Genomic DNA, 71,887 nt, shown 5'->3' with positions numbered 1-71,887 from the left:
ACGTAGCAGTGACATCAGCAAGCACTGCTCCTCGACTCTGTTGTACTTCCCACAAAGTCGGGTGCTTGGCTGACATGTGCCTGATCATGCTGGTGGTGGTCAGGCTGCTAGTTTTGGTACCCCTGCTGATGCTGGCACGGCAGGTGTTGCAAATGGCCTTTTTTGAATCATCTGGATCCAACTTAAAAAACTGCCAGACTCGTGAAGACCTAACATTTGTACAGGCACCTTGTGTCGTCGTGTTGTTCCGGGGAACGGTTGCCTGACTTCTGCCTGGGGCCACCACCCTGCTTCTTACTGCCTGTTGTGATGCTACGCCTCCCTCCCCCTGTGCACTGCTGTCCTCGCTCTGCATATCCTCCTGCCAGGTTGGGTCAGTTACTGGATCATCCACCACGTCGTCTTCCTCTTCCGCACCCTGCTCCTCCTCCTGACTTGCTGACAATTGTGTCTCATCATCGTCCACCACTTGTTGAGACACGTTGCCAACTTCGTGAGAACGTGGCTGCTCAAATATTTGGCCATCTGTACAGACGATCTCCTCATGACCCACTTCAATATGAGCTGGCGAGAGGCCAGAATGTGTGAATGGAAACGTGAACAGCTCTTCCGAGTGTCCAAGTGTGGGATCATTAATGTCCGAGGAGGACGTGTACTCAGCCTGGTGGTAGGAAGGAGGATCAGGTTCAGAAATGTGCGGTGCAGTATCACGGCTACTGACACTTGACCGTGTGGAAGACAGAGTGTTTGTGGTGGTGCCAATCTGACTGGAAGCATTATCCGCTATCCAACTAACAACCTGTTGACACTGGTCTTGGTTCAAGAGCGGTGTACTGCTGCGGTCCCCAAGAATTTGGGACAGGACGTGCGAGCGACTAGATGTGGCCCTTTGTTGTGGCGAAATTAGAGCTTGCCCACGACCTCGGCCTCTGCCTGCACCACCATCACGTCCACTTCCTTGTTCCTTGCCAATGCCCTTGCGCATTTTGCAATGCTGTGCACTGCTGACGTGTATATTCACTACTTGTGCGTTATATCAAAGTTTCTGGAAATTGCACACAAGTGCACCTGTACGCTGCCACCGACAGGCACACACGTGCGGTTTTTAAATGCAAGCACGGACGCAATAATAACCTAACACAGGTTTTAGGAGCAAAAATTAAGAACTCTGACACTATCAGCCACTGCTGACTGACGTGTATTATACACTACACTTGTGCGTTATATAATAGTTTGGTAAACGCACACCAGTGCACCTGTACGCTGCCACCAACAGGCACACACGTGCGGTTTTAAAAACCAAGCACGGACGCAATAATAACCTAACACAGGTTTTAGGAGCAAAAATTAAGAACTCTGACACTATCAGCCACTGCTGACTGACGTGTATTATACACTACACTTGTGCGTTATATAATAGTTTGGTAAACGCACACCAGTGCACCTGTACGCTGCCACCAACAGGCACACACGTGCGGTTTTAAAAACCAAGCAAGGACGCAATAATAACCTAACACAGGTTTTAGGAGCAAAAATTAAGAACTCTGACACTATCAGCCACTGCTGACTGACGTGTATTATACACTACACTTGTGCGTTATATAATAGTTTGGTAAACGCACACCAGTGCACCTGTACGCTGCCACCAACAGGCACACACGTGCGGTTTTAAAAACCAAGCACGGACGCAATAATAACCTAACACAGGTTTTAGGAGCAAAATTTAAGAACTCTGACACTATCAGCCACTGCTGACTGACGTGTATTATACACTACACTTGTGCGTTATATAATAGTTTGGTAAACGCACACCAGTGCACCTGTACGCTGCCACCAACAGGCACACACGTGCGGTTTTAAAAACCAAGCACGGACGCAATAATAACCTAACACAGGTTTTAGGAGCAAAAATTAAGAACTCTGACACTATCAGCCACTGCTGACTGACGTGTATTATACACTACACTTGTGCGTTATATAATAGTTTGGTAAACGCACACCAGTGCACCTGTACGCTGCCACCAACAGGCACACACGTGCGGTTTTAAAAACCAAGCACGGACGCAATAATAACCTAACACAGGTTTTAGGAGCAAAAATTAAGAACTCTGACACTATCAGCCACTGCTGACTGACGTGTATTATACACTACACTTGTGCGTTATATAATAGTTTGGTAAACGCACACCAGTGCACCTGTACGCTGCCACCAACAGGCACACACGTGCGGTTTTAAAAACCAAGCACGGACGCAATAATAACCTAACACAGGTTTTAGGAGCAAAAATTAAGAACTCTGACACTATCAGCCACTGCTGACTGACGTGTATTATACACTACACTTGTGCGTTATATAATAGTTTGGTAAACGCACACCAGTGCACCTGTACGCTGCCACCAACAGGCACACACGTGCGGTTTTAAAAACCAAGCACGGACGCAATAATAACCTAACACAGGTTTTAGGAGCAAAAATTAAGAACTCTGACACTATCAGCCACTGCTGACTGACGTGTATTATACACTACACTTGTGCGTTATATAATAGTTTGGTAAACGCACACCAGTGCACCTGTACGCTGCCACCAACAGGCACACACGTGCGGTTTTAAAAACCAAGCACGGACGCAATAATAACCTAACACAGGTTTTAGGAGCAAAAATTAAGAACTCTGACACTATCAGCCACTGCTGACTGACGTGTATTATACACTACACTTGTGCGTTATATAATAGTTTGGTAAACGCACACCAGTGCACCTGTACGCTGCCACCAACAGGCACACACGTGCGGTTTTAAAAACCAAGCACGGACGCAATAATAACCTAACACAGGTTTTAGGAGCAAAAATTAAGAACTCTGACACTATCAGCCACTGCTGACTGACGTGTATTATACACTACACTTGTGCGTTATATAATAGTTTGGTAAACGCACACCAGTGCACCTGTACGCTGCCACCAACAGGCACACACGTGCGGTTTTAAAAACCAAGCACGGACGCAATAATAACCTAACACAGGTTTTAGGAGCAAAAATTAAGAACTCTGACACTATCAGCCACTGCTGACTGACGTGTATTATACACTACACTTGTGCGTTATATAATAGTTTGGTAAACGCACACCAGTGCACCTGTACGCTGCCACCAACAGGCACACACGTGCGGTTTTAAAAACCAAGCACGGACGCAATAATAACCTAACACAGGTTTTAGGAGCAAAAATTAAGAACTCTGACACTATCAGCCACTGCTGACTGACGTGTATTATACACTACACTTGTGCGTTATATAATAGTTTGGTAAACGCACACCAGTGCACCTGTACGCTGCCACCAACAGGCACACACGTGCGGTTTTAAAAACCAAGCACGGACGCAATAATAACCTAACACAGGTTTTAGGAGCAAAAATTAAGAACTCTGACACTATCAGCCACTGCTGACTGACGTGTATTATACACTACACTTGTGCGTTATATAATAGTTTGGTAAACGCACACCAGTGCACCTGTACGCTGCCACCAACAGGCACACACGTGCGGTTTTAAAAACCAAGCACGGACGCAATAATAACCTAACAGGTTTTTTTGGGGAGCGACAATTACAGTACAGACAAGTCAGACACTATCTGGACTGTTTTACACTGTGTACACCAGCCCCAGATATGAAGGCTGGTATACGGTCACCACTACCCTGCCTGCCTGCCTGCCTGTATACTGCTACAATAGTCCTGACAAGGACTCTTTTGGTCACTAGCCTGTATTCAGACCTGGCTATACCCTGCCTGTATATAGCAACAATAGTCCTGAGAAGGACTCTGCTACTGTACGCCGACCTGGCTATACCCTGCCTGCCTGTATACAACTAGAATAGTCCTGAGAAGGACTTTTGGTCACACTGTTTGCAGCCCTGCAACTGAAAAAGCTATAAAGGGCCGCAAAGCTTTCCCTGAATCAGCGACACTCTCCCTACACTCACTGTCAGAATAGCTGTGAGCAGAGCACAGCGCGCCGGCCTATATAAAGGCTCGGTGACGCTGTGCAGGCCGGCCAATCACTGCAATTCCACAACTAACAGGGCTGTGGCATTGCAGTGGTCTGCCAGCCAATCCCTGCATGAGGGCTGGCTCTCAAAAGAGCGCCAACATGCAGAAATGAAGACCACGAGTAAAGCACGAGTATCGCGAGATTACTCGGTCCCCGCCGAGCAGCCCGAGTACAGTGATACTCGTGCGAGTACCGAGTAGTGACAAGCATGCTCGCTCATCACTAGTGTTAACCCCAATTCGTGCAAGGATCTCACCTTTCAGGGTGCCATAGTCCTTGGCATCCTCCGTGCTGAGATCCAGGTAGGCTTTTTGGGGTTCACCTATCAAGAATGGGGCCACGACATCAGTCCAACGGTCGATAGACAATTTCTCTTGCTCAGCGGTCCTCTCAAACACGGAGAGAAAGGCTTCTGGGTCGTCCTCTGCAATCATCTTCGTAAGTGCCGCCCTTACTCTGTCCTGGGCCGCAGGAAGGACTGGATGACCTGGCGTTACCGCTGGGAGCGCATCTCGCAGAGCCGCAAGCTGCTGAGTCAACAAGCTGTTTGTCTCCTGTTGCTGAACTAACGCCCGCTGGAGCTGGGCATTTTGTTTGTTGCTGCTGAGCATTAGCTTGTTGCTGCTGAGCATTAGCCTGTTGCTGTTGTGCACTGGTTTGTGCAAAAGCCTGCTGTAGTTGAGCACTAGACTGGGCCAGCTGCTTTACAAGATCCTCCATGGTGACTGCTGAGTTAAACTGTAACTTTGCAGGCTTGATCATAAGCATGTGGAAACTGGGTTGTTGCCCCTAGCAACCAGGCTGTAATGCCTGCAATCTTCTTGGACCCGCCGATCCACCGCAGTCAGTAAAAAAAAAAAAAATATTCTTTTTTTTTTTTTCTTTTCCAGGGAAGTACATCTTAGGCCATTGCCCTTAGCAACCAGGCTGCCATGCCCGCATTCTCCACCATAATGTGAGGTAGCGGCGTTGCTTGGGCAAAAACGTGAGGCAGCAGCATATTCAAACCAACAGTCTATTTATTGTTGCAGCATAAATAGATCCAATTTCCCACAATCAAAGGCTCTTCCGAATCACAGCCGGTGCATATAGACAAATCCTTGGTAAAAAAAGTCTTGTTACCTTAGGACCCCGTTAACCGCAGGGGTCTTGTTAAGGTTCTCCTAGGCTCACACTCTTGGCCTGTGTTCACTCCACACAGAGCCAGCTCAGCTCACACAGCATGTGGCAGCTTCATCAAGCCTGGCTCTCAACTGAGACACACCCTGATGTGCTTTGCCAGATTTAAAAACGAAAATGCTGGACATGAGGATTGCTACAAAACCTGGACTGGGAGGAGGGATCTGTCTCCCTGTTACCCTTTATGCTATACTGACCGTAATAGCTATAGCAAACTCAGAGGGTTTCCAGACACATTCTGGGGGACACATAGCGGTCTTCAAATATAACCCCTGTCACTGCCTCACAATATATATATATACACAGTACAGACCAAACGTTTGGACACACCCTCTCATTCAAAGAGTTTTCTTTATTTTCATGACTCTGAAAATTGTAGATTCACATTGAAGACATCAAAACTATGAATTAACATTAACACATGTGGAATGAAATACTTAACAAAAAAGTGTGAAACAACTGAAAATATGACTTTTATTCTAGGTTCTTCAAAGTAGCCACCTTTTGCTTTGATTACTGCTTTGCACACTCTTGACTAGAGATGAGCGAACCGGTCCCGGTTCGGCTCGAGGTCGGTTCGCCGAACGGAGCGCCCGTTCGAGTTCGGTTCGTCGAACGTTCGACGAACCGAACTCGAACCGCATAGGAAACAATGGCAGGCATTCACAAACACATAAAAACACCTAGAAAACACCCTCAAAGGTGTCCAAAAGGTGACAAACAACTCACAACACAACACAAACACATGGGAAAGTGACAAGGACATATACTCATGCGAAAACAAAAGAGCAGGACAAGGAAAAAGTGGAGGACACACAGATATAGGCATGGCACGCCCTTCTAAAATCATGTAAAACACCGCAAGGTGACTCCAAGCGGAGTCTCCCTTTTTTCCAAAAAATTGGGCCCCACACACACCCACCCCTTCAGTGGCAGCAGTTGTGCCCCAGTTGTACACTTCACAGCTAGATTTGCATCAAGCACATTCAAAAATACGCCATAATTAACCGTCCCTAGGATGACACCGGGGTAGGTAGCAAAGTCTTTCCTGATCCCAGCTCTGTTCATCTTGGCTCATTTATAAAAAACACAGCAAGCAAGGGTTACTCCAAGCGGAGTCTCCCTTTTTTTCCAAAAATTGTGCCCCACACACACCCACCCATTCAGTGGCAGCACTTGTGCCCTAGTTGCAAACAGGATGTTTTGATTTGCATCAAGCACATTCCAAATCCACAAGCATTTACTCTCCCCAGGATGACACAGGGGTAGTAAATTCCTTCTGGATCCATGACTTGTTCATTTTGATGAACGTTAGTCTGTCCACATTGTCACTGGACAGTCGCGTGCGCTTATCTGTCAGCACACACCCAGCAGCACTGAAGACACGTTTAGAGACAACGCTGGCAGCTGGACACGACAAAATCTCCAAGGCGTAACTGGATAGCTCTGGCCATTTTTCTAGATTTGAAGCCCAAAATGAGCAAGGCTCCATTTGCAAAGTCATGGCATCGATGTTCATTTGGAGATACTCCTGTATCATCCTCTCCAGCCGTTGACTATGTGTCAGACTTGTTGTCTCTGGTGGCCTTGCAAAGGAGGGTCTAAAAATATTATGAAAAGATTCCATAAAATTGCTGTTACCAGCACCAGATACGGTGCCACTGGTACGGGTAGACTGTTGAAGATGACGAGACCGTCCCATGTTTGTCAAGTTACAACTGGGAGAATCACTCCCTGCACCTGCACGGTTGTTTGGTGGAAAAGCCGAGCTAAGATCGAGTAACAGCTTCTGCTGATACTCCTGCATACGTGCGTCCCTTTCTATGGCTGGAATTATGTCACAAAATTTGGACTTGTACCGGGGATCTAATAGTGTGGCAATCCAGTAGTCATCATCACTTCTAATTTTGACAATACGAAGGTCATGTTGGAGGTAGTGCAACAAGAAGGCGCTCATGTGTCTTGCGCAGCCATGCGGACCAAGTCCACGCTGTGTTTGGCATAGAGGTGCTAACCGTTTTTCTTCCTCTGACATCTCCCCCCAACCTCTTTCAACAGAAATTTGACCAAGGTCTCCCTCATCCGCTGAGTCTTCCATGTCCATAGACAGTTCGTCCTCCATTTCTTCATGTTCTCCTGCACCTTCCTCAACATTTAGCCTGCTACCATGCGCCCTTGTTGATCCCTGTCCCCCATGGTCCCATGCCTGCCGCGTTGGTGATGATGAACGTCTGGACCTTGGTGATGTTGTCCCTTGCGCATATGAATCCTCCTGTAGTTCCTCCCCTTCCTGTTGTCCCACCCCCTGACTCCGAATAGTGTTTAGCGTGCGCTCCAGCATGTAAATGACTGGAATTGTCATGCTGATAATGGCATTGTCAGCACTAAACATATTCGTCGCCATGTCGAAACTGTGCAGAAGGGTGCATAGGTCCTTGATCTGAGACCACTCCATCAGGGTGATCTGCCCCACCTCTGCATCTCGTTGGCCCAGGCTATACGTCATGACGTATTGCACCAGGGCTCGGCAGTGCTGCCACAGTCGCTGTAACATGTGGAGAGTTGAATTCCAGCGTGTCGCCACATCGCATTTCAGGCGATGAACCGGCAGGCCGAAAGACTTCTGGAGCAATGCAAGTCGCTCAGCTGCGGTGCTTTAACGGCGGAAGTGAGCAGACAGTTTTTGTGCCCTGTTCAGAAGGCCATCTAGGCCAGGATAGTGTGTTAAGAATTGCTGGACAACAAGGTTCAACACGTGAGCCATACAAGGCACGTGTGTCACCTTGCCCAGGCGAAGGGCCGCACCCAGGTTTGCAGCATTGTCGCACACGGCCTTACCAGGCTGCAGGTTGAGCGGAGACAGCCATTTATTAAACTCGGACCGCAGAGCTGACCACAACTCCTCAGCTGTGTGACTCTTATTCCCAAGACATGTCAAGCTAAAGACCACCTGATGCCGTTGCGCTCTGCTGCCAGCATAGTAATGAGGCATGCGTGATTCCTTCTGCGCAGTGAGAACGCTGGTGGCCTGACCAGGCAGGCTTCGGGCGGAGGTGGAGGACCCAGATGAGGTGGAGGAGGCAGAAGCAGTGGCGGAACTTGGACAGACAGAGGATTGACACACAAGTCGTGGGGACGGCAAGACTTGTGCAGCAGACCCTTCAACATCTATCACCATAGTTACCCAGTGCCCAGTCAGCGACATGTAACGTCCCTGCCCATGCTTACTGGTCCAAGTATCAGTGGTGAAATGCACCCGTTCACACACAGAGTTTCTCAAGGAAGCGGTGATGTTGTGTGCGACATGCTGGTGTAGCGCGGGCACACCTTTCTTAGAGAAGTAGTGGCGACTAGGCATCTGGTACTGGGGCACAGCGACAGACATAAGGTCTCTAAAATCCTGTGTGTCCACTAGGCGGAAAGGCAGCATTTCGGTAGCCAAGAGCTTACAGAGGGATAGAGTCAACCTCTTAGCTTTGTCATGGGTCGCAGGAAGTGGCCTTTTATTTGACCACATCTGAGGGACAGAGATCTGGCTGCTGTGTGTAGACGGTGTTGAGTAGGGTGTCCCTGGAAAAATGCAGGTTTGTGAGGAAAGTGCAGGCGGAGACCTGATGTTGCCTTCATCCAACGTTGGTGCTATCGATGTCTGAGAGAGCTGTACACACTCACTTGTTTCCCCTTCCAAACCAACTGACGACCTACCAAGCAAACTGCCTGTTGCGGTTACAGTGGTGGAAGTTGTGCGTGGAAAAACAGGTGTGACAGCTGTCCCCACAGTCCTAGAAGATGAAGAGCGCGCGGATGCACTGGAAGGGGCAGGCGGTGGATGGTTCACTCCGCTAGGCCGCATTGCAGCAAGGTGAGCTTCCCACCGGGACATATGATATTTATTCATGTGACGATTCATGGAAGAAGTTGTCAAACTGCTGAGGTTTTGACCTCTACTAATAGAACCATGACAAATTTTACAGATCACATAATTTGGGCGATCTTTTGCTATGTCAAAAAAGGACCAGGCTAGGCAAGGCTTAGAGGGCATGCGACCTGTTGATCCACCCCGACTAGTGCTCAGAGGCAGAGTGGTGGCTGAGGATGCAGTTGTAGACGTGCTACCAGTACTCCGATTCTGTCCAGGAAGGCGCAAGGTAACTTCGTCATCAGTTGCATCCTCCTCCACCACCTCTGTTGACCTCCTCGAGTGCCTGACTGTGGGTTGACAGTAGGTGGGATCTAGAACTTCATCATCAATTGTTGTGTTTGCACTCCCCTCCCCCTCAGACCGAGCCTCTTCTTGCCCTGACCGAATATTTAAGTTGTCATCCCAATCGGGTATCTGCGTCTCATCTTCATCAGTATGTTCCTCATTGTCTATAACCACAGGTGTTACAGTTTGTGACAAAGGGTCAACATTATGCTCAGAAACTTGGTCCTCACGGCCTGAATCAGAGTCACAAAGGTTCTGGGCATCACTGCAGACCATTTCATGTTCTGTACTCACTGTAGCTTGGGAGCAGACCTCTGATTCCCAGGCTATAGTGGGACTGAACAGCTCTGCAGACTCAGCCATCTCAGTTCCACCATACTGTGCAGGGCTGATGGAGACTTCAAAGCTGGGAGAAAGCAAGTTTGATTGGGATGACAACTCAGAGGACTGGTGTTTTTTGGATGCGGTACTTGAAGTGGCTCAGAGGGCACTTGTTGGACCACTTGAGATCCATTCAAGCATTTTCCTTTTTTGGCCATCATCTACCTTTGTTCCTGTTGTTCGTGTCCGTAAAAAAGGGAGCACATCGGATTGTCCACGCTAAGTAGCAGACATCTTACTTTTGCTGGTAGATGGTCTATCTTCAGCAGATGATAATGGAGTTTTGCCACCTTCCCCACAGACAAAACTTTTTTTTCCTTTTCCACCACGCCTCTTCCCCTTTCCACCAGCATCTGTCATTTTGCCACTCATGTTGATTGCGACAAGATTGTGCACTGAAAATGTGGTAGTAAAAATTGAGAGGTGGTGTAGATTTCAGCGGTGGTATAGCTTTATTAACAGCAGAATAAACAACAATAACTATCCCTGACAATGCAACTACGGCCCTTAAACTGGCAGCATAGTTTGCTAGTATAATGGCTTAGTAACAATGATTTTGAGAGTGCAATGCAGGCAGACGTGCTGCAAATATCTTTGCACTAGTGGGACTAGACAAAAGTCCAATAGCCACGTTTAGGATGCCACTAGGTACACTGAGTGTTTGCTAGTATAATGGCTTAGTTATAATGAGTTGGAGTGTGCAATGCAGGCAGACGTGCTGCAAATATCTTTGCACTAGTGGGATAACACAAAAGTCCAATAGCCACGTTTAGGATGCCACTAGGTACACTGAGTGTTTGCTAGTATAATGGCTTAGTTATAATGAGTTGGAGTGTGCAATGCAGGCAGACGTGCTGCAAATATCTTTGCACTAGTGGGACTACACAAAAGTCCAATAGCCACGTTTAGGATGCCACTAGGTACACTGAGTGTTTGCTAGTATAATGGCTTAGTTATAATGAGTTGGAGTGTGCAATGCAGGCAGACGTGCTGCAAATATCTTTGCACTAGTGGGACAACACAAAAGTCCAATAGCCACGTTTAGGATGCCACTAGGTACACTGAGTGTTTGCTAGTATAATGGCTTAGTTATAATGAGTTGGAGTGTGCAATGCAGGCAGACGTGCTGCAAATATCTTTGCACTAGTGGGATAACACAAAAGTCCAATAGCCACGTTTAGGATGCCACTAGGTACACTGAGTGTTTGCTAGTATAATGGCTTAGTTATAATGAGTTGGAGTGTGCAATGCAGGCAGACGTGCTGCAAATATCTTTGCACTAGTGGGACTAGACAAAAGTCCAATAGCCACGTTTAGGATGACACTAGGTACACTGAGTGTTTGCTAGTATAATGGCTTAGTTATAATGAGTTGGAGTGTGCAATGCAGGCAGACGTGCTGCAAATATCTTTGCACTAGTGGGACTACACAAAAGTCCAATAGCCACGTTTAGGATGCCACTAGGTACACTGAGTGTTTGCTAGTATAATGGCTTAGTTATAATGAGTTGGAGTGTGCAATGCAGGCAGACGTGCTGCAAATATCTTTGCACTAGTGGGACTACACAAAAGTCCAATAGCCACGTTTAGGATGCCACTAGGTACACTGAGTGTTTGCTAGTATAATGGCTTAGTTATAATGAGTTGGAGTGTGCAATGCAAGCAGACGTGCTGCAAATATCTTTGCACTAGTGGGACTAGACAAAAGTCCAATAGCCACGTTTAGGATGACACTAGGTACACTGAGTGTTTGCTAGTATAATGGCTTAGTTATAATGAGTTGGAGTGTGCAATGCAGGCAGACGTGCTGCAAATATCTTTGCACTAGTGGGACTAGACAAAAGTCCAATAGCCACGTTTAAGATGACACTAGGTACACTGAGTGTTTGCTAGTATAATGGCTTAGTTATAATGAGTTGGAGTGTGCAATGCAGGCAGACATGCTGCAAATATCTTTGCACTAGTGGGACTAGACAAAAGTCCAATAGCCACGTTTAGGATGACACTAGGTACACTGAGTGTTTGCTAGTATAATGGCTTAGTTATAATGAGTTGGAGTGTGCAGAGGACAGGAGGGTACAGTGCCAGGATTGTGGGGCTCTGGGTAGAGGAATGGAAGCCTGTCTTTCTATTCCCTCCTAATGGGGAAATGCAGCGAGGAAATCCCTGACCTTAGCTACACAGACGCTGTCTCTGTTTTCAGGACCTGTCACCTATGGCTCTGACCCTGCCGGTACGACCCCTTAAAAGGACTTATAGAAAGTGCTATCCCTAAGCTGTCCAGCGCTGTGTATGGAGCGCATACAGCAGTATCGGCGATAGGATAAAGGACGGAGCTGCGCCAGTGATGTCTGACACCAAGGACGCAGAAGAGATAATGGCGTCCGGACGGGCAGATACTCGTTTTTATAATGCAGGGACATGTGACATGGACATCCTATCACACATGCCGTTGTTTCTCTGGCTAAAAGTCCACTTAGCTGTGTGTGTGTCTGGGATTGGCTGCCATAATGGCCCTCCCCACTACACGCGCGCGCTTAGGGAAGGAAGACAAGGAAAAAAAATGGCGATCGCTATTATACAAACAGCAGTGATCTGAAGGCGCTGTTCCCGCACACTATACACTGAAATTTCATAATAGTGTGAGTCACAGAGTGACTTACACTATTACAGCGGAAAGCCAGCTAGGAATTAGCTGTTTTTTTGCAGCTAGAACCATTATCGAACGTTTCTAGAACTATCGAGCTTTTGCAAAAAGCTCGAGTTCTAGTTCGATCTAGAACAGGCCCCAAAATCACTCGAGCCTAGAACTGGAGAACCTCGAACCTAGAACCGCGCTCAACTCTACTCTTGACATTCTCTTGATGAGCTTCAAGAGGTAGTCACCGGAAATGGTTTTCACTTCACAGGTGTGCCCTGTCAGGTTTAATAAGTGGGATTTCTTGCCTTATAAATGGGGTTGGGACCATCAGTTGTGTTGTGCAGAAGTCTGGTGGATACACAGCTGATAGTCCTACTGAATAGACTGTTAGAATTTTTATTATGGCAAGAAAAAAACAGCTAAGCAAAGAAAAACGAGTGGCCATCATTACTTTAAGAAATGAAAGTCAGTCAGTCCGAAAAATTGGGAAAACTTTGAAAGTGTTACCAAGTGCAGTGGCAAAAACCATCAAATGCTTCAAAGAAACTGGCTCACATGAGGACCGACCCAGGAAAGGAAGACCAAGAGTCACCTCTGCTGCAGAGGATAAGTTTATCCGAGTCACCAGCCTCAGAAATCGCAGGTTAACAGCAGCTCAGATCAGAGACCAGGTCAATGCCACACAGAGTTCTAGCAGCAGACACATCTCTAGAACAACTGTTAAGAGGAGACTTTGTGCAGCAGGCCTTCATGGTAAAATAGCTGCTAGGAAACCACTGCTAAGGACAGGCAACAAGCAGAAGAGACTTGTTTGGGCTAAAGAACACAAGGAATGGACATTAGACCAGTTGCAATCTGTGCTTTGGGCTGATGAGTCCACATTTGAAATCTTTGGATCCAACCACCATGTCTTTGTGCGATGCAGAAAAGGTGAACGGATGGACTGTACATGCCTGGTTCCCACCGGGAAGCATGGAGGAGGAGGTGTGATTGTGTGTGGGGGCTTTGCTGGTGACACTGTTGGGGATTTATTCAAAATTGAATGCATAAAGAACCAGCATGGCTACCACAGCATCTTGCAACGGCATTCTATTCCATCCGGTTTGCGTTTAGTTAGACCATCATTTATTTTTCAACAGCACAATGACCCCAAACAAACCTCCAGGCTGTGTAAGGGCTATTTGACTAAGAAGGAGAGTGATGGGGTGTTACGCCAGATGACCTGGTCTCCACAGTAACCAGACCTGAACCCAATCGAGATGGTTTCGGGTGAGCTTGACCGCAGAGTGAAGGCAAAAGGGCCAAAAAGTGCTAAGCATCTCTAGGAACTCCTTCAAGACTGTTGGAAAACCATTTCTAGTGACTACCTCTTGAAGCTCATCAAGAGAATGCCAAGAGTGTGCAAATTAGTAATGAAAGCAAAAGGTGGCTACTTTGAAGAACCAAAAATATCAGACATATTTTCAGTTGTTTCACACTTTTTTAAGTATTTCATTCCACATGTACAAAATAAAGAAAACTCTTTGAATGAGAAGGTGTGTCCAAACTTTTGGTCTGTACTGTATATTTTTATATATATATTATATATATATATATATATATATATATATATATACACACATTCACTATCCAATGACAGTGATCAGTGAGCGGGGTCTAATGAAATGGGTCCCTGCATCTCATCCGGTGCTGGTTGGCTGTCAGTGACCGCTGTCAGCACGGACCTGTCACTGAGTTTTTATACAGTGACAGTTTTACTCCATTATGGACATAGTAGGTCATAATGCGGGAACTGACACCTGCTCATGGCGTTCTACAGTATGTCAGTCATTCGTCATGAAGAGGATAAATTGATTTTGGTATCTACAAAATGATATTTCGTAACTGGCATAAAGAAACGTGTCCATGTAGGTTATAAAGTGACAGTTAAAGGGTATTCTCATCTCCAAGATGAGCTCAGCATAATAATAGTAATATTAGCAAATACCTCTAATTAGAAATATATACCACCTGGTATAGGATACTAGAGATGTAAATACCCCTTTAATTATTGTATGAGCTATTTTCCATAAATGCATGCACATAAGTGTACACCACTAGGAGAAGTCATATATTATAAAGTGGGAGGGAAAAGAGAGAATTACTATGTGACTAAAATATAGCTTGTATTGATAAGAATTAAAATCTACTATTGTTAAAAGCTACATCATATTTTTTAACCCATAATAGATGCGCACCAGATGATACTGGGTTATCCCACAGTAATTAATTTCTTACTGATACAAAACACTACGTATAACAAATATACTGTAAATATATATTTTTACAACATAAAAATACCCTATCTGATAAGAATATAAAGCCCCCTATAGCTCTGTACTCCATGCCTGCATCTGGTACTAATGCTCAGCTACCTTGTTGCCGCCTTAAGGGTTGCTAGGGAACTTCCTTATAAGGTAAGATGCCCCTTTAAGAATAGAACTCAGGGTTACATTATGACATCACAATTAAGAATCCCTATGTATACCAGTGTTTTCACTCTCATTCTCACTTTGACACTTGTGGTCATTGCTGTTAGTGATAAAGCTATATAGCTCTTCATATACAGATCGTGCTTTGCATTACTTTTATTTGAAATGTCTGGAATTTCTCCAGATAAATTTCAGGTGTTAGCACAACTTCAGGAGATTCTTATCAGCTATGACCCTGACTTTGTGCTACCACTACCCTGTGGCATCCTCAGCTTCACATACCGGCTGGTTATGAAGCTAGTGAGTGACTGCCTGACCAAATACAATCATGGTCAAATTAGCTCAGAATATCTTGAGCATTTACAGCAGAACATCAGTACAGCAGTACAAGAGGTAAATAGCAGACAATCTGCACAAATCTTATAAAAATAGTAATAATAGAAAGTAATAATGGAATAAAAATGTAAGTTTATTCTGTAAAAAGTACCCTAATAAGAATAGCCAAAGAGCCAAAATAGGGCACACAGGCTACATGAGAAGGGAGAGAGTGGGACCTAAAGGATTAATTGAATTAGTGGTGGGAAGGTTGTGGTTGTGGAGGAATAGGATTATTAACTATTTAAGAACAAGGGAATTTTTCACTTTTTCCGCTCCCATATTTTCATCACTTTCTTTCAAGAGTCATATATTTGTAGTGACAGACGTGTGAGGAGTTGTTTTTGTTGTTGCTTTTTTGCAAGAAGACTTGAAGCTGTGCATGGCTCTATTCTTTTTACCATACAATGTACTGAAAAACAGGAATAATATTCCAAATGTGATGAAATGGTAACGAAAATTCAATTCTGGTTTTGCTTTTAAGGCTTTCAATATGGAGAAAAATTACCTAAAAACATTATTCTCCATGTCAGTCTGATAACTATGATATCATTATAACTAGTGGGCCCAGATCTTGTGAGAATTGGGGGTATTAATGTGGAATATTAATAACTTACGCCTTGTACCAGTGCGCTTCTTGTAGAGTCTCATTTTTAAAAAGGTGTTGTTTTTCTCCTGGTTTAGCTCAATCTAATATCTAAAGCTGAGTGTATGTATGTACTGTATGTGTGTGTATGTGTGTATGTGTGACGCCCTAGCAGCAGTCGGACTGCTCGGCAGACACTTTGATGAAAAACAAAAAGGTTTTTTACGGGGGAGAATATTTGTGACGCCACCTGCGGTGTGCGGTAATAAGGAATACCGCCGCTGCTGTATGGGAGTGCCGGGGCTGATGGTGTTGGGGCAGCCTGGTGGTGATTCCCTCCGCAGGTAGGGGCCCCGGGACTCAGGGTAGGGAATAGGTAGGAACAGCCTATATTGATATAGGGCCGGCAGGGCGCTGGGGAGCCAGGGTACTCACTCAGGTGTGATGACGCATTCAGTGGACACAGACTCTGAGGTAAACAAAGTCTCTTGGTACTGCTGCACTCGGTGACTGCACGTGCGGTGGTCCCTTTCAGTGATTCTGTGGTGGACTGGAGCCTTCCTCCATACACTGTGTACTGTGTGTGTCCCTGGCCCCGTTGGCTTGAAACCTTCGGGTCCCGTCCCTCTTTTTAATTGGGACCTGCTCTTAGCAGCTGGCACGTGGGATTTTCTGTGACTGCTCTGTGTGGGAAGTCCTATCCCTCCGCTGTGCTGACGCCGCTAATCTCTGAGCCGTCAAGTACAGGCCACTGTCTGCGACCCAGCCAGGCTCTCCTCAGGGAGCTCTTAATCCCCAGGTCCTCTCTCTTTTTCAGTTACTACCAACTGTCTAACTGACTCCTCCCACCAGCCTGTCTGACTCATAGGTGGGCGGTTCCTTTCCCAGCTGGAACCACGCCCCTGGTGTGCCTGACAAGTGTAGTGTTTGGGTGACTAGGATTTGTGCTGTTAGTACAGAATCACTGTTGCGGACCCCGGAACCAAGGAGGGTGGGCCCTGCACCAAGGATAGAGAATAGTGCAGTTCCCTGTGACACCCTGGACTAGTCCAGGGGCGTCACATTCCCCCTTGGTTAAACGTAGCTCGTCCCCGAGCTACAGTGCACCCAGAGTGTTTATTTTTATCTGCAAAAAGTGAACATTTTAATAAGAAAAACATATCTATCCATCCCACGCAGGGGAGGCACTTGAACCCAACGTTTCGCTTTCCCAATCCTTCATCCCACCCCCAAAGTTCCAAAAGGAGGCAAGCCACCGCTCCTGTTGGTGGCCAGACCTGGGCCATATGTCTCCCAGGTCTCTCCTCCACCTGTGTCTTCTCCTGTAGGTGGGGATGCAGTCCGTGGCTATGAATGGGAAATAACCATTTACAATAGCACCAGTTCGTGCTGGCTACCACCAGTCCTGTAGCCAAAGGTCCATTTTCAATAAAACTTATCATTGGTCGTCAATCAGGTCATGAATCCAGGTAATTAAAATAAAATCAACATTCTTCTTATCAACACTCTATATCAACATGTCTTACATGACTATCTTTAGCATGGAAAATAGTAGAATTAAAAGCATGGAAAATACTAAACATTTTTAAATTTACTCTATATTTAGACTATTTACATTAGGGTAGAGTAGCCGGGTTCCGCTACCATTCCTCATCTCTGAACCTATGTGGGGGCTGACCAAAGTTCACACGGGTGGACCTTCTCAGCTCCTGGCTTCCCTCTAACCCTTGTACTGTGGTGTTTGCTACTACCTGTTCCCCACTACTGGTGCTAGGTGTTGTAGGTGGTAATCTACGTGTTCGTGGTGCTGGTATGGGTACTTCTCTAGGTGCAATGATTTCAGGCCTCCTTGGTTCTGGTTCTTCCGCGGGTTGCGGGAATGTGAGTACAGGCACAATCACTGCTCCATTGTACATAGGCCAATCTTCCGGGAAGTCACCTAGGATGGTGTGGATCACTCTCTTCTTTTTCTCAGTCACTTGAGGTTGGGGCTGTTCTTCCTTCTGGATGTTCAGGGGTTCAGGGCACTTTTTCAAGTGGTCACGGGAAATTACAGCTGTGGTTCTTCCTTGGTCCTTGCTGACAAGACAGGTCTTCTGGTTGTTGAAATTGGAAGGCTGGACCACATATGGCTCTCTTTCCCACTGGTCGTCCAGTTTATGCATCTTTCTTTTTCTTTTTAAGACCACTTCTCCTGGTGAAAATGGAGGGGCTTGGGCTTGCTTGTTAAAGCTTCTTTCTTGCTTTTCCCTACTTTGGTCCAGATTCTCCTCGACATACTCTTGAATTTGCCTGTATTGAGCTCTACGCTTGGTATCCCAATCTGCATTTGGGGAATAAACTTCAGGCATCTCAACTTCCATCTCCAGATCCACTGGCAGTCTCCCAGGTCTAGCCCTCATGAGATAAGCGGGTGTGCATTTAGTGGAACTCACAGGAATACTATTGTACATGTCCACAAGATCTGGCAATTTTTCAGGCCACTCGTTCCGCTCCTCAAGGGGTAGAGTTTTCAGCAGGTTGATGACTACATAGTTCATCTTCTCACACATCCCATTTGTTTGTGCGTGGTAGGGGGCAGTGCGTATCTTCTTACACCCATACAATTTACAAAATTCCTGGAAGATTTCTGCTTCAAAAGCGGGACCTTGATCTGTTAGGACGTGATCTGGGTAACCGTGGGGTCTGCAGAAATGTGCCTGGAAAGCCTTCGCCGCAGTGCTGGCAGTTAGATCTTTGACAGGTACCACCACCAGGAATCTTGAATAGTGATTTACTATGGTGAGTGCATAGGTGTACCCATTCCTGCTTGGTGTGAGCTTGACGTGGTCTAAGGCAACGAGTTCTAGAGGCTGGGTAGTTACTATTGGTTGCAATGGCGCTCGCTGACTGGTGCTATCTTTTCTCCTTAATGTACATGGACCACAGTTCCTGCACCAAGCTTCTATGGTATCTCTCATCCCAGTCCAATAAAAGCGACTTCTCAGCAACATTTCCAACTTCTTCCAACCAAAGTGCCCAGCTCTATCATGATAGGCCTCCAACACCACTGGTGCATATGCTGTGGGTATTACTATCTGGCATATTCTCTCATGCGTTTTTGGATTAATGAGACTTCTGCACAACTTGCCTCCATGGAAACACAGACGACTTCTTTCTTTCCACAATTTCTTAGCTTCTTCTGGAGCATCTGGTTCAAGGTGTGAATCAGCCTCGGATATCAATGCCTTTATCAATCTGATTGCAGGGTCATTATCTTGGGCTTCTTGCCAACCATGGTGGGGCAATGGGTTGAAAGTCGCCTCTTGCTGATCACTATAATATCGGGGTTTCACTCTATCAGTAGGGCGATGGAAAGCAGGTATCTCAATCTCCTCCAGGTCATCTTCATGCCTCCCATCATCACACAACTGGGGCATCCTGGACAACGCATCAGCGTTAGCGTTCTTGCGACCAGCCCTGTACTTTATAGTGAAATCGTAATTTGCCAGTCGTGCTACCCACCGCTGCTCCAAAGCTCCAAGCTTCGCCGTGTCCAGGTGTGTCAACGGGTTATTGTCTGTATATACGGTGAATTTTGCAGAAGCCAGGTAATGCTTAAACTTCTCTGTCACTGCCCAAACAAGTGCTAAGAACTCCAGCTTGAAAGAACTATAGTTCTCAGGATTTCTTTCTGTTGGACGGAGTTTCCTGCTGGCGTATGCAATCACCTTTTCCTTGCCATCCTGTACCTGGGATAGAACAGCTCCCAGCCCCACGTTGCTGGCATCAGTGTACAGCACAAATGGGAGGTTATAGTCAGGATATGCCAGAATCTCATCTCCTGTCAAAGCTGACTTCATCCACTTGAAGGACTTCTCCTGCTCCTCACCCCATGTGAATGGAGAGCCAGAAGTCTTGCCGTGCTTTCTTTGTCCGACTAGGAGATCTTGTAAGGGGGATGCCATCTTGGTATAGCCTTTCACGAACCTCCGGTAGTACCCCATCAATCCCAGGAATTGGCGCACCTCTTTGATGTTCTGAGGCCTGGGCCAGTTCTGGATAGCTGTGATTTTCTCAGGGTCCGGAGCCACACCTTCGGCACTTACCACATGCCCCAGGTATTGGACTTTGGGCTTCAGCAGGTGACATTTGGAGGGTTTTAGTTTCATCCCGTACCTGGAAAGGGCTTCAAATACTTCTGCCAGATGTCCCAGATGCTCCTCATAGGTCTTGGAATATACAATTACGTCGTCCAGGTACAGCAGGACAGTCTCGAAGTTGCAATGGCCTAAACAGCTCTCCATGAGTCGTTGAAACGTACCAGGTGCATTGCACAGCCCGAATGGCATGCTGTTAAATTCACATAATCCCATCGGGGTGGCAAAGGCGGTCTTCTCGCGATCCTCCTCAGCAACGGACACTTGCCAATAACCACTAGTGAGGTCAAGGGTAGAGAAGTAATTTGCAGATCTTAATGCAGTCAAGGACTCTTCAATTCTGGGCAGTGGAGGCATCCTTATGTGTGATGTTGTTAATTCTCCTATAGTCCACGCACATCCTCATAGTGCCGTCTTTCTTCTTCACTAGGACTAGCGGGGCTGCCCAGGGGCTGCAACTATCACGGATGACCCCAGCCTCCTTCATACTTCTCAGCATGTCTTTGGCACACTGGTAGTGAGCAGGTGGTATGGGCCTATACCTTTCCTTTATAGGTGGATGAATGCCTGTGGGTATATGATGCTGAACCCCTTTCACCCTCCCAAAGTCTAATGGGTGTTTACTAAACACTTGCTCATACTCCTGAACCACCCTGTAGACCCCTTGTTTTTGATGTAGTGGAGTGGAGTCAGTACCTACATGTAACTCTTGACACCACTGTTCTTGCTGAATCTGGGAACTGTCTGTGGCTGACTGATCTGGTGTGGCTGAGGACTTTACTGTCTGGATGAAATTCTCACTCACAGTGTACAATTTGGCTATGGTAGCATACCTGGGCAGTCTAACCTCTTCCTCCCCGCAATTCAACACTCGCACGGGCACTCTCCCCTTACGGACATCGACTACCCCTCTGGCTGTCAGTACTGTAGACCAGTGCTCTGAAGGTAGGGCCTCTACCACTGCCTGGTAATTCTGTCCACGGGAGCCTACAGCTGCCCTGCACCATATCATCATCTCACTCCGTGGGGGCACTACCACAGGAGCTGCATCCATTACCCGTACACCGCCAATTTCCCCACCAGACAAATTTACCTGTTGCCTCTGCTGGAGGTCTCGAATCTCTCTTTGCAGGACCCTCTGGCGTCCCGTTCCTGCAGTTTCAGAGAGCTGTTGGAGAAGAAACAATACTTCCCCCATACAATTCTCAATAACATTAGTCCCCAAAATCATCTTAGGGTTCCGGTCACTAGGGTCATTCTGCACTACTATGAGTCCTTGGCGTGCTAACTCCACCCTGCCCACCTTGATGGTTACCTCCTTGAACCCGAGTTGTGTTACTGGTAAACCATTTACAGCATAAATGGTGAGGTCATTGTCCGGTGGGGCGAGTTCCTCAGTTGACCAGAATTTGGTATACAGTACTTGGGGTATAGTTGTTACCTGGGAGCCGGTATCAAGAAGTGCTGAAGTCGGAATCCCATCCAAGGTGATGGAAACGATGGTCCTTCCTCCAACATACCGCTCCCGCCAGTCTGCTGGGCCTTGTTGATTTAGTCCTGGGGAGTGGCCCTTGGCCCCAGGGGTGGCCCGTTTAAAGGACAATAACGGGCGTAGTGACCAGTCTTGTTGCACCTATAACAAACAAGGTTTTCATACCGGTCACGGTTCCTTCCTCTGTATGTCGAGGTCCTCCCTCTCATCCAAGGGACGTCATCTGGGCAGTTAGCAAGCTGGATCTTCTCCGCCGGCTTGGTCTTGGGCTTGAGCTGCATTGCCTCTAGGATCCTTGCAACATCACTGCTCAGCTGCTGCACCTGTAAAGACAAATCACTGGTATCGCCTGCAGGCGCTGCTGGGGTCTTTGGCTCTGGCAGTGCTCTAACAGGAGGTGGCACATGTAGAGGAGAAGTGCCGGCTTGCCAGGACGTAGCAGGAGAATCAGTTGGCTCTGGGGTTTGCAAAGCCTTGATGGCTCGGTCTTTTAAAACAGCAAAGTCCATTGCAGGATATTCCAGAGTCCACAGCCGTAGCTGCTTGCGGTCCTCCACTGACCCCAGGCCTTGCAGAAACTGTTCAACAAGCACCTTGTTTCCTTCAGCTTCACTGATGGGAATGGTTAGTTTGAGAGTCCGTAGCGCTGATTGCAGCCTCAGAGCATAGTCTCTAATGCTTTCTTGTGGGCGCTGCTTGCAGTTGTAAAACTTTATGCGGAGTTCTGCCTCAGTGCGGTTTTCAAAGGAAAGTCGCAGACGTTCAAAAATGGCAGTTACTGAGGCCCGGTCCTGATCTGTCCAGGTCTCCGCCTCCAGCTCTGCAGCGCCTGATAACTGGCCGAGTAGTACAGACGCTTGCTGCCGGTCATTCATCCCAAACATATCCAGGAGTGTGCGGATTTTTCTTTTGAATCCTTGCAGAGTGTCAGGGGAACCATCATATTGTGGTAGCCAGGTAGCGCCTGGCACATACGGTAAAGTCATTGGCATTATCTGCGCGGTCGCTCGTGCGTCCATGTCACCTTGATCTTGAGGGGGAACTGCCGCTGCGCTCGCTTCACCCGGCGCCGACATCTTTCTATGCCCCCTTGGTTTTCAGCAGCAAGATGGCGGCAACTGAATTTTTTTTTTTTTTTATTCACTTTGGGCTCAACAGTTTTGGAGAAGGCGCACGTCACCCAGGTTAGTGGGTCCAGTCCAATCCTGTTCGTGACGCCAAAAATCAATGTGTGACGCCCTAGCAGCAGTCGGACTGCTCGGCAGACACTTTGATGAAAAACAAAAAGGTTTTTTACGGGGGAGAATATTTGTGACGCCACCTGCGGTGTGCGGTAATAAGGAATACCGCCGCTGCTGTATGGGAGTGCCGGGGCTGATGGTGTTGGGGCAGCCTGGTGGTGATTCCCTCCGCAGGTAGGGGCCCCGGGACTCAGGGTAGGGAATAGGTAGGAACAGCCTATATTGATATAGGGCCGGCAGGGCGCTGGGGAGCCAGGGTACTCACTCAGGTGTGATGACGCATTCAGTGGACACAGACTCTGAGGTAAACAAAGTCTCTTGGTACTGCTGCACTCGGTGACTGCACGTGCGGTGGTCCCTTTCAGTGATTCTGTGGTGGACTGGAGCCTTCCTCCATACACTGTGTACTGTGTGTGTCCCTGGCCCCGTTGGCTTGAAACCTTCGGGTCCCGTCCCTCTTTTTAATTGGGACCTGCTCTTAGCAGCTGGCACGTGGGATTTTCTGTGACTGCTCTGTGTGGGAAGTCCTATCCCTCCGCTGTGCTGACGCCGCTAATCTCTGAGCCGTCAAGTACAGGCCACTGTCTGCGACCCAGCCAGGCTCTCCTCAGGGAGCTCTTAATCCCCAGGTCCTCTCTCTTTTTCAGTTACTACCAACTGTCTAACTGACTCCTCCCACCAGCCTGTCTGACTCATAGGTGGGCGGTTCCTTTCCCAGCTGGAACCACGCCCCTGGTGTGCCTGACAAGTGTAGTGTTTGGGTGACTAGGATTTGTGCTGTTAGTACAGAATCACTGTTGCGGACCCCGGAACCAAGGAGGGTGGGCCCTGCACCAAGGATAGAGAATAGTGCAGTTCCCTGTGACACCCTGGACTAGTCCAGGGGCGTCACATATGTATGTATGTATGTGTGTATGTATGTATGTATGTATGTATGTGTGTATGTATGTATGTATGTATGTATGTGTGTATGTATGTATGTGTGTATGTATGTATGTATGTACTGTATGTGTGTGTATGTGTGTATGTATGTATGTATGTATGTCTGTATGTATGTATGTGTGTGTGTGTATGTCCGCTAAAGGAATTTCCACCGTCGCATGTATAATCACGAAATTTTGCGCACACACTCCATTTGACTCAAGGAACGTCATAAACTATCTTTTGAGGGAAAATTTTAACCCTACGCTTTACAGTTATTCGCCAAAAGACCTGCCTCCATTAAAGTTAATAGGGCTGGGAGCCACAGTGCAGCCAGAACTCAGAAGAATGCGCAGCCACGCCCTTAAGTGGAATGTTGGCATGTCACAATGCAGCCAGGGAAAGAGACAGAGAGACAGACAAACAAAGAAATAGGGAAAAAATAGGGAAAGAGACAGACAGAGAGAGTCAGACAGGAAAAGAGACAGACAGACAGATAAAGAATGAAACAGACAGAAAGAGAGAGAAAGAGAAAGACAGTTACTATCCTGGGCAATGCCAGGTGCTACAGCTACTTGATATATATAATTGTGGGGTTATCATTGTTGAAGTCACCCCTAGATTTGGGTTGTAAAGTTAATAAAGGATGCAGTGACCGTTTTACACCAGTCACAAGCAGTCATGTGTCTTATGTACATACACTGGGTAAGGCGTATAGACAAGGACATTTAATGGTTTACAAGTTACCAGATTCCTTGTCAGTTCCCAATATAAGCATTTTAGTGCAGATAGGAGTAAGATGGTAACATAAAGGGCCTCCTCCATTCTGAACTTTCTCTCATGATTTTCTTGTTTATTTTCATCTCTATAGGCTGAAAGATCCCAAAGTGGAGAATTGGCCTTTATTAAAGAACTGGCCCAAAATGTCCTGAGGGTACTAGAGAACCCATCCTGCCAACTGGAGCATCAGGTAAGGATCCATCATCTTCTATATCTCATGTCATTGTTGTCTGATCTTCTCCAGATTTCCAGTCATGTAGCAGAAGGTCAGATTTATGATGTTTACGTTCTACCTTTGGTTCCAGGCAGACACAGGGTATAGTATGACAGCCTGTCTCCGCGGTTCTATCTGTGATGGCAGTCTGTACTCAGCGGTGCGGAGTTTATATTTATGCTTCTGTCTTGCTCGGTCATCACAGACTTCCTTCTTATAAATGCTGCAGTTCTGGGACATTATTAGAGAACAGTTGTATATACAAGTCCATTATGTATTAATGTACCTTTACTAGTGGGAGCGGCCGGGTATAGTTCATCCCATACTGAAATTATTAAGTAAATCCAGATTTAGATTTAGATATATATGGTATTTAGTATTTCTGAAATGTTATATTAATTGTATATATTATATCCATCAGGAAACATCAGAAGATGACTCCGAAGAAGGGCAGGACCTAAATATCCCTGACTGTGAGACGAGTCAGCAGGAGCTTAATACTGATCTGATAGAAGGTAAGCTGATCACCAATATTTTACATTCAAATGTCAAGTAATAGAGAATGGCAGAGAATATGCAGATTTACTCTTCATCCTCTGAATGAGGCCGATGGCTACACCAGAGCCCCCCATAGACAATATTGGAGGGCGCTCATATAATTCTGCTTCTTTTCTGGGGTTTTCTCATCTTAAAATATAAAAAGAGGCTCATGAGTCCCCGATCATATCATTGTTGGGGATTCAATCAAATTTGCCGCAATCACAGATTTATCTACTGATACAGACTATTACATGACATCTCTTCATTATTCATCATTATTTTAGGAACATCTGTGCCGGCAAATACTGAATGTGGAATATGTGAGACACCAGAGATCGTCCACGAATCTGCCAGTGTAAGTATCAGAGGGATGTCTGTATAATGATGACTGGGCACGAAATACACATCCCATATTATATCCCATATGACAATGGGATGTCTCTGTTCTTCATGTAGATCAGACCTATTATATGTGATGATGGCATTATTCCTGCCTCCTCTGTGTGATGACCCTTGTCATCCCCTGCAGTATAATAATATATTTATATGGAGGATACAACCCTTTAATATAAGAGCGTCTGTGGAGGGTCCGGCTTGTATGACGTCCTCTACATCTGCTGCAGTGTAATCAGCGGGATATAATATAGACGGGAGATGTTCCTGCATCTGGAGCTTTATTTTTCTGTAGTTTCTATGACCTAATATAATTTCTTATTAATTTATAGGCCGCGAGTGGATCCTTAAATGTAATGAGAAGTCCTTGTAAGAGCGACTTTGATCCGATCAAGCTGATCAGCTTTGGAAATTTTGGGTGAGCTTTTCTTTGATATAATATTTATTTCCAAGGACTTCTTATGACGACGCCTATGTCTATGTGTCCCGCTCATGCAATGTTCCCATACAGAAATTAGGAGTCGATATCACTGTCCACATTTGTTACTATTCAGGACAGATGGGATGGAGTGTGAATGAGGACCTCCTATAGGTGATCATTTATGGAGTGTTAGAAAAAAAAAAAGCCAGCACTAAATGTGCACTACAGCACTAAACATTCCAACTGTATTTATTATAAAATTGCGATTTTTGGCCAAAAATTGCAATTTCTTGAGCTACCCCACCACGTCACGGCAAATCTCATTTGGGGCAGTCCTACGCTAAAATATTTTTATAAAATGTGCCAGATGGCCTCACATATGAAATAGTAGAACTGCTCTTAGCAGCACTAACCTGGTTTATTTCAATCCCGTACCCATGACTGAGTCATGGCTGTGGGCGGGACAGGTCCAAGCAAATGCTGCATGAAGTAAATAGCCTGTGGACAGGGCCTGATGACTGTATGCGAACAGTCACCAACCGCCAAAATCTAGACAGGTGGAATACATCCCGAATTAGGGTGCATAGCTAGGTGGGGGTCAGTCACCGACCAATTGAATGAAAAAAAAAAACCAAAAAAGCCAGCACTAAATGTGCACTACAGCACTAAAAATTCCAACTGCACTTATTATAAATTTGAGATTTTGGGCAAAAAATTGCAATTTCTATTTTTATGGAATTTTAGTTTATGTATTTGTAGACACGTATTTCTAGAAATGGTCTCACATCTAGTATTAACCATTAGTACAGAAGATCATTTGATGAGGTCTACAGACAGATTATTAGTAACAATTGATAATTAATCATGGATTTTCCTTTTCTCCAGTGCCGTCCACTTAGTGCGCCATAAAGCCACAAAACAGATCTGCGCCATGAAGAAAATGGACAAGCAGAACCTGAATAATACATGGAGTCTTGAACAAGCCTTTCTGGAGAGGGACATCTCAGCAATTGCGGATTGTCCCTTTCTAGTCTCCATGTTCTGCTCTTTTCCTACTAGACGACATCTTTGTATGGTGATGGAGTACGCACCAGGTAGGACACATCCATTGTATATATATACTGCCCACGTCTGCTTAATCCTTATATATACCCAGATTGTGACCACATGGGCGGTTACATGTCCACACAGCATTTACTATAATGTATCTATTACCAAGATGCCTGAAAAATCATTGATCTCTGTGAAATCCTCGGGCGTATGTCCTGACTGAGCATGGCGGCAATTTCTGATAAGGATAAAAGCATAAATTGTTTATATTTGAGCAGTTTTTATAGATGGAAACTTTCGCAGAGAAATACATGAGGCTTGTAGATGGGGCCGGGCTCTATCTCTGTGTATAGGGTAACTCTGTAGTATACAATATATGTTGTGCATTATACAGTTTATCTCTATATATGATTTCCTGTTCCACTATCTTTGATTATTTCTCATTCACCCTCATCATGTGTAATTTACATTGTAACAAACCCTCACCTGTGATACTTGCTTTCTCGTGTAGGAGGAGACTGTGCCAGTCTCCTAAAGAACAAAGGTGCTTTTCCCAACGCCTTGGCTCAGTTGTACATTGCAGAAACAGTTGTCGCTGTGGAATATCTGCATAGCCATGGTGTGGTGCACAGAGACCTGAAGCCTCAGAAGTAAGTGACCCCTGTATTATAATGAAGGGGAAGAAAGTTACAGATTGTTATATAGAGTCTATGGGTTATTACTGACGCCATCTTTTCATTCACAGCCTCCTGATAACAGCTACAGGACATATTAAAGTCACTGATTATGGGCTTTCAAAACTCGGCGTCATGAGACCAACGTCCAACGTCTACAAGGCTCCAACTGAGGACATCATCAGAGAGTTCTGTGATAAAGAGGTCGGCTTTACTTACAGGATCTTGTACTTTACAGATCTCTTCTCTTTCTCCTTATCTGATCATTTCTCATTTAGACGTTTCCTTTGATGTCATTTGTTGAAATGATATTTATTGATCATCATCCCTTGTTTTTGTTTGTTTCCAGACGGTTGGCACGGTTACCTACATGGCCCCAGAAGTCATCCTATTGAAAGGATACGGAAGACCTGTAGACTGGTGGTCATTAGGGATCATTCTATACACATTCTATTTAGGATATGAACCCTTTACTGGGGCTACCAAGAAGGAGATTATGCGCAGGATCGTCTATGGTAAGCAAAGTAATCTGAATGCCATGTGGTGTCTCTGTTATTTGCTTTGATTTGTTCTGTGCCCAAGTTTCTATTTTGTTAAGAAAAATGGGTTTTTTTTTCATGAAAATGAATTCAGATGTTTTATTTTATGTAATACTTGATTTTTATATAACAGCTGACATACCTTGGACATTTAATGAATACTGTCCTCCACCAAAAGCTAAAGAATTAATCATTGCGCTGCTCCGAAAAAATCCTGCACATCGACTTGGGACAGGTAATATTATCATAGTATTAATAATGATTTATTACACCTCATTGACAAGACAAATGACCATGCCCATGAGGACCAGCACTGATGGTCTTTACTCCACCTACTTGTCCATTCCCCATTCTTCATACTATGACTTTCACTACATTTCCTTCATGTCTGGCTCTGTTTTATCTTCAGTTCAGAATAACATAAACTGTACAGATATAGAGAAGTTTCTCTGACAATGACTGTGTTATTTTCCTTCTTGTCTTCCTTTTCCAGGAGGGGCAAATGAGATCAAAATGCATCCATTCCTGTGCGACTTGGACTTTGACAATCTGCTAAGTCAGAAACCCGTGTTCGTTCCTGATCTAAAGTCAGATCTGGACACCAGCAACTTTAACAGTAAGAAACATGAGACGTCCTCCGTAGAAAACGGCTGTGTGTCTTGTCTTTAATTTTGTGTGACAATCAGCTCCCACCATTATTAGTGATAGCATGGTGACTGTCTGACCAAGTCTTATGCTAATAATCTCTTATAACACATTACTTTGCAGCTCGCTATATGAAAAACAAACATGTGGATTCCGATGAGGAGGACACCAGTGAGGACAATAAGTGGCTAGAAGTCCGAAATTTTGTATCACCTTATCAAAGGTTTTGTAAAGTAAGTATGTGGCCAAAAAAATATATAAACCCTATAGCTATAAAAAAGTTTTAAAATAAATCTATTTTATATTTCTTAATTTATTTTAGCTATCTATCACCAACACTGAGAGGATGACCAATGAAGAGCCTATGTCACCTCCAGGATGTTCCAAAACCAATACTGAGAGGTTGACCAAAGAAGAGCCTGTGTCACCTCCACAGTGTTTTATAACCAATACTGAGGGGTTGACCAAAGAAGAGCCTGTGTCACCTCCAGGGGGTTCCATAACCAATACTGAGAGGTTGACCAAAGAAGAGCCTGTGTCACCTCCAGAGTGTTTTATAACCAATACTGAGGGGTTGACCAAAGAAGAGCCTGTGTCACCTCCAGGGGGTTCCATAACCAATACTGAGAGGTTGACCAAAGAAGAGCCTGTGTCACCTCCAGGGTGTTCTATAACCAGTACTGAGAGGATGACTAAAGAAGAGCCTGTGTCACCTCCAGAGTGTTCCATAACCAATATTGACAGGATGACTAAAGAAGAGCCTTTGTCACCTCCAGGGGGTTCCATAACCAATACTGAGAGGATGACCAAAGAGCCTGAGTCACCTCCAGGGGGTTCTATAACCAATACTGAGAGGATGACCAAAGAGACTATGTCACCTGCAGAGTGGTCCATGACCAATACTGAGAGGTTGACCAAAGAAGAACCTGTGTCACCTCCAGGGTGTTCTATAACCAATACTGAGAGTATGACCAAAGAGCCTGTGTCACCTCCAGAGTGTTCCATAACCAATACTGGGAGGTTGACCAAAGAAGAGCCTTTGTCAGCTCCAGAGGGTTTAATAACCAATACTGAGAGGATGACTAAAGGAGAGCCTGTGTCACCTCCAGAGTGTTCCATAACCAATACTGAGAGGTTGACCAAAGAAGAGCCTGTGTCACCTCCAGGGGGTTGCATAACCAATACTGAGAGGTTGACTAAAGAAGAGCCTGTGTCACCTCCAGGGGGTTCCGAAAAACCCTCAGACATGTGAGTAGATAATTATTATTATTATTATTATGTGATTTATAAGGGACAAGTAGCACAAATATAAATCCAGCATCCACCGCCCCATGATTGCTGATCTCTGTAGTTCTGGATTGTGAGAACACTGTAATAACAGCTGAATATGGAGACCAGCCATTCATTTCCAGTTCAATACAATATTACTAGTTGAGTCCATTATTTCTGGAAGAACGGGGTCCTGAGTGGGGAATCTCTTCCGTGTTTTCCTAATTGGCCTTACAGGCAGGTGCTCGTCCTTCTATATTGTTTTTACTTGTAATTTACTTGACTTTCTTCTATCAAACAGAAAGAAAGAATCTTCACTTTCCAAATCTGATGGTGGGAATCAGTGTTTCCCTGTCACTAACATTGCGGCATCCTCGCCCTCCGTCTCAGGTATGTACAGATATATAGATCATCCTATTATTTATCTACTCTCTTATATAGCGCTTTTAATTCCACCGCACCTTACAGACATGATCATCACTGTCCCCAGTGGGGTTCCCAATTTACATTCCCTATCAGTATGCCTTCGTAGTGTGGGAGGAAACCGGAGAATCCGGAGGATACCCACGGATTATACGGGAAGAACATACAAACTCCTTGCAGATGTCCTTAGCCTATAATCCAAAAGTGTAATGTGAATCTGCACATGAAGGATCAGGAAATTACTTACTTTATTCCCGTCGCCCCACTGAATTTTATTTTTCTTTGTGGGGGGTATATAAAATCCCGCATACGTTTCAAGAGTTATTGGGCCTTTATATTTGGTGCAAATGATTATGGTCTTTACCAATGGGGTGTGGCACACAGGATTTTTTGGGGGCGTGTCTTCAGACTTCTCATTATGGGAACTATTAGCCACGCCCCTATGGTAAACACCATAAAAATTAGCACAAAAAAATATATCTCTGAACTGAAAAGGGGACGGTAACAAATAACAACCAGCGAACTCAGGGGAGAGCGGGAATAAGAGAAAGGTGAATCCTGGACACTTTTCACCTGGTGACGAGTCCTCTATAAAGTTACACTGAAGGTTTATGGAACTGATTATATAATAACACTGTGTCCTGCTGCAAGTAATGTCATATTAATAAGCGCACATAGATCCTTGGGGAGACACCACATGGCGGCACACAGAATAGTGATAGGTGCATAGTAATCAGATCACATAACTTTATGAAGATACAAACCTAATCTTTTAGGAATTTATAATCAACATTTTTCTGACTTTTTGATTAGAATCTCCAGTTCAGAAGGGAAGAAGATCTGCTCTAAAACTGGGAAAAAAGCAAAAAACAGAGACTGTAGAAGAGGGGGAGAGAAGGCGAGGTAAGTGTGACCATAAGCTCCATGCTGTGTGATGTCAGTGAGAATTCATGTGCAGCAGATGTGATCTGTGGTGGGATTGTCACATCTATGATGGCTGACGATGGTCCCATACCTGTGTATGGAGAAGGTTCCTCTACCGTCCGGTCACAGTGACACCACTGTACTATCCTCTAATATGGAGTCCCATTACTTACATCAGTTTTTCATTTCTTCTCACAGGTTCTATCTTCCGCCGGATGATATCATCCTGCCGGCGTAGATTATCCAGGGCTGCTCGCGCTGTCAGAGAAAGCTGCATTTTTGCCTGCTGTCAGCGGGGCTCCATAGTCATCACAGAAAACCCCCTCATCTAGCGCCCTGAAGAAAATACAGCACATCCACCATCAATACTGTGCTTGTATGGAAGAACTTGTACCACCTATGGGCAGCACGGTGGCTCAGTGGTTAGCACTGTAGTCTTGCAGCAATCTGCAAGGAGTTTGTATGTTCTCCCCGTGTTTGCGTGGGTTTCCTCCGGGTTCTCCGGTTTCCTCCCACACTCCAAAGATATACTGATAGGGAATTTACATTGTGAGCCCCCAAAAAATGAATAAAAATTTAAAATTGATTCATATTTTAACTTAATTATTACTAATTTAAAACTTAATTATTAATGGCATATCAATACTATACATGTCATAAGTATTTGATGGGTTGGACACTGGAGATGAGCGAGTATCGAAATATTCGTATTCGCGATACTCGTAACAAGTACTTTGTAATACGCGCGTATTCATTCCGAATGGCGAGTATAATGCAAGTCAATGTGTAATTAGAGTAATTATCTGCTGGACTCCAACAGAAAAATACTCGCATTTCCCAATCAGAAGAAAATTACTTCCATTTCCCATTGACTTGCATTGTACTCGCTATTTGGAGAGAATATGCAATTATTACAAAATACTCGTTACGAGTATCACAAATATTTCGATACTCGCTCATCTCTATTGGACACCAAACAGGAGAAGAATGGTTCTTTGTCTCCCATTAATGCTTTACACCCTGGCCACAATTGGTGTGATGACCAGAGATTCTGTTATTCCTAAGGTTATGTGCACACAGCGCTTTTAAATGCTGCATACCTGCTAAGTAGTGATGGGCGAAAAAGTTCGGGGTCTGTACCGGATACCTAGTATATGTGCACGGACCCCCATTACAGAAGTCTCAGGGAACTCGGTGTAACGGTTCGGATTTGGCCATCCAAAATATAAAAAAAAAATTCAGGAAAAAGAAAGAAAATAAGGAATAAATCAGGAGCGTTATACTTACCGAGTCTCCCACAAGGCTGTAACACCACATCAGGGTCTGCTTATTAACCCTCATACATATTCACTGCTTCCCTCGAGCACCGTCAGTCCCAACATGTAGTTGGTTGCCGTCAGACCGCGCCCCCACCCTGTGTGAGAGAATGAAGCCAGCACTGATTGGCCAGACATTAACCAGTTAGTGCCCGGCTGCTTTCTGCTGTAGCCTTTGAGCTCAGCTGTGGCATCCATCTTACATGAGGAGGGAGCGTCAGTCAGGAACTTGTGCTGCACCTGATGCCAGACGGGCAACTAAGCAGCATGTACTTATATCTGAGCGAAGTGTGTTTATATCTAATATAAACCATATCATACCTCCCAACCGTCCTAAATTATGTGGGACTGTCCCCAGTTAAGTGAATACATTTACTCAGTTCAGTGCATAAATTAAATTCTCATCTGCTCTGGGTTACCAATATGGCAGGACTGAAACTCGTGAACTGATTGTCCAAAGGCAGCGGCTCTACCATTGACCTACTGCCTCTATTGAAAGAGAAAGAGAGATAGATAGATAGATAGATAGATACAGGGATAGATAGATACATGATAGAGAGAAACATGATAGATAGATACATAATAGTTGGATAGATACATGATAGATAATAGATAGATACATGATAGATAATAGATAGATATGTGCCGCCCACGTGCCAGCAGCCGGGCTGCTCGGATCCGGATCCGCGGTGGCTCAAGAGGTCTCTGGACCCGGGGGTCGTGCGGCCACTCGATGAAAGGGGGACTATGTACAGGGGGATTGAAAGTCGTGACGCCACCCACAGTGTGTGGTAATGTGAGAGACCACCGCTGCTGTTGGGGAGCCCGGTGACGGTGATGTAGCAGCAGGATGTTTAACCCCTCCGTTGTTAGGGGGTTTGTGTCCTGGGACCCGTCGGATGGTTGGTGATTGGGTGCCGTTGGGGTAGGAACAGGGGTATTGCAATGTACTCACTCAGTCCAGGAATAACAACACCGACAGCTTGTAAACCAGAATTCTGAGCACCACTGCAGCTTGTAGGGAGCAAGCCTGGGTCTGTGCCCTTGGTGTTGCTGTTAGCCTGTGACCCTGTCCTTGGCACCTCTGTCTCTGCTGGACCCGTGGGTATAAAACTCTTTAGGTCCCACTCACCCGTATGGCTATCAGAGGGAGCTTGCTCTCAGGGTTCACGCGTAGGATTTCTTTGGACTGTATTGGGAAAGTCCTATCCCATCGGTGCGCTAGTACCCCGATTTTGGAGTGGGTTGGGGATGACACTTGAAGTCTTCACCCCCGTTGGGTAAATTACCGGAACACGTGAAGCTACATTCCAGCCTGGGGTCCACGTACCGCGTCGTGCCCTGGCCCCTGCCCGGTGGTAGCTCAAGGCCGTCGGCCGCCCTCCTCTGCAGTCCGTGCCCCTTGACACTGTCCCCTGTGACCGGGGTTCCAGCTCTTACCAGGCCCAGACCAACGTCTGCCACCTAGTACACAGGAGCCCTGCTCCCTGACCTCTCCTCACGAGAGTTACCACTCCACCTCTTCTCCTTTCACTCTCACTGCTCAAGCTCAACTGTCACTTTTTCCACTTTCCCCTTACCAACCCCCCAAGTGGGTGGCCATATTTCCTTCAGGCCCCCCAATGGTGTGTCTGGTAGGTTAAAGTGTGAAGTGTTCCTATGATTTTTATTGGCTAAGCTGTTAGCAACACCAAAGGTCCAGGACCCGTAACCAAGGAGGGTGGATACTGTGCAGAAGGGAAGATTGCACAATACCCTGCGATGACCTGATAGGCCAGGGCGTCACAGATACATGATAAATAGAAAGGCAGTACAAAACCATCCTCAGGAGGAAGAAGCAGAGCTACATCTTTACCAAACATAGCCAACTCCAAGGCGTCCGCCAAGATAACTCCTTCTGGGAAATATGGAAGCACATGGACACAAAAAGCAAGAAAAACGACATCCATATCCAAAATGGCAACATCTGGCTCCAGTACTTCAGAGACCTCTACAAAGACATCCCTAAAGAAGGACTAAGCCAAGAACAGGAAAACATAACAACTGAATAAATAAATAAATAAATAAAGGCGATGGAGTAGAAAGTCAAAAATTTTCAAAAACCTCTGGATACACCAATTACATTACAGGAAGTTGCAGAAAGAATCTCTTCCATAAGGTGTAAAAAAGCCAGTGGCCTGGATGGAATCCCCCAGAGATGCTGAAGTAGAACCCACTAGAGATTCAACCTGCAATGGTTCAACTGTTCAATATTGTGCTAAGTGGCGGCTACTTCCCTTGAACCTGGAACCAAGGCCTCATCAGACCCATCCACAAGAGTGGGGATAGGTATGACCCTGCCAACAACAGAGGCATATGTGTCAGCAGTAACTTGGGAAAACTGTTCAACAGCATCCTGAACAAGAGGATCCTCAGTTTTCTTACCGAGCACAATGTCCTCAGCAAAAGCCAGAGTTCGTGCCAAACCACCACACCACGGATCACATCTACATCATGCACAGTCTCTGTTACGGGGGGCTGTCTGATAACCTAAAGGAGTATCAGACAGTCAGGGTCCACCGTGCAAAGACTCTGCTGCAGACTATGGCAGAGTGCAATACCTCTGTTAACTCACAGAAGGATATAATAAGTAAGTAAAGCAATTCCTCCCTTACTTGGAGGGTGTGTGGAATGATCTCTGTTAATAATCACAGAGACAAAGGCAATGTGTGCGAAATGGCACCTACCTAGGCCCGCTCTTCTAGTGGTGCAAAAGAGACGAACAGCAACGTAAGCCGCACAAAGCTCCTACCTGTGTTCGCTCCACTAGTGTGCGAGGACACGAACCACTAGATATGGCACCTGCCTAGGTCCGCTCTTCTAGTGGTGCAAAAGAGACGAACAGCAGCGTAAGCCGCACAAAGCTCCTACCTCTGTTCGCTCCCCTAGTGTGCGAGGATACGAACAACTGCCAGATGCAGTATAAGGAACGTTACCCTAGCGGCAACATCCACCTACGAGTCGAACCACAAGACCCAGCCAGACCATGTGCCTCAGGCACCTGCCTATGTCCGCTCCCCTAAGAGGTAAGGATACGGACAGCAGCCGAAGCTGTAAGGTATAAGAACGCTACCCTGCCGGTAGCGCTCACCTAGCATAGACAGAGGAATGCCTAGAGGAACGCGCACAGAGCGTCTACTCTTATGCATGAACCAAGAGGACTGAGCGCCATGCGGCGTGTGTCAGGGTCTTATATAGACTCTGTGCCTCATCCAAGATGGAGGACACCAGAGCCAATCCGCTGCCAGAACGACAGGAGTGACGTCATGCTGGCCTATCACCGAGCAAGGCATCACAAGCACATGACCAGCGACCAATCGGCATAGAAGGTGTCAGAGACATGTGACCTCGTGTCAGCGATGATGTCACCCGCACATGTGCAATGGCTCCAAGATAGGACTTAGTCTCCGGCGCTCGCACATGTGCAGTAGCAAGAAATCTGGACTTAGTCTCCAGCGCTCGCACATGTGCAGTAGCAAGAAATCTGGACTTAGTCTCCAGCGCTCGCACATGTGCAGTAGTAAGAAATCTGGACTTAGTCTCCAGTGCTCGCAGCAACCGTAACAGTACCTCCCCCTCAAGGGCCCCCCTCCCGGCGACGCAGGTAATCGGCAACTAAGTCGGGAGCATGGACAGCCTCCTCAGGCTCCCAAGAGCGATGTTCCGGGCTGTAACCCTCCCAATCTATCAAGAAGAACCTGCGCCCTCTAACCATCTTAGAACCAACTATGGCTCGTACCTCATAGCTAGAGCGAGAGGAATCAGAGGCAGGAGAGTGCACTTCACGAGCGTGAGGTAAAATAGCCGGCTTTAGCAGTGAGACATGGAATTTGTCATGAATCTTAAGATGGACGGGTAACTTCAATTGGTAGACTACAGGATTTACCTGTCGAAGAACCTCATAAGGACCCAGGAAGCGAGGAGCAAATTTGACAGAGCTCACTCTAAGTCTCACGTGTTTTGCAGAGAGCCACACAAAGTCCCCTTGAGAAAAGACAGGAGCCGGGCGACGAAACCGATCGGACACCGTCTTCATACGGTCCTTAGCTGCTTGGATCGACTCTTGAGTCCGATCCCAAACCTCTCTGGCATTAGTTGCCCAGTCGGCCACAAGAGGAGGAGGTGCAGCAGCGGGAAACGGTACCGGTACCCTAGGGTGTTGCCCATTATTGAGTACGAACGGTGTCTGCCCAGTGGCCTCAGCCAGCGAATTGTTAAGGGCAAATTCTGCCCAGGGTAGGAGGGAGGACCAGTTATCGTGGTTCTCAGCAACAAAGTGTCATAGATTGATTGGTACGCTCAACCAAACCATTGGTCTCCGGATGGTATGCCGAAGAGAGATTCAACTCAATTTGCAGAAGGCTACAAAGATCTCGCCAGAAACGGGAAGTAAATTGCGGGCCTCTATCACAAATGATACGATCTGGCATCCCGTGAAGCCTAAAGACATGCTTGAGGAATAGTTTGGCTAGTACCCTGGAAGATGGGATTCTCGATAACGGTACGAGATGAACCATCCGGGAGAAATGGTCCGTAATGTCCACACAAATCTATGTCCCTGTGAACATGGAAGATCACCCACAAAGTCCATGCCTACCACCTCCCATGGTCTATCTGGCACTGGTAAAGGATGCAAGAGTCCAGCCGGTCTCTGCCGTAATGGACGGTTGCGAGCACACGAGTAGCAGGAACCGACATATCTCTTGACGTGGCTGGCTAAGTGTGGCCACCAATACCACCTCTCCAGTAACTCTCGTGTCCGCCTAATACCAAAATGCCCACCCACCTTTGAGGTGTGGGCCCATGACAGTATATCATTCTGTCGATCAGGCGGAACAAAGGTCTTGCCCGGTGGGATTTGGTCTAACGTCACAGGGGAGAGCGTATGAAAAACCCTGGAGGGAAGGATAAGACGAGGTTCGTCAATCTCCTCCTGGGTAGAAAGCATAGAGCGAGACAGGGCGTCTGCCTTGTTATTCTTACTCCCAGACAGATAGTTGATGGAGAAGTGAAAGCGGGAGAAAAACAAGGACCAGCGGGCTTGGCGAGGATTCAGACGCTGAGCGGTTTGTAAGTACGTCAGATTCTTATGGTCTGTATAGACCTGGAAAGGATGTTTCGCTCCTTCCAGCAAGTGACGCCACTCCTCCAAGGCTAATCTCAAGGCGAGCAGTTCCCTGTCCCCAATGGTATAGTTTCTCTCTGCTGGTGAAAAGGTTTTCGCAAAGAAGAAACACGGCCTTTTTCTACCTGCACCGTTCTTTTGATACAAGACCGCACCAGCACCCACTGAAGAGGCATCAACCTCTAAGAGGAAGGGCTTACTCTCATCGGGTCTTTGAAGAACGGGAGCAGTTGAAAAGTGTCTTTTTACTGCCTCAAAAGCCTGAGATGTCTCAATAGACCAGGCTTTGGGATTAGCACCTTTCTTAGTCAAGGCCACCAAAGGGGCCACCAAAGTAGAAAAATGGGGTATGAACTGCCTGTAATAATTTATGAATCCTAAGAAGCGTTGCACCGCCTTCAAGGAATGAGGTTCGGACCATTGCAGGACAGCAGAGAGCTTCGCAGGATCCATAGCCAGGCCCTCTTGTGAGATAATGTAACCCAAAAAAGGCAATGAGGACTGCTCGAATACACATTTCTCGAGTTTAGCAAACAATAAGTGCTCCCTTAAACGGGAAAGGACACGAACGACATCCTGTAGATGAGTCTCCAGATCAGGAGAAAAAATCAGGATGTCGTCCAGATACACCACTACTGAGGATAACAGTAAATCCCTGAACACATCGTTTACGAAGTCCTGAAATACTGCGGGTGCATTACATAACCCAAAAGGCATGACGAGGTATTCATAGTGACCGTCTCGGGTGTTAAAAGCGGTCTTCCATTCGTCACCCTTTCGAATTCGTACCAAGTTATACGCACCCCGCAGATCCAACTTTGTAAAAACTTGAGCTCCTCTCAATCTGTCAAAGAGCTCCGAAAGTAAAGGTAATGGGTATTTGTTCTTTATTGTGATTGCGTTGAGACCCCTGTAATCTATGCAGGGACGCAAATCACCCTCTTTCTTCCGAACAAAGAAAAACCCAGCTCCCGCGGGAGAGACAGACTTACGAATGAACCCCTTCTCTAAACTCTCTCTTATATAGGTCGACATGGCCTCCGACTCAGGTATCGACAGGGGGTAAACCCTGCCTTTAGGTGGAACCGAACCTGGGATAAGGTCTATGGCACAGTCATACGGCCTATGGGGTTGAAGAACCTCAGCACCCTGTTTGGAGAACACGTCAGCGAAATCCAGATAGGGTGTAGGTATGGGAGAGAGATCAGTAGATGCAACCGCAATGACCTTAGGTGGTAAGGGAAGACATCGGGACTGACATTTCGAACCCCAACTAATAATGCTGTCAGACTCCCAGTCAATGTGAGGAGCATGAGTCCGAAGCCATGGGAGACCCAGAAGGATGTCGTCTATACCCTCAGGCAAAACAAGAAAAGAAATCTCCTCTATGTGACCCTGAGACAGGGAAAGGCGCAAGGGAACTGTCCTCAATGTAATGGAGTCAGACAACATAGTTCCATTAACAACACGGACAGGAATAGGCGCCTCTAACATGATAGAGGGAATATTGTGTCCCTTTACAAATCCTGAGGACACAAAAGTCCCGTCAGCTCCGGAATCCACAAAAGCCATAATAGGCCATGTATTCTCAGATAACGAGAGCTGACCTGGGATACAACACTTAGAGGGTGCAGAAGTCTCTAGTAACCCCCCTCTAATGGTTACTAGGCCAGGGAGTTTCCCTGACGACTAGGACACTTGTTGGCATAGTGCCCAGCCTGACGACATACGTAACATATAGGAGGACCAGACTTGCGTAGTCTGGAAGACGTATGACCTAACTCCATAGGAGTGGGAGATGTTTCAGATGCTGAGGAAGATGGTAGTGGACCCTCAACAACTGGAATAGCCCGATGCTTAGGGCGTGAGGAAGAAACCTCGAGTCTACGTTCCTTATGGCGTACATCGATCCTCGTTGCTACTGTGATCAAGTCCTCCAGAGAAGCAGGGACCTCACGAGTAGCAAGAGCATCCTTGACATAGCCTGCCAACCCTCTCCAGAAGATAGGAATCAACACCTTCTCTGGCCAATCTAGTTCTGCCACCAGAGTTCTAAAAGCAATGGCATAAGAACTAGTGGATAACGAACCCTGAGATAGATCTAACAGTCTCAGGGCCGCATCATGGGTAACCTGCGGACCCATGAATACCGCCTTAAGAGCATCAAGAAAGTCTTGATGTCTCAGAGTAACCACATCAGAGCGCTCCCATAGGGGAGTCGCCCATTCTAAGGCTTTGTCCTGAAGTAAGGAGATGATAAAGCCTACTCTGGACCTCTCCGTAGAGAAGCGAGAAGAGTTGACCTCTAGGTGAATCTGACACTGACTAATGAAACCATGACATGATCTGGCATCGCCAGAATATCTGTTTGGCAGAGCAAGTCGAGGATCATGTGCAGATGTCACCATGGTCTGAGGTTTATCCTCTATACTCTTGAGCCGTGACTCAAGTACTTGTATGTAACGGTGTAACTGCTGATATTCTGCCATAACTGCCAGACCCTTGGCTCAGTCCTAATGTTACGGGGGGCTGTCTGATAACCTAAAGGAGTATCAGACAGTCAGGGTCCACCGTGCAAAGACTCTGCTGCAGACTATGGCAGAGTGCAATACCTCTGTTAACTCACAGAAGGATATAATAAGTAAGTAAAGCAATTCCTCCCTTACTTGGAGGGTGTGTGGAATGATCTCTGTTAATAATCACAGAGACAAAGGCAATGTGTGCGAAATGGCACCTACCTAGGTCCGCTCTTCTAGTGGTGCAAAAGAGACGAACAGCAGCGTAAGCCGCACAAAGCTCCTACCTGCGTTCGCTCCACTAGTGTGCGAGGACACGAACCACTAGATATGGCACCTGCCTAGGTCCGCTCTTCTAGTGGTGCAAAAGAGACGAACAGCAGCGTAAGCCGCACAAAGCTCCTACCTCTGTTCGCTCCCCTAGTGTGCGAGGATACGAACAACTGCCAGACGCAGTATAAGGAACGTTACCCTAGCGGCAACGTCCACCTACGAGTCGAACCACAAGGCCCAGCCAGACCATGTGCCTCAGGCACCTGCCTATGTCCGCTCCCCTAAGAGGTAAGGATACGGACAGCAGCCGAAGCTGTAAGGTATAAGAACGCTACCCTGCCGGTAGCGCTCACCTAGCATAGACAGAGGAATGCCTAGAGGAACACGCACAGAGCATCTACTCTTATGCATGAACCAAGAGGACTGAGCGCCATGCGGCGTGTGTCAGGGTCTTATATAGACTCTGTGCCTCATCCAAGATGGAGGACACCAGAGCCAATCCGCTGCCAGAACGACAGGAGTGACGTCATGCTGGCCTATCACCGAGCAAGGCATCACAAGCACATGACCAGCGACCAATCGGCATAGAAGGTGTCAGAGACATGTGACCTCGTGTCAGCGATGATGTCACCCGCACATGTGCAATGGCTCCAAGATAGGACTTAGTCTCCGGCGCTCGCACATGTGCAGTAGCAAGAAATCTGGACTTAGTCTCCAGTGCTCGCAGCAACCGTAACAGTCTCATTCAGAGCCACGTCTATAATACAAAGCAAAGGAAGATATACGCTTGTTTTGTAAATTTTAAAAAGGCCTTTGACTCAGTGTGGCACCCGGGCTTGTTCTTGAAATTGGTGGGTGATATATTCATGTACTCATGGTTACTGGGGTGATGTAGTCTTGTACTGATGATTACTTGGGTGATGCATCCATGTATTGATGGTTCACAAAAAGGAGGAAAAAAAAGAGCAAGGTCCCCGGAAAAATAAGTAAACAAAAAATGTAAAAAGAAAAATAGAAATCTTTATTAAGCAATTCACATGTAAAGAGAAACAGAAATGACAAAAATATACAAATTAAATAGATGAGGAGAACAGGAAGATATAGAGAGCAAAGAAATAAACATGATGCACAAGAGTCTGTTAGGAGAGATGAGTCCCTTCCCCAAAGAAAGGGGCTAAATCATAGCAAAAAAGCTTTATATATAAATGGCAATGTGTCAATATATGCACAAAGGGATAGACACATAGCTATTAGATCAAGAGTTTAAATCCCAAACAGTGTGCTTAAGTAAGTCCCACGTCTCAAGCCCTTAGTAATGGCCACAGGCTCCAAATTAAACAATTCACCCACATATTCTATAACATAGACAGCCTCAGTATATGCACTTTAATAAACGCTAATATACCTGGGAGAATAGAAGTCAAAGGGTAAAGCCACAGCATCCGGATGGGGGGGGCAATACACGTTTCGCTGCGTAGCAGCAGCTTTTTCTCAGGGGATCATGAAGTGGCTAGAAAGTCCTCCAGTGTCATAGAAATAAGAATGAACACAGATGTGTCCAATCAAAGTCAGCACGATCACAGCGGTGCGCACATCCGCCGCTGAGGTACAAAGGGGAGGAGGAGGAGACTAGCGCCACCATAACCAGCGCATGCGCAGGAGCCAGGATGTGTTGTTAAGGCTCCATCACATGCTCACACAGACCAGGTGCCGGGACATCCCCCCACGAGGACGTCAGCAAGCAGGCGCACATGCACAATCACGGTGGCCAGAGGACAGCTAAACAGCTGGTGACGAGGTATCTGATAGAAATATTGCATGCAGGGAAGCAAGAAGAAAAGTCATGGACTATATATATATTGTGAGGTAGCGGCGTTGCTTGGGCAAAAACGTGAGGCAGGAGCGTGTTCACACCAACAGTCTATTTATTGTTGCAGCATAAATAGATCCAATTTCCCACAATCAAAGTCTCTTCCGGATCACAGCCGGTGCATATAGACAAATCCTTGGTATAAAAAGTCTTGTTACCTTAGGACCCCGTTAACCGCAGGGGTCTTGTTAAGGTTCTCCTAGACTCACACTCTTGGCCTGTGTTCACTCCACACAGAGCCAGCTCAGCTCACACAGCATGTGGTAGCTTCTTCAAGCCTGGCTCTCAACTGAGGCACACCCTGATGTGCTTTGCCAGATTTAAACAAAAATGCTAGACATGAGGATTGCTACAAAACCTGGATTGGGAGGAGGGATCTGTCTCCCTGTTACCCTTTGTGCTATACTCCCCGTAATAGCTATAGCAAACTCAGAGGGTTTCCAGACATTCTGGGGGACACATAGCGGTCTTCAAATATTACCCCTGTCACTGCCTCACATATCCCCCTCTCAGTTCAAATGGGCGGGTTTGAACTTTTGCCATCATACAGGGACCTCTGGACAGGGCATCCGCATTGCCCTGCAACCTACCAGCCCGGTGTTCCACAGAAAAGTGAAAGTTCTGCAAGGAGAGAAACCACCTGGTGACTCTAGCATTTCTCTCCTTAGCATTCCTCATCCAGACCAAAGGGGAGTGGTCTGTCACCAGGCGAAAGTGTCGCCCCAGCAGGTAGTAGCGTAGGGATTCCAGAGCCCATTTTATGGCCAGGCACTCCTTCTCCACTATGCTATAGTTCTTCTCTGCCGGGGTGAGTTTTCTACTCAAATAGGTGATCGGGTGCTCCTCTCCATCTACCTCCTGGGACAGAACTGCACCCAGACCCGCCTCAGAGGCATCTGACTGTATTATAAACTCCTTTTGAAAGTCAGGGTTGACAAGGACAGGCTGACCACATAGGACAACCTTTAGCGCCTGAAAGGCTTCCTCTGCTTGTGTATTCTGGAGGAGTTTGCACAGTTCCTTCGTAATTTTAGACATAAAGGGAGTACCCTGATCGGTCAGGATTTCTTTGGGTAACCCCACGCGACAGAACATAGCAAACAACTCCCGAGCAATAAGCTTCGCCGAGGTGTGACGGAGTGGAACGGCCTCCGGATAACGCGTCGCTTAATCCATCACTACCAGGATGTGCTGGTGACCACGGGCTGATTTTACAATGGGTCCGATGAGATCCATAGCAATCCGCTCAAAAGGCACCTCTATAATGGGTAAAGGTATCAGAGGACTATGGAAACGGTGCATGGGTGCGGTCAACTGACAAACGGGGCAGGACTCACAGAACCTCTTAATTTCTGCGCCGACCCCTGGCCAGTAAAACCGTTGAAACATGCGTTCCCGCATTTTCTCTTCACCTAGGTGCCCACTCATTAGGTGGTTATGAGCCAATTCCAAGGCCTGACGGCGGTACAGCTGAGGGACCACCAACTGTTCCACTATTTCCCCCCGGATTTTATCAACCCGATAGAGCAACTCTCGCTTTAGAGCCATGTAGGGAGTTTCCAGCTTGGCACCAGGCTGCTGGGGTACCCCATCAATTACCTGTACATTTCCACGTCCAGGAGCCAATGTGGGGTCCCGGAGCTGAGCTGTTCCAAAATTATCTGGAGACACGTTCAACTCCGGGATTGCCTCGGGTGGCTCAACCTCTCCTGCCATTATCTCTAGGGGGAACCTGGCAGGGTTACACTCTGTCCCTATACTGGTGACCCCTACGGCAGGTATCCCTGAGTCGGGATCGTCCGGCTCAGGGCCTGGTTCAATCATACACCTCGGAGGGCTAGGTCGCCTCCCACATAATGTCCAGAACAGGGGCAAGTCTCTTCCCAAAATAACATCATATGGAAGTCTTTTCATCACCCCCACGTCATGTTGAACCTCTCCACATGAGGTAGCAATGGTGACCCTTTCCATAGGGTATTCACGTAGGTCTCCATGAATACAAAGTACCCCTACTTTATGTCCCGTGGGGTTTTCCCCAGAGACCAAGGAGGCATGTACAAGAGTCACTACACTTCCTGAGTCCAACAAAGCCTCTGTTGTATAGCCATTAACACGTACTTTGCAGAGATGGAGCTCCTCAACCATAGTAACAGTGCTTACGGCACCATCAGAATGGTCACACATTGATTCCTGGCGAGCGTACCGGCAGTCCATGGGTTCTGATGTGAGTGGGCACTGTGCCATCACATTCCCGAGCTGATGGCACCGCCAGCACATAACAGCAGAGGTGTCCCTGTTTCGAGTGTCCGACTTTGGGGAACCGGGACTCTAGCTGACCTTAGTCTGGGGTTTACTCTCTGCCAGGGCTAAAGACGGGGCAGCACCCGAGGAGGGATGGGAGTCTTTCACCAACTGTGAAGGGGGCGTATCCCTACGGAGTGCCCGCCGTGAAGCAGAGTCCCGGACCAACTCCTAGGTAGCTGTGTAGCGTTCCACCAAATTCACTAGTTGGTCCAGGGTACCGGAATCCCCCTGTCCCACCCACCGTTGAATGGGGGCTGGCAAAGTCCGCACAAACCGTTCAATCACCACCCGCTCGATCATCTGTCCGGGGTTCAAGCTCTCCGGCTGGAGCCATTTTTTCACAAGGTCCAGTAAAACATGGGCCTGTGAACGTGCAGGTTTTCCGTCCACAAAGGACCACTAATTCACTCGCTGGGCCCGGAGATAAGTGTTAACCCCAATTCGTGCAAGGATCTCACCTTTCAGGGTGCCATAGTCCTTGGCATCCTCCGTGCTGAGATCCAGGTAGGCTTTTTGGGGTTCACCTATCAAGAATGGGGCCACGACATCAGTCCAACGGTCGATAGACAATTTCTCTTGCTCAGCGGTCCTCTCAAACACGGAGAGAAAGGCTTCTGGGTCGTCCTCTGCAATCATCTTCGTAAGTGCCGCCCTTACTCTGTCCTGGGCCGCAGGAAGGACTGGATGACCTGGCGTTACCGCTGGGAGCGCATCTCGCAGAGCCGCAAGCTGCTGAGTCAACAAGCTGTTTGTCTCCTGTTGCTGAACTAACGCCCGCTGGAGCTGGGCATTTTGTTTGTTGCTGCTGAGCATTAGCTTGTTGCTGCTGAGCATTAGCCTGTTGCTGTTGTGCACTGGTTTGTGCAAAAGCCTGCTGTAGTTGAGCACTAGACTGGGCCAGCTGCTTTACAAGATCCTCCATGGTGACTGCTGAGTTAAACTGTAACTTTGCAGGCTTGATCATAAGCATGTGGAAACTGGGTTGTTGCCCCTAGCAACCAGGCTGTAATGCCTGCAATCTTCGTGGACCCGCCGATCCACCGCAGTCAGTAAAAAAAAAAAAAAATATTCTTTTTTTTTTTTTCTTTTCCAGGGAAGTACATCTTAGGCCATTGCCCTTAGCAACCAGGCTGCCATGCCCGCATTCTCCACCATAATGTGAGGTAGCGGCGTTGCTTGGGCAAAAACGTGAGGCAGCAGCATATTCAAACCAACAGTCTATTTATTGTTGCAGCATAAATAGATCCAATTTCCCACAATCAAAGGCTCTTCCGAATAACAGCCGGTGCATATAGACAAATCCTTGGTAAAAAAAGTCTTGTTACCTTAGGACCCCGTTAACCGCAGGGGTCTTGTTAAGGTTCTCCTAGGCTCACACTCTTGGCCTGTGTTCACTCCACACAGAGCCAGCTCAGCTCACACAGCATGTGGCAGCTTCATCAAGCCTGGCTCTCAACTGAGACACACCCTGATGTGCTTTGCCAGATTTAAAAACGAAAATGCAGGACATGAGGATTGCTACAAAACCTGGACTGGGAGGAGGGATCTGTCTCCCTGTTACCCTTTATGCTATACTGACCGTAATAGCTATAGCAAACTCAGAGGGTTTCCAGACACATTCTGGGGGACACATAGCGGTCTTCAAATATAACCCCTGTCACTGCCTCACAATATATATATATACACAGTACAGACCAAACGTTTGGACACACCCTCTCATTCAAAGAGTTTTCTTTATTTTCATGACTCTGAAAATTGTAGATTCACATTGAAGACATCAAAACTATGAATTAACATTAACACATGTGGAATGAAATACTTAACAAAAAAGTGTGAAACAACTGAAAATATGACTTTTATTCTAGGTTCTTCAAAGTAGCCACCTTTTGCTTTGATTACTGCTTTGCACACTCTTGACTAGAGATGAGCGAACCGGTCCCGGTTCGGCTCGAGGTCGGTTCGCCGAACGGAGCGCCCGTTCGAGTTCGGTTCGTCGAACGTTCGACGAACCGAACTCGAACCGCATAGGAAACAATGGCAGGCATTCACAAACACATAAAAACACCTAGAAAACACCCTCAAAGGTGTCCAAAAGGTGACAAACAACTCACAACACAACACAAACACATGGGAAAGTGACAAGGACATATACTCATGTGAAAACAAAAGAGCAGGACAAGGAAAAAGTGGAGGACACACAGATATAGGCATGGCACGCCCTTCTAAAATCATGTAAAACACCGCAAGGTGACTCCAAGCGGAGTCTCCCTTTTTTCCAAAAAATTGGGCCCCACACACACCCACCCCTTCAGTGGCAGCAGTTGTGCCCCAGTTGTACACTTCACAGCTAGATTTGCATCAAGCACATTCAAAAATACGCCATAATTAACCGTCCCCAGGATGACACCGGGGTAGGTAGCAAAGTCTTTCCTGATCCCAGCTCTGTTCATCTTGGCTCATTTATAAAAAACACAGCAAGCAAGGGTTACTCCAAGCGGAGTCTCCCTTTTTTTCCAAAAATTGTGCCCCACACACACCCACCCATTCAGTGGCAGCACTTGTGCCCTAGTTGCAAACAGGATGTTTTGATTTGCATCAAGCACATTCCAAATCCACAAGCATTTACTCTCCCCAGGATGACACAGGGGTAGTAAATTCCTTCTGGATCCATGACTTGTTCATTTTGATGAACGTTAGTCTGTCCACATTGTCACTGGACAGTCGCGTGCGCTTATCTGTCAGCACACACCCAGCAGCACTGAAGACACGTTTAGAGACAACGCTGGCAGCTGGACACGACAAAATCTCCAAGGCGTAACTGGATAGCTCTGGCCATTTTTCTAGATTTGAAGCCCAAAATGAGCAAGGCTCCATTTGCAAAGTCATGGCATCGATGTTCATTTGGAGATACTCCTGTATCATCCTCTCCAGCCGTTGACTATGTGTCAGACTTGTTGTCTCTGGTGGCCTTGCAAAGGAGGGTCTAAAAATATTATGAAAAGATTCCATAAAATTGCTGTTACCAGCACCAGATACGGTGCCACTGGTACGGGTAGACTGTTGAAGATGACGAGACCGTCCCATGTTTGTCAAGTTACAACTGGGAGAATCACTCCCTGCACCTGCACGGTTGTTTGGTGGAAAAGCCGAGCTAAGATCGAGTAACAGCTTCTGCTGATACTCCTGCATACGTGCGTCCCTTTCTATGGCTGGAATTATGTCACAAAATTTGGACTTGTACCGGGGATCTAATAGTGTGGCAATCCAGTAGTCATCATCACTTCTAATTTTGACAATACGAGGGTCATGTTGGAGGTAGTGCAACAAGAAGGCGCTCATGTGTCTTGCGCAGCCATGCGGACCAAGTCCACGCTGTGTTTGTGGCATAGAGGTGCTAACCGTTTTTCTTCCTCTGACATCTCCCCCCAACCTCTTTCAACAGAAATTTGACCAAGGTCTCCCTCATCCGCTGAGTCTTCCATGTCCATGGACAGTTCGTCCTCCATTTCTTCATGTTCTCCTGCACCTTCCTCAACATTTAGCCTGCTACCATGCGCCCTTGTTGATCCCTGTCCCCCATGGTCCCATGCCTGCCGCGTTGGTGATGATGAACGTCTGGACCTTGGTGATGTTGTCCCTTGCGCATATGAATCCTCCTGTAGTTCCTCCCCTTCCTGTTGTCCCACCCCCTGACTCCGAATAGTGTTTAGCGTGCGCTCCAGCATGTAAATGACTGGAATTGTCATGCTGATAATGGCATTGTCAGCGCTAAACATATTCGTCGCCATGTCGAAACTGTGCAGAAGGGTGCATAGGTCCTTGATCTGAGACCACTCCATCAGGGTGATCTGCCCCACCTCTGCATCTCGTTGGCCCAGGCTATACGTCATGACGTATTGCACCAGGGCTCGGCAGTGCTGCCACAGTCGCTGTAACATGTGGAGAGTTGAATTCCAGCGTGTCGCCACATCGCATTTCAGGCGATGAACCGGCAGGCCGAAAGACTTCTGGAGCAATGCAAGTCGCTCAGCTGCGGCGCTTGAACGGCGGAAGTGAGCAGACAGTTTTTGTGCCCTGTTCAGAAGGCCATCTAGGCCAGGATAGTGTGTTAAGAATTGCTGGACAACAAGGTTCAACACGTGAGCCATACAAGGCACGTGTGTCACCTTGCCCAGGCGAAGGGCCGCACCCAGGTTTGCAGCATTGTCGCACACGGCCTTACCAGGCTGCAGGTTGAGCGGAGACAACCATTTATTAAACTCGGACCGCAGAGCTGACCACAACTCCTCAGCTGTGTGACTCTTATTCCCAAGACATGTCAAGCTAAAGACCACCTGATGCCGTTGCGCTCTGCTGCCAGCATAGTAATGAGGCGTGCGTGATTCCTTCTGCGCAGTGAGAACGTTGGTGGCCTGACCAGGCAGGCTTCGGGCGGAGGTGGAGGACCCAGATGAGGTGGAGGAGGCAGAAGCAGTGGCGGAACTTGGACAGACAGAGGATTGACACACAAGTCGTGGGGACGGCAAGACTTGTGCAGCAGACCCTTCAACATCTATCACCATAGTTACCCAGTGCCCAGTCAGCGACATGTAACGTCCCTGCCCATGCTTACTGGTCCAAGTATCAGTGGTGAAATGCACCCGTTCACACACAGAGTTTCTCAAGGAAGCGGTGATGTTGTGTGCGACATGCTGGTGTAGCGCGGGCACACCTTTCTTAGAGAAGTAGTGGCGACTAGGCATCTGGTACTGGGGCACAGCGACAGACATAAGGTCTCTAAAATCCTGTGTGTCCACTAGGCGGAAAGGCAGCATTTCGGTAGCCAAGAGCTTACAGAGGGATAGAGTCAACCTCTTAGCTTTGTCATGGGTCGCAGGAAGTGGCCTTTTATTTGACCACATCTGAGGGACAGAGATCTGGCTGCTGTGTGTAGACGGTGTTGAGTAGGTGTCCCTGGAAAAATGCAGGTTTGTGAGGAAAGTGCAGGCGGAGACCTGATGTTGCCTTCATCCAACGTTTGTGCTATCGATGTCTGAGAGAGCTGTACACACTCACTTGTTTCCCCTTCCAAACCAACTGACGACCTACCAAGCAAACTGCCTGTTGCGGTTACAGTGGTGGAAGTTGTGCGTGGAAAAACAGGTGTGACAGCTGTCCCCACAGTCCTAGAAGATGAAGAGCGCGCGGATGCACTGGAAGGGGCAGGCGGTGGATGGTTCACTCCGCTAGGCCGCATTGCAGCAAGGTGAGCTTCCCACCGGGACATATGATATTTATTCATGTGACGATTCATGGAAGAAGTTGTCAAACTGCTGAGGTTTTGACCTCTACTAATAGAACCATGACAAATTTTACAGATCACATAATTTGGGCGATCTTTTGCTATGTCAAAAAAGGACCAGGCTAGGCAAGGCTTAGAGGGCATGCGACCTGTTGATCCACCCCGACTAGTGCTCAGAGGCAGAGTGGTGGCTGAGGATGCAGTTGTAGACGTGCTACCAGTACTCCGATTCTGTCCAGGAAGGCGCAAGGTAACTTCGTCATCAGTTGCATCCTCCTCCACCACCTCTGTTGACCTCCTCGAGTGCCTGACTGTGGGTTGACAGTAGGTGGGATCTAGAACTTCATCATCAATTGTTGTGTTTGCACTTCCCTCACCCTCAGACCGAGCCTCTTCTTGCCCTGACCGAATATTTAAGTTGTCATCCCAATCGGGTATCTGCGTCTCATCTTCATCAGTATGTTCCTCATTGTCTATAACCACAGGTGTTACAGTTTGTGACAAAGGGTCAACATTATGCTCAGAAACTTGGTCCTCACGGCCTGAATCAGAGTCACAAAGGTTCTGGGCATCACTGCAGACCATTTCATGTTCTGTACTCACTGTAGCTTGGGAGCAGACCTCTGATTCCCAGGCTATAGTGTGACTGAACAGCTCTGCAGACTCAGCCATCTCAGTTCCACCATACTGTGCAGGGATGATGGAGACTTCAGAGCTGGGAGAAAGCAAGTTTGATTGGGATGACAACTCAGAGGACTGGTGTTTTTTGGATGCGGTACTTGAAGTGGCTCAGAGGGCACTTGTTGGACCACTTGAGATCCATTCAAGCATTTTCCTTTTTTGGCCATCATCTACCTTTGTTCCTGTTGTTCGTGTCCGTAAAAAAGGGAGCACATCGGATTGTCCACGCTAAGTAGCAGACATCTTACTTTTGCTGGTAGATGGTCTATCTTCAGCAGATGATAATGGAGTTTTGCCACCTTCCCCACAGACAAAACTTTTTTTTCCTTTTCCACCACGCCTCTTCCCCTTTCCACCAGCATCTGTCATTTTGCCACTCATGTTGATTGCGACAAGATTGTGCACTGAAAATGTGGTAGTAAAAATTGAGAGGTGGTGTAGATTTCAGCGGTGGTATAGCTTTATTAACAGCAGAATAAACAACAATAACTATCCCTGACAATGCAACTATGGCCCTTAAACTGGCAGCATAGTTTGCTAGTATAATGGCTTAGTAACAATGATTTTGAAAGTGCAATGCAGGCAGACGTGCTGCAAATATCTTTGCACTAGTGGGACTAGACAAAAGTCCAATAGCCACGTTTAGGATGCCACTAGGTACACTGAGTGTTTGCTAGTATAATGGCTTAGTTATAATGAGTTGGAGTGTGCAATGCAGGCAGACGTGCTGCAAATATCTTTGCACTAGTGGGATAACACAAAAGTCCAATAGCCACGTTTAGGATGCCACTAGGTACACTGAGTGTTTGCTAGTATAATGGCTTAGTTATAATGAGTTGGAGTGTGCAATGCAGGCAGACGTGCTGCAAATATCTTTGCACTAGTGGGACTACACAAAAGTCCAATAGCCACGTTTAGGATGCCACTAGGTACACTGAGTGTTTGCTAGTATAATGGCTTAGTTATAATGAGTTGGAGTGTGCAATGCAGGCAGACGTGCTGCAAATATCTTTGCACTAGTGGGACAACACAAAAGTCCAATAGCCACGTTTAGGATGCCACTAGGTACACTGAGTGTTTGCTAGTATAATGGCTTAGTTATAATGAGTTGGAGTGTGCAATGCAGGCAGACGTGCTGCAAATATCTTTGCACTAGTGGGATAACACAAAAGTCCAATAGCCACGTTTAGGATGCCACTAGGTACACTGAGTGTTTGCTAGTATAATGGCTTAGTTATAATGAGTTGGAGTGTGCAATGCAGGCAGACGTGCTGCAAATATCTTTGCACTAGTGGGACTAGACAAAAGTCCAATAGCCACGTTTAGGATGACACTAGGTACACTGAGTGTTTGCTAGTATAATGGCTTAGTTATAATGAGTTGGAGTGTGCAATGCAGGCAGACGTGCTGCAAATATCTTTGCACTAGTGGGACTACACAAAAGTCCAATAGCCACGTTTAGGATGCCACTAGGTACACTGAGTGTTTGCTAGTATAATGGCTTAGTTATAATGAGTTGGAGTGTGCAATGCAGGCAGACGTGCTGCAAATATCTTTGCACTAGTGGGACTACACAAAAGTCCAATAGCCACGTTTAGGATGCCACTAGGTACACTGAGTGTTTGCTAGTATAATGGCTTAGTTATAATGAGTTGGAGTGTGCAATGCAAGCAGACGTGCTGCAAATATCTTTGCACTAGTGGGACTAGACAAAAGTCCAATAGCCACGTTTAAGATGACACTAGGTACACTGAGTGTTTGCTAGTATAATGGCTTAGTTATAATGAGTTGGAGTGTGCAATGCAGGCAGACATGCTGCAAATATCTTTGCACTAGTGGGACTAGACAAAAGTCCAATAGCCACGTTTAGGATGACACTAGGTACACTGAGTGTTTGCTAGTATAATGGCTTAGTTATAATGAGTTGGAGTGTGCAGAGGACAGGAGGGTACAGTGCCAGGATTGTGGGGCTCTGGGTAGAGGAATGGAAGCCTGCCTTTCTATTCCCTCCTAATGGGGAAATGCAGCGAGGAAATCCCTGACCTTAGCTACACAGACGCTGTCTCTGTTTTCAGGACCTGTCACCTATGGCTCTGACCCTGCCGGTACGACCCCTTAAGAGGACTTATAGAAAGTGCTATCCCTAAGCTGTCCAGCGCTGTGTATGGAGCGCATACAGCAGTATCGGCGATAGGATAAAGGACGGAGCTGCGCCAGTGATGTCTGACACCAAGGACGCACAAGAGATAATGGCGTCCGGACGGGCAGATACTCGTTTTTATAATGCAGGGACATGTGACATGGACATCCTATCACACATGCCGTTGTTTCTCTGGCTAAAAGTCCACTTAGCTGTGTGTGTGTCTGGGATTGGTTGCCATAATGGCCCTCCCCACTACACGCGCGCGCTTAGGGAAGGAAGACAAGGAAAAAAAATGGCGATCGCTATTATACAAACAGCAGTGATCTGAAGGCGCTGTTCCCGCACACTATACACTGAAATTTCATAATAGTGTGAGTCACAGAGTGACTTACACTATTACAGCGGAAAGCCAGCTAGGAATTAGCTGTTTTTTTGCAGCTAGAACCATTATCGAACGTTTCTAGAACTATCGAGCTTTTGCAAAAAGCTCGAGTTCTAGTTCGATCTAGAACAGGCCCCAAAATCACTCGAGCCTAGAACTGGAGAACCTCGAACCTAGAACCGCGCTCAACTCTACTCTTGACATTCTCTTGATGAGCTTCAAGAGGTAGTCACCGGAAATGGTTTTCACTTCACAGGTGTGCCCTGTCAGGTTTAATAAGTGGGATTTCTTGCCTTATAAATGGGGTTGGGACCATCAGTTGTGTTGTGCAGAAGTCTGGTGGATACACAGCTGATAGTCCTACTGAATAGACTGTTAGAATTTTTATTATGGCAAGAAAAAAACAGCTAAGCAAAGAAAAACGAGTGGCCATCATTACTTTAAGAAATGAAAGTCAGTCAGTCCGAAAAATTGGGAAAACTTTGAAAGTGTTACCAAGTGCAGTGGCAAAAACCATCAAATGCTTCAAAGAAACTGGCTCACATGAGGACCGACCCAGGAAAGGAAGACCAAGAGTCACCTCTTATGCAGAGGATAAGTTTATCCGAGTCACCAGCCTCAGAAATCGCAGGTTAACAGCAGCTCAGATCAGAGACCAGGTCAATGCCACACAGAGTTCTAGCAGCAGACACATCTCTAGAACAACTGTTAAGAGGAGACTTTGTGCAGCAGGCCTTCATGGTAAAATAGCTGCTAGGAAACCACTGCTAAGGACAGGCAACAAGCAGAAGAGACTTGTTTGGGCTAAAGAACACAAGGAATGGACATTAGACCAGTTGCAATCTGTGCTTTGGGCTGATGAGTCCACATTTGAAATCTTTGGATCCAACCACCATGTCTTTGTGCGATGCAGAAAAGGTGAACGGATGGACTGTACATGCCTGGTTCCCACCGGGAAGCATGGAGGAGGAGGTGTGATTGTGTGGGGGGGCTTTGCTGGTGACACTGTTGGGGATTTATTCAAAATTGAATGCATAAAGAACCAGCATGGCTACCACAGCATCTTGCAACGGCATTCTATTCCATCCGGTTTGCGTTTAGTTAGACCATCATTTATTTTTCAACAGCACAATGACCCCAAACAAACCTCCAGGCTGTGTAAGGGCTATTTGACTAAGAAGGAGAGTGATGGGGTGTTACGCCAGATGACCTGGTCTCCACAGTAACCAGACCTGAACCCAATCGAGATGGTTTCGGGTGAGCTTGACCGCAGAGTGAAGGCAAAAGGGCCAAAAAGTGCTAAGCATCTCTAGGAACTCCTTCAAGACTGTTGGAAAACCATTTCTAGTGACTACCTCTTGAAGCTCATCAAGAGAATGCCAAGAGTGTGCAAATTAGTAATGAAAGCAAAAGGTGGCTACTTTGAAGAACCAAAAATAGACATATTTTCAGTTGTTTCACACTTTTTTAAGTATTTCATTCCACATGTACAAAATAAAGAAAACTCTTTGAATGAGAAGGTGTGTCCAAACTTTTGGTCTGTACTGTATATTTTTATATATATATTATATATATATATATATATATATATATATATACACACATTCACTATCCAATGACAGTGATCAGTGAGCGGGGTCTAATGAAATGGGTCCCTGCATCTCATCCGGTGCTGGTTGGCTGTCAGTGACCGCTGTCAGCACGGACCTGTCACTGAGTTTTTATACAGTGACAGTTTTACTCCATTATGGACATAGTAGGTCATAATGCGGGAACTGACACCTGCTCATGGCGTTCTACAGTATGTCAGTCATTCGTCATGAAGAGGATAAATTGATTTTGGTATCTACAAAATGATATTTCGTAACTGGCATAAAGAAACGTGTCCATGTAGGTTACAAAGTGACAGTTAAAGGGTATTCTCATCTCCAAGATGAGCTCAGCATAATAATAGTAATATTAGCAAATACCTCTAATTAGAAATGTATACCACCTGGTATAGGATACTAGAGATGTAAATACCCCTTTAATTATTGTATGAGCTATTTTCCATAAATGCATGCACATAAGTGTACACCACTAGGAGAAGTCATATATTATAAAGTGGGAGGGAAAAGAGAGAATTACTATGTGACTAAAATATAGCTTTTATTGATAAGAATTAAAATCTACTATTGTTAAAAGCTACATCATATTTTTTAACCCATAATAGATGCGCACCAGATGATACTGGGTTATCCCACAGTAATTAATTTCTTACTGATACAAAACACTACGTATAACAAATATACTGTAAATATATTTTTTTACAACATAAAAATACCCTATCTGATAAGAATATAAAGCCCCCTATAGCTCTGTACTCCATGCCTGCATCTGGTACTAATGCTCAGCTACCTTGTTGCCGCCTTAAGGGTTGCTAGGGAACTTCCTTATAAGGTAAGATGCCCCTTTAAGAATAGAACTCAGGGTTACATTATGACATCACAATTAAGAATCCCTATGTATACCAGTGTTTTCACTCTCATTCTCACTTTGACACTTGTGGTCATTGCTGTTAGTGATAAAGCTATATAGCTCTTCATATACAGATCGTGCTTTGCATTACTTTTATTTGAAATGTCTGGAATTTCTCCAGATAAATTTCAGGTGTTAGCACAACTTCAGGAGATTCTTATCAGCTATGACCCTGACTTTGTGCTACCACTACCCTGTGGCATCCTCAGCTTCACATACCGGCTGGTTATGAAGCTAGTGAGTGACTGCCTGACCAAATACAATCATGGTCAAATTAGCTCAGAATATCTTGAGCATTTACAGCAGAACATCAGGACAGCAGTACAAGAGGTAAATAACAGACAATCTGCACAAATCTTATAAAAATAGTAATAATAGAAAGTAATAATGGAATAAAAATGTAAGTTTATTCGGTAAAAAGTACCCTAATAAGAATAGCCAAAGAGCCAAAATAGGGCACACAGGCTACATGAGAAGGGAGAGAGTGGGATCTAAAGGATTAATTGAATTAGTGGTGGGAAGGTTGTGGTTGTGGAGGAATAGGATTATTAACTATTTAAGAACAAGGGAATTTTTCACTTTTTCCGCTCCCATATTTTCATCACTTTCTTTCAAGAGTCATATATTTGTAGTGACAGATGTGTGAGGAGTTGTTTTTGTTGTTGCTTTTTTGCAAGAAGACTTGAGGCTGTGAATGGCTCTATTCTTTTTACCATACAATGTACTGAAAAACAGGAATAATATTCCAAATGTGATGAAATGGTAACGAAAATTCAATTCTGGTTTTGCTTTTAAGGCTTTCAATATGGAGAAAAATTACCTAAAAACATTATTCTCCATGTCAGTCTGATAACTATGATATCATTATAACTAGTGGGCCCAGATCTTGTGAGAATTGGGGGTATTAATGTGGAATATTAATAACTTACGCCTTGTACCAGTGCGCTTCTTGTAGAGTCTCATTTTTAAAAAGGTGTTGTTTTTCTCCTGGTTTAGCTCAATCTAATATCTAAAGCTGAGTGTATGTATGTACTGTATGTGTGTGTATGTGTGTATGTATGTATGTATGTATGTATGTGTGTATGTATGTATGTGTGTATGTGTGTATGTATGTATGTATGTGTGTATGTATGTATGTGTGTATGTATGTATGTATGTATGTACTGTATGTGTGTGTATGTGTGTATGTATGTATGTATGTCTGTATGTATGTATGTGTGTGTGTGTGTATGTCCGCTAAAGGAATTTCCACCGTCGCATGTATAATCACGAAATTTTGCGCACACACTCCATTTGACTCAAGGAACGTCATAAACTATCTTTTGAGGGAAAATTTTAACCCTACGCTTTACAGTTATTCGCCAAAAGACCTGCCTCCATTAAAGTTAATAGGGCTGGGAGCCACAGTGCAGCCAGAACTCAGAAGAATGCGCAGCCACGCCCTTAAGTGGAATGTTGGCATGTCACAATGCAGCCAGGGAAAGAGACAGAGAGACAGACAAACAAAGAAATAGGGAAAAAATAGGGAAAGAGACAGACAGAGAGAGTCAGACAGGAAAAGAGACAGACAGACAGATAAAGAATGAAACAGACAGAAAGAGAGAGAAAGAGAAAGACAGTTACTATCCTGGGCAATGCCAGGTGCTACAGCTACTTGATATATATAATTGTGGGGTTATCATTGTTGAAGTCACCCCTAGATTTGGGTTGTAAAGTTAATAAAGGATGCAGTGACCGTTTTACACCAGTCACAAGCAGTCATGTGTCTTATGTACATACACTGGGTAAGGCGTATAGACAAGGACATTTAATGGTTTACAAGTTACCAGATTCCTTGTCAGTTCCCAATATAAGCATTTTAGTGCAGATAGGAGTAAGGTGGTGACATAAAGGGCCCCCTCCATTCTGAACTTTCTCTCATGATTTTCTTGTTTATTTTCATCTCTATAGGCTGAAAGATCCCAAAGTGGAGAATTGGCCTTTATTAAAGAACTGGCCCAAAATGTCCTGAGGGTACTAGAGAACCCATCCTGCCAACTGGAGCATCAGGTAAGGATCCATCATCTTCTATATCTCATGTCATTGTTGTCTGATCTTCTCCAGATTTCCAGTCATGTAGCAGAAGGTCAGATTTATGATGTTTACGTTCTACCTTTGGTTCCAGGCAGACACAGGGTATAGTATGACAGCCTGTCTCCGCGGTTCTATCTGTGATGGCAGTCTGTACTCAGCGGTGCGGAGTTTATATCTATGCTTCTGTCTTGCTCGGTCATCACAGACTTCCTTCTTATAAATGCTGCAGTTCTGGGACATTATTAGAGAACAGTTGTATATACAAGTCCATTATGTATTAATGTACCTTTACTAGAGGGAGCGGCCGGGTATAGTTCATCCCATACTGAAATTATTAAGTAAATCCAGATTTAGATTTAGATATATATGGTATTTAGTATTTCTGAAATGTTATATTAATTGTATATATTATATCCATCAGGAAACATCAGAAGATGACTCCGAAGAAGGGCAGGACCTAAATATCCCTGACTGTGAGACCAGTCAGCTGGAGCTTAATACTGATCTGATAGAAGGTAAGCTGATCACCAATATTTTACATTCAAATGTCAAGTAATAGAGAACGGCAGAGAATATGCAGATTTACTCTTCATCCTCTGCATGAGGCCGATGGCTACACCAGAGCCCCCCATAGACAATATTGGAGGGCGCTCATATAATTCTGCTTCTTTTCTGGGGTTTTCTCATCTTAAAATAAAAAAAGAAGCTCATGAGTCCCCGATCATATCATTGTTGGGGATTCAATCAAATTTGCCGCAATCACAGATTTATCTACTGATACAGACTATTACATGACATCTCTTCATTATTTATCATTATTTTAGGAACATCTGTGCCGGCAAATACTGAATGTGGAATATGTGAGACACCAGAGATCGTCCACGAATCTGCCAGTGTAAGTATCAGAGGGATGTCTGTATAATGATGACTGGGCACGAAATACACATCCCATATTATATCCCATATGACAATGGGATGTCTCTGTTCTTCATGTAGATCAGACCTATTATATGTGATGATGGCATTATTCCTGCCTCCTCTGTGTGATGACCCTCGTCATCCCCTGCAGTATAATAATATATTTATATGGAGGATACAACCCTTTAATATAAGAGCGTCTGTGGAGGGTCCGGCTTGTATGACGTCCTCTACATCTGCTGCAGTGTAATCAGCGGGATATAATATAGACGGGAGATGTTCCTGCATCTGGAGCTTTATTTTTCTGTAGTTTCTATGACCTAATATAGTTTCTTATTAATTTATAGGCCGCGAGTGGATCCTTAAATGTAATGAGAAGTCCTTGTAAGAGCGACTTTGATCCGATCAAGCTGATCAGCTTTGGAAATTTTGGGTGAGCTTTTCTTTGATATAATATTTATTTCCAAGGACTTCTAATGACGACGCCAATGTCTCTGTGTCCCGCTCATGCAATGTTCCCATACAGAAATTAGGAGTCGATATCACTGTCCACATTTGTTACTATTCAGGACAGATGGGATGGAGTGTGAATGAGGACCTCCTATAGGTGATCATTTATGGAGTGTTAGAAAAAAAAAAAGCCAGCACTAAATGTGCACTACAGCACTAAACATTCCAACTGTATTTATTATAAAATTGCGATTTTTGGCCAAAAATTGCAATTTCTTGAGCTACCCCACCACGTCACGGCAAATCTCATTTGGGGCAGTCCTACGCTAAAATATTTTTATAAAATGTGCCAGATGGCCTCACATATGAAATAGTAGAACTGCTCTTAGCAGCACTAACCTGGTTTATTTCAATCCCGTACCCATGACTGAGTCATGGCTGTGGGCGGGACAGGTCCAAGCAAATGCTGCATGAAGTAAATAGCCTGTGGACAGGGCCTGATGACTGTATGCGAACAGTCACCAACCGCCAAAATCTAGACAGGTGGAATACATCCCAAATTAGGGTGCATAGCTAGGTGGGGGTCAGTCACCGACCAATTGATTGAAAAAAAAACCCCAAAAAAGCCAGCACTAAATGTGCACTACAGCACTAAAAATTCCAACTGTACTTATTATAAATTTGAGATTTTGGGCAAAAAATTGCAATTTCTATTTTTATGGAATTTTAGTTTATGTATTTGTAGACACGTATTTCTAGAAATGGTCTCACATCTAGTATTAACCATTAGTACAGAAGATCATTTGATGAGGTCTACAGACAGATTATTAGTAACAATTGATAATTAATCATGGATTTTCCTTTTCTCCAGTGCCGTCCACTTAGTGCGCCATAAAGCCACAAAACAGATCTGCGCCATGAAGAAAATGGACAAGCAGAACCTGAATAATACATGGAGTCTTGAACAAGCCTTTCTGGAGAGGGACATCTCAGCAATTGCGGATTGTCCCTTTCTAGTCTCCATGTTCTGCTCTTTTCCTACTAGACGACATCTTTGTATGGTGATGGAGTACGCACCAGGTAGGACACATCCATTGTATATATATACTGCCCACGTCTGCTTAATCCTTATATATACCCAGACTGTGACCACATGGGCGGTTACATGTCCACACAGCATTTACTATAATGTATCTATTACCAAGATGCCTGAAAAATCATTGATCTCTGTGAAATCCTCGGGCGTATGTCCTGACTGAGCATGGTGGCAATTTCTGATAAGGATAAAAGCATAAATTGTTTATATTTGAGCAGTTTTTATAGATGGAAATGTCGCGGGCGGGGAGGAGGGTGTCAGCACACCGCGCTCACCCCTTCTGCTCGGGTCCGGCAGTTGCTCCTGGTGGCTCGAGCTGCGGGTCGGATCCCGGGGTGTCTCGAGCGACGCTCCTCGCCCGTGAGTGAAAGGGGGGGGTGTTTGTTGGGATTATAGTTCGTGACGCCACCCACGGTTGTGGTGATGGCACCACCGCTGCTCAGTGTGGGGGTCCCGGGGATGGCGATGGGAGCAGCCAGGTGTTGTGTTGCCCCTCCGTGGGTAGGGGTTGGTGATCCCGGGGCCCGGTGAAGAGATGTGAAGTGTAGGGCCTGGAGGGCGCAGGGACACGGGGGCAGCGCTATGCCTTGCGGCACTGTGGTACTCACTCAGCCTGAGACACGGACACAGTTTGTACGGTAAACCAACGGCTGGTAGGACGGTCCCACAGACGGTTGCACCTGCACTCCCGGTAGGTGACGGTGACGTCTCTCTTCCTTGCACCTGTTTGACTGATGGTAGCGGTGGATTCCCTCCGGTTACCCGCTCCCCGACTGCAATCTGGGCCGGAATAGCTCTACACTTTGCCCGCAGGCGCTGGCCCTGGGGAAACTGGTGCCTTGGCGGTGGCGGTGTCTCCCCGGTAATGGTCGGGCTGTTGCCGTCAATCGGGACTTTGTTGCTGGGGGATCTGCGTCCCCTTCACTGACGGATTCGGCAAATTGGGCGACTCCTAGCCTTGCCGGGGTCCGAGAGGCCCCTGCCCTGGTGCTGACTGTCCTTCGGAACACTGCTCCAGACCACCGGGCACACAGCCAACGGGGTCCTTCCAGGAACTTCCAAACGGTCCCCCTCCGCACAGTCACCGCCGTCGCTGACCTTGCTGTACTGGTCCTACACAAAGCTGGGCTCTCAGGCTTTCCTTCCTTCTTGTCACCTCACTTGCTTTCCTCCTTTACTACTCTTCTTTCCTCCACTTTCACTTCTCGGTTTACTCTAGCCCTCAGCTAGACTGCACTCTTCCCCTGCCCGGGGCTATCTGCTGTTCACTCCTTCATGTCCCTGACTCGACTGCTGCTCCTCTCTGAGCTTTTTTTTGCCTGGTCACTTCCTGCCTCCAGAGTTGTGAGCTCCTTGGTGGGCGGAGCCAACCGCCTGGCCCACCCCCTGGTGTGCATCAACAGACTCTTGGAGGAAGGCAACAAAGATTTCTGGTTAGCAGGTGTGCCTACCTGGAGTGTGGGGTGTAGTGGTGTTGTTATCTGTGTCCCCTGGCTTGCCCAGGGCGACACAGAAACTTTCGCAGAGAAATACATGAGGCTTGTAGATGGGGCCGGGCTCTATCTCTGTGTATAGGGTAACTCTGTAGTATACAATATATGTTGTGCATTATACAGTTTATCTCTATATATGATTTCCTGTTCCACTATCTTTGATTATTTCTCATTCACCCTCATCATGAGTAATTTACATTGTAACAAACCCTCACCTGTGATACTTGCTTTCTCGTGTAGGAGGAGACTGTGCCAGTCTCCTAAAGAACAAAGGTGCTTTTCCTAACGCCTTGGCTCAGTTGTACATCGCAGAAACAGTTGTCGCTGTGGAATATCTGCATAGCCATGGTGTGGTGCACAGAGACCTGAAGCCTCAGAAGTAAGTGACCCCTGTGTTATAATGAAGGGGAAGAAAGTTACAGATTGTTATAGAGTCTATGGGTTATTACTGACGCCATCTTTTCATTCACAGCCTCCTGATAACAGCTACAGGACATATTAAAGTCACGGATTTTGGGCTTTCAAAACTCGGCGTCATGAGACCAACGTCCAACGTCTACAAGGCTCCAACTGAGGACATCATCAGAGAGTTCTGTGATAAAGAGGTCGGCTTTACTTACAGGATCTTGTACTTTACAGATCTCTTCTCTTTCTCCTTATCTGATCATTTCTCATTTAGACGTTTCCTTTGATGTCATTTGTTGAAATGATATTTATTGATCATCATCCCTTATTTTTGTTTGTTTCCAGACGGTTGGCACGGTTACCTACATGGCCCCAGAAGTCATCCTATTGAAAGGATACGGAAGACCTGTAGACTGGTGGTCATTAGGGATCATTCTATACACATTCTATTTAGGATATGAACCCTTTACTGGGGCTACCAAGAAGGAGATTATGCGCAGGATCGTCTATGGTAAGCAAAGTAATCTGAATGCCATGTGATGTCTCTGTTATTTGCTTTGATTTGTTCTGTGCCCAAGTTTCTATTTTGTTAAGAAAAATGGGTTTTTTTTCATGAAAATGAATTCAGATGTTTTATTTTATGTAATACTTGATTTTTATATAACAGCTGACATACCTTGGACATTTAATGAATACTGTCCTCCACCAAAAGCTAAAGAATTAATCATTGCGCTGCTCCGAAAAAATCCTGCACATCGACTTGGGACAGGTAATATTATCATACTATTAATAATGATTTATTACACCTCATTGACAAGACAAATGACCATGCCCATGAGGACCAGCACTGAGGGTCTTTACTCCACCTACTTGTCCATTCCCCATTCTTCATACTATCACTACATTTCCTTCATGTCTGGCTCTGTTTTATCTTCAGTTCAGAATAACATAAACTGTACAGATATAGAGAAGTTTCTCTGACAATGACTGTGTTATTTTCCTTCTTGTCTTCCTTTTCCAGGAGGGGCAAATGAGATCAAAATGCATCCATTCCTGTGCGACTTGGACTTTGACAATCTGCTAAGTCAGAAACCCGTGTTCGTTCCTGATCTAAAGTCAGATCTGGACACCAGCAACTTTAACAGTAAGAAACATGAGACGTCCTCCGTAGAAAACGGCTGTGTGTCTTGTCTTTAATTTTGTGTGACAATCAGCTCCCACCATTATTAGTGATAGCATGGTGACTGTCTGACCAAGTCTTATGCTAATAATCTCTTATAACACATTACTTTGCAGCTCGCTATATGAAAAACAAACATGTGGATTCCGATGAGGAGGACACCAGTGAGGACAATAAGTGGCTAGAAGTCCGAAATTTTGTATCACCTTATCAAAGGTTTTGTAAAGTAAGTATGTGGCCAAAAAAATATATAAACCCTATAGCTATAAAAAAGTTTTAAAATAAATCTATTTTATATTTCTTCATTTATTTTAGCTATCTATCACCAACACTGAGAGGATGACCAATGAAGAGCCTATGTCACCTCCAGGATGTTCCAAAACCAATACTGAGAGGTTGACCAAAGAAGAGCCTGTGTCACCTCCACAGTGTTTTATAACCAATACTGAGGGGTTGACCAAAGAAAAGCCTGTGTCACCTCCAGGGGGTTCCATAACCAATACTGAGAGGTTGACCAAAGAAGAGCCTGTGTCACCTCCAGAGTGTTTTATAACCAATACTGAGGGGTTGACCAAAGAAGAGCCTGTGTCACCTCCAGGGGGTTCCATAACCAATACTGAGAGGTTGACCAAAGAAGAGCCTGTGTCACCTCCAGAGTGTTTTATAACCAATACTGAGGGGTTGACCAAAGAAGAGCCTGTGTCACCTCCAGGGGGTTCCATAACCAATACTGAGAGGTTGACCAAAGAAGAGCCTGTGTCACCTCCAGGGTGTTCTATAACCAGTACTGAGAGGATGACTAAAGAAGAGCCTGTGTCACCTCCAGAGTGTTCCATAACCAATATTGACAGGATGACTAAAGAAGAGCCTTTGTCACCTCCAGGGGGTTCCATAACCAATACTGAGAGGATGACCAAAGAGCCTGAGTCACCTCCAGGGGGTTCTATAACCAATACTGAGAGGATGACCAAAGAGACTATGTCACCTGCAGAGTGGTCCATGACCAATACTGAGAGGTTGACCAAAGAAGAACCTGTGTCACCTCCAGGGTGTTCTATAACCAATACTGAGAGTATGACCAAAGAGCCTGTGTCACCTCCAGAGTGTTCCATAACCAATACTGGGAGGTTGACCAAAGAAGAGCCTTTGTCAGCTCCAGAGGGTTTAATAACCAATACTGAGAGGATGACTAAAGGAGAGCCTGTGTCACCTCCAGAGTGTTCCATAACCAATACTGAGAGGTTGACCAAAGAAGAGCCTGTGTCACCTCCAGGGGGTTCCATAACCAATACTGAGAGGTTGACTAAAGAAGAGCCTGTGTCACCTCCAGGGGGTTCCGAAAAACCCTCAGACATGTGAGTAGATAATTATTATTATTATTATTATGTGATTTATAAGGGACGAGTAGCACAAATATAAATTCAGCATCCACCGCCCCATGATTGCTGATCTCTGTAGTTCTGGATTGTGAGAACACTGTAATAACAGCTGAATATGGAGACCAGCCATTCATTTCCAGTTCAATACAATATTACTAGTTGAGTCCATTATTTCTGGAAGAATGGGGTCCTGAGTGGGGAATCTCTTCCGTGTTTTCCTAATTGGCCTTACAGGCAGGTGCTCGTCCTTCTATATTGTTTTTACTTGTAATTTACTTGACTTTCTTCTATCAAACAGAAAGAAAGAATCTTCACTTTCCAAATCTGATGGTGGGAATCAGTGTTTCCCTGTCACTAACATTGCGGCATCCTCGCCCTCCGTCTCAGGTATGTACAGATATATAGATCATCCTATTATTTATCTACTCTCTTATATAGCGCTTTTAATTCCACCGCACCTTACAGACATGATCATCACTGTCCCCAGTGGGGTTCCCAATTTACATTCCCTATCAGTATGCCTTCGTAGTGTGGGAGGAAACCGGAGAATCCGGAGGATACCCACGGATTATACGGGAAGAACATACAAACTCCTTGCAGATGTCCTTAGCCTATAATCCAAAAGTGTAATGTGAATCTGCACATGAAGGATCAGGAAATTACTTACTTTATTCCCGTCGCCCCACTGAATTTTATTTTTCTTTGTGGGGGGTATATAAAATCCCGCATACGTTTCAAGAGTTATTGGGCCTTTATATTTGGTGCAAATGATTATGGTCTTTACCAATGGGGTGTGGCACACAGGATTTTTTTGGGGGCGTGTCTTCAGACTTCTCATTATGGGAACTATTAGCCACGCCCCTATGGTAAACACCATAAAAATTAGCACAAAAAAATATATCTCTGAACTGAAAAGGGGACGGTAACAAATAACAACCAGCGAACTCAGGGGAGAGCGGGAATAAGAGAAAGGTGAATCCTGGACACTTTTCACCTGGTGACGAGTCCTCTATAAAGTTACACTGAAGGTTTATGGAACTGATTATATAATAACACTGTGTCCTGCTGCAAGTAATGTCATATTAATAAGCGGACATAGATCCTTGGGGAGACACCACATGGCGGCACACAGAATAGTGATAGGTGCATAGTAATCAGGTCACTTAACTTTATGAAGATACAAACCTAATCTTTTAGGAATTTATAATCAACATTTTTCTGACTTTTTGATTAGAATCTCCAGTTCAGAAAGGAAGAAGATCTGCTCTAAAACTGGGAAAAAAGCAAAAAACAGAGACTGTAGAAGAGGGGGAGAGAAGGCGAGGTAAGTGTGACCATAAGCTCCATGTTGTGTGATGTCAGTGAGAATTCATGTGCAGCAGATGTGATCTGTGGTGGGATTGTCACATCTATGATGGCTGACGATGGTCCCATACCTGTGTATGGAGAAGGTTCCTCTACCGTCCGGTCACAGTGACACCACTGTACTATCCTCTAATATGGAGTCCCATTACTTACATCAGTTTTTCATTTCTTCTCACAGGTTCTATCTTCCGCCGGATGATATCATCCTGCCGGCGTAGATTATCCAGGGCTGCTCGCGCTGTCAGAGAAAGCTGCATTTTTGCCTGCTGTCAGCGGGGCTCCATAGTCATCACACAAAACCCCCTCATCTAGCGCCCTGAAGAAAATACAGCACATCCACCATCAATACTGTGCTTGTATGGAAGAACTTGTACCACCTATGGGCAGCACGGTGGCTCAGTGGTTAGCACTGTAGTCTTGCAGCAATCTGCAAGGAGTTTGTATGTTCTCCCCGTGTTTGCGTGGGTTTCCTCCGGGTTCTCCGGTTTCCTCCCACACTCCAAAGATATACTGATAGGGAATTTACATTGTGAGCCCCCAAAAAATGAATAAAAATTTAAAATTGATTCATATTTTAACTTAATTATTACTAATTTAAAACTTAATTATTAATGGCATATCAATACTATACATGTCATAAGTATTTGATGGGTTGGACACTGGAGATGAGCGAGTATCGAAATATTCGTATTCGCGATACTCGTAACAAGTACTTTGTAATACGCGCGTATTCATTCCGAATGGCGAGTATAATGCAAGTCAATGTGTAATTAGAGTAATTATCTGCTGGACTCCAACAGAAAAATACTCGCATTTCCCAATCAGAAGAAAATTACTTCCATTTCCCATTGACTTGCATTGTACTCGCTATTTGGAGAGAATATGCAATTATTACAAAATACTCGTTACGAGTATCACAAATATTTCGATACTCGCTCATCTCTATTGGACACCAAACAGGAGAAGAATGGTTCTTTGTCTCCCATTAATGCTTTACACCCTGGCCACAATTGGTGTGATGACCAGAGATTCTGTTATTCCTAAGGTTATGTGCACACAGCGCTTTTAAATGCTGCATACCTGCTAAGTAGTGATGGGCGAAAAAGTTCGGGGTCTGTACCGGATACCTAGTATATGTGCACGGACCCCCATTACAGAAGTCTCAGGGAACTCGGTGTAACGGTTCGGATTTGGCCATCCAAAATATTAAAAAAAAATTCAGGAAAAAGAAAGAAAATAAGGAATAAATCAGGAGCGTTATACTTACCGAGTCTCCCACAAGGCTGTAACACCACATCAGGGTCTGCTTATTAACCCTCATACATATTCACTGCTTCCCTCGAGCACCGTCAGTCCCAACATGTAGTTGGTTGCCGTCAGACCGCGCCCCCACCCTGTGTGAGAGAATGAAGCCAGCACTGATTGGCCAGACATTAACCAGTTAGTGCCCGGCTGCTTTCTGCTGTAGCCTTTGAGCTCAGCTGTGGCATCCATCTTACATGAGGAGGGAGCGTCAGTCAGGAACTTGTGCTGCACCTGATGCCAGACGGGCAACTAAGCAGCATGTACTTATATCTGAGCGAAGTGTGTTTATATCTAATATAAACCATATCATACCTCCCAACCGTCCTAAATTATGTGGGACTGTCCCCAGTTAAGTGAATACATTTACTCAGTTCAGTGCATAAATTAAATTCTCATCTGCTCTGGGTTACCAATATGGCAGGACTGAAACTCGTGAACTGATTGTCCAAAGGCAGCGGCTCTACCATTGACCTACTGCCTCTATTGAAAGAGAAAGAGAGATAGATAGATAGATAGATAGATACAGGGATAGATAGATACATGATAGAGAGAAACATGATAGATAGATAGATACATAATAGTTGGATAGATACATGATAGATAATAGATAGATACATGATAGATAATAGATAGATATGTGCCGCCCACGTGCCAGCAGCCGGGCTGCTCGGATCCGGATCCGCGGTGGCTCAAGAGGTCTCTGGACCCGGGGGTCGTGCGGCTACTCGATGAAAGGGGGACTATGTACAGGGGGATTGAAAGTCGTGACGCCACCCACAGTGTGTGGTAATGTGAGAGACCACCGCTGCTGTTGGGGAGCCCGGTGACGGTGATGTAGCAGCAGGATGTTTAACCCCTCCGTTGTTAGGGGGTTTGTGTCCTGGGACCCGTCGGATGGTTGGTGATTGGGTGCCGTTGGGGTAGGAACAGGGGTATTGCAATGTACTCACTCAGTCCAGGAATAACAACACCGACAGCTTGTAAACCAGAATTCTGAGCACCACTGCAGCTTGTAGGGAGCAAGCCTGGGTCTGTGCCCTTGGTGTTGCTGTTAGCCTGTGACCCTGTCCTTGGCACCTCTGTCTCTGTTGGACCCGTGGGTATAAAACTCTTTAGGTCCCACTCACCCGTATGGCTATCAGAGGGAGCTTGCTCTCAGGGTTCACGCGTAGGATTTCTTTGGACTGTATTGGGAAAGTCCTATCCCATCGGTGCGCTAGTACCCCGATTTTGGAGTGGGTTGGGGATGACACTTGAAGTCTTCACCCCTGTTGGGTAAATTACCGGAACACGTGAAGCTACATTCCAGCCTGGGGTCCACGTACCGCGTCGTGCCCTGGCCCCTGCCCGGTGGTAGCTCAAGGCCGTCGGCCGCCCTCCTCTGCAGTCCGTGCCTCTTGACACTGTCCCCTGTGACCGGGGTTCCAGCTCTTACCAGGCCCAGACCAACGTCTGCCACCTAGTACACAGGAGCCCTGCTCCCTGACCTCTCCTCACGAGAGTTACCACTCCACCTCTTCTCCTTTCACTCTCACTGCTCAAGCTCAACTGTCACTTTTTCCACTTTCCCCTTACCAACCCCCCAAGTGGGTGGCCATATTTCCTTCAGGCCCCCCAATGGTGTGTCTGGTAGGTTAAAGTGTGAAGTGTTCCTATGATTTTTATTGGCTAAGCTGTTAGCAACACCAAAGGTTCAGGACCCGTAACCAAGGAGGGTGGATACTGTGCAGAAGGGAAGATTGCACAATACCCTGCGATGACCTGATAGGCCAGGGCGTCACAGATACATGATAAATAGAAAGGCAGTACAAAACCATCCTCAGGAGGAAGAAGCAGAGCTACATCTTTACCAAACATAGCCAACTCCAAGGCGTCCGGCAAGATAACTCCTTCTGGGAAATATGGAAGCACATGGACACAAAAAGCAAGAAAAACGACATCCATATCCAAAATGGCAACATCTGGCTCCAGTACTTCAGAGACCTCTACAAAGACATCCCTAAAGAAGGACTAAGCCAAGAACAGGAAAACATAACAACTGAATAAATAAATAAATAAATAAAGGCGATGGAGTAGAAAGTCAAAAATTTTCAAAAACCTCTGGATACACCAATTACATTACAGGAAGTTGCAGAAAGAATCTCTTCCATAAGGTGTAAAAAAGCCAGTGGCCTGGATGGAATCCCCCAGAGATGCTGAAGTAGAACCCACTAGAGATTCAACCTGCAATGGTTCAACTGTTCAATATTGTGCTAAGTGGCGGCTACTTCCCTTGAACCTGGAACCAAGGCCTCATCAGACCCATCCACAAGAGTGGGGATAGGTATGACCCTGCCAACAACAGAGGCATATGTGTCAGCAGTAACTTGGGAAAACTGTTCAACAGCATCCTGAACAAGAGGATCCTCAGTTTTCTTACCGAGCACAATGTCCTCAGCAAAAGCCAGAGTTCGTGCCAAACCACCACACCACGGATCACATCTACATCATGCACAGTCTCTGTTACGGGGGGCTGTCTGATAACCTAAAGGAGTATCAGACAGTCAGGGTCCACCGTGCAAAGACTCTGCTGCAGACTATGGCAGAGTGCAATACCTCTGTTAACTCACAGAAGGATATAATAAGTAAGTAAAGCAATTCCTCCCTTACTTGGAGGGTGTGTGGAATGATCTCTGTTAATAATCACAGAGACAAAGGCAATGTGTGCGAAATGGCACCTACCTAGGTCCGCTCTTCTAGTGGTGCAAAAGAGACGAACAGCAGCGTAAGCCGCACAAAGCTCCTACCTGCGTTCGCTCCACTAGTGTGCGAGGACACGAACCACTAGATATGGCACCTGCCTAGGTCCGCTCTTCTAGTGGTGCAAAAGAGACGAACAGCAGCGTAAGCCGCACAAAGCTCCTACCTCTGTTCGCTCCCCTAGTGTGCGAGGATACGAACAACTGCCAGACGCAGTATAAGGAACGTTACCCTAGCGGCAACGTCCACCTACGAGTCGAACCACAAGGCCCAGCCAGACCATGTGCCTCAGGCACCTGCCTATGTCCGCTCCCCTAAGAGGTAAGGATACGGACAGCAGCCGAAGCTGTAAGGTATAAGAACGCTACCCTGCCGGTAGCGCTCACCTAGCATAGACAGAGGAATGCCTAGAGGAACGCGCACAGAGCGTCTACTCTTATGCATGAACCAAGAGGACTGAGCGCCATGCGGCGTGTGTCAGGGTCTTATATAGACTCTGTGCCTCATCCAAGATGGAGGACACCAGAGCCAATCCGCTGCCAGAACGACAGGAGTGACGTCATGCTGGCCTATCACCGAGCAAGGCATCACAAGCACATGACCAGCGACCAATCGGCATAGAAGGTGTCAGAGACATGTGACCTCGTGTCAGCGATGATGTCACCCGCACATGTGCAATGGCTCCAAGATAGGACTTAGTCTCCGGCGCTCGCACATGTGCAGTAGCAAGAAATCTGGACTTAGTCTCCAGCGCTCGCACATGTGCAGTAGTAAGAAATCTGGACTTAGTCTCCAGTGCTCGCAGCAACCGTAACAGTCTCAGTCAGAGCCACGTCTATAATACAAAGCACAGGAAGATATACGCTTGTTTTGTAAATTTTAAAAAGGCCTTTGACTCAGTGTGGCACCCGGGCTTGTTCTTGAAATTGGTGGGTGATATATTCATGTACTCATGGTTACTGGGGTGATGTAGTCTTGTACTGATGATTACTTGGGTGATGCATCCATGTATTGATGGTTGCACAAAAAGGAGGAAAAAAAGAGCAAGGTCCCCGGAAAAATAAGTAAACAAAAAATGTAAAAAGAAAAATAGAAATCTTTATTAAGCAATTCACATGTAAAGAAAAACAGAAATGACAAAAATATACAAATTAAATAGATGAGGAGAACAGGAAGATATAGAGAGCAAAGAAATAAACATGATGCACAAGAGTCTGTTAGGAGAGATGAGTCCCTTCCCCAAAGAAAGGGGCTAAATCATAGCAAAAAAGCTTTATATATAAATGGCAATGTGTCAATATATGCACAAAGGGATAGACACATAGCTATTAGATCAAGAGTTTAAATCCCAAACAGTGTGCTTAAGTAAGTCCCACGTCTCAAGCCCTTAGTAATGGCCACAGGCTCCAAATTAAACAATTCACCCACATATTCTATAACATAGACAGCCTCAGTATATGCACTTTAATAAACGCTAATATAC

The 71,887-nt window shown here is 46.0% G+C and overlaps 3 protein-coding genes across 4 annotated transcripts; all 3 read left to right on the top strand.

The window, feature by feature from the left end:
* The first annotated feature begins 15,093 nt into the window (after positions 1–15,093).
* LOC142297335 (microtubule-associated serine/threonine-protein kinase 4-like) lies at positions 15,094–32,140 on the top strand. The gene is made up of 16 exons (XM_075341569.1): positions 15,094–15,321; positions 24,554–24,652; positions 25,098–25,191; positions 25,501–25,571; positions 25,942–26,027; positions 26,916–27,124; positions 27,592–27,730; positions 27,826–27,958; positions 28,104–28,269; positions 28,427–28,528; positions 28,787–28,909; positions 29,062–29,171; positions 29,261–30,186; positions 30,509–30,597; positions 31,444–31,533; positions 31,753–32,140. Exons 1-16 carry the CDS (start codon positions 15,094–15,096, stop codon positions 31,884–31,886), a joined length of 2,799 nt encoding a protein of 932 aa, XP_075197684.1. The 3' UTR covers positions 31,887–32,140.
* A 23,899-nt stretch (positions 32,141–56,039) lies between these two features.
* On the top strand, positions 56,040–64,407 carry LOC142297334 (microtubule-associated serine/threonine-protein kinase 4-like). The gene is made up of 14 exons (XM_075341568.1): positions 56,040–56,331; positions 57,952–58,050; positions 58,496–58,589; positions 58,899–58,969; positions 59,340–59,425; positions 60,314–60,522; positions 62,272–62,410; positions 62,504–62,636; positions 62,782–62,947; positions 63,104–63,205; positions 63,458–63,580; positions 63,733–63,842; positions 63,932–64,201; positions 64,402–64,407. Exons 1-14 carry the CDS (start codon positions 56,104–56,106, stop codon positions 64,405–64,407), a joined length of 1,836 nt encoding a protein of 611 aa, XP_075197683.1. The 5' UTR covers positions 56,040–56,103.
* On the top strand, positions 64,309–66,926 carry LOC142295678 (uncharacterized). Of its 2 annotated transcripts, none has more exons than XM_075338776.1 (4): positions 64,309–64,971; positions 65,294–65,382; positions 66,230–66,319; positions 66,539–66,926. In XM_075338776.1, exons 1-4 carry the CDS (start codon positions 64,412–64,414, stop codon positions 66,670–66,672), a joined length of 873 nt encoding a protein of 290 aa, XP_075194891.1. In that variant the 5' UTR covers positions 64,309–64,411; the 3' UTR covers positions 66,673–66,926. The 2 variants fall into 2 exon arrangements, with proteins under 2 accessions (XP_075194891.1, XP_075194892.1); XM_075338777.1 differs by having other exon boundaries at positions 66,193–66,319; positions 66,539–66,647.
* The last annotated feature ends 4,961 nt before the right edge of the window (positions 66,927–71,887 follow it).

The sequence above is a fragment of the Anomaloglossus baeobatrachus genome, chromosome 3 (genome assembly GCF_048569485.1).
Source record: "Anomaloglossus baeobatrachus isolate aAnoBae1 chromosome 3, aAnoBae1.hap1, whole genome shotgun sequence".
NCBI classification, from domain to species: domain Eukaryota; kingdom Metazoa; phylum Chordata; class Amphibia; order Anura; family Aromobatidae; genus Anomaloglossus; species Anomaloglossus baeobatrachus.
This window is presented reverse-complemented; position numbering and strand designations above follow the sequence as displayed.

Coding starts and splice junctions, on each gene's coding strand:
- LOC142297334 (XM_075341568.1), top strand. CDS start 56,104: ATGTCTGGAATTTCTCCAGATAAATTTCAGGTGTTAGCACAACTTCAG. Junction 63,206..63,457: donor TGCACATCGACTTGGGACAG/GTAATATTATCA, acceptor TTCCTTTTCCAG/GAGGGGCAAATGAGATCAAA. Junction 63,581..63,732: donor GGACACCAGCAACTTTAACA/GTAAGAAACATG, acceptor ATTACTTTGCAG/CTCGCTATATGAAAAACAAA.
- LOC142295678 (XM_075338776.1), top strand. CDS start 64,412: ATGACTAAAGAAGAGCCTGTGTCACCTCCAGAGTGTTCCATAACCAAT. Junction 65,383..66,229: donor ATCCTCGCCCTCCGTCTCAG/GTATGTACAGAT, acceptor CTTTTTGATTAG/AATCTCCAGTTCAGAAAGGA. Junction 66,320..66,538: donor AGAGGGGGAGAGAAGGCGAG/GTAAGTGTGACC, acceptor TTCTTCTCACAG/GTTCTATCTTCCGCCGGATG.
- LOC142297335 (XM_075341569.1), top strand. CDS start 15,094: ATGTCTGGAATTTCTCCAGATAAATTTCAGGTGTTAGCACAACTTCAG. Junction 25,572..25,941: donor TCGTCCACGAATCTGCCAGT/GTAAGTATCAGA, acceptor ATTAATTTATAG/GCCGCGAGTGGATCCTTAAA. Junction 27,959..28,103: donor GAGAGTTCTGTGATAAAGAG/GTCGGCTTTACT, acceptor GTTTGTTTCCAG/ACGGTTGGCACGGTTACCTA.